The sequence below is a fragment of the Labrus mixtus genome, chromosome 8 (assembly GCF_963584025.1).
Source record: "Labrus mixtus chromosome 8, fLabMix1.1, whole genome shotgun sequence".
Classification (NCBI taxonomy): domain Eukaryota; kingdom Metazoa; phylum Chordata; class Actinopteri; order Labriformes; family Labridae; genus Labrus; species Labrus mixtus.
Genome location: NC_083619.1, coordinates 13722087 through 13793334, shown reverse-complemented (window position 1 = coordinate 13793334; position 71248 = coordinate 13722087). Strand labels below are relative to the sequence as shown.

The 71248-nt window shown below is 39.2% G+C and overlaps 5 protein-coding genes across 6 annotated transcripts; 2 read left to right on the top strand and 3 right to left on the bottom strand.

Annotated features, from left to right (window-relative positions):
• The first annotated feature begins 11676 nt into the window (after window positions 1–11676).
• LOC132979036 (spindlin-W-like) lies at window positions 11677–17870 on the top strand. Its single transcript, XM_061044483.1, has 5 exons — window positions 11677–11791; window positions 12414–12455; window positions 13744–14003; window positions 15802–16035; window positions 16588–17870. Exons 2-5 carry the CDS (start codon window positions 12436–12438, stop codon window positions 16791–16793), a joined length of 720 nt encoding a protein of 239 aa, XP_060900466.1. The 5' UTR covers window positions 11677–11791; window positions 12414–12435; the 3' UTR covers window positions 16794–17870.
• Window positions 17871–29635: 11765 nt separating this feature from the next.
• On the bottom strand, window positions 29636–38815 carry LOC132979035 (fizzy-related protein homolog). Its single transcript, XM_061044482.1, has 14 exons — window positions 38633–38815; window positions 37522–37595; window positions 36873–37001; window positions 35916–35979; window positions 35136–35266; window positions 34957–35042; window positions 34679–34862; window positions 33606–33671; window positions 33239–33341; window positions 32914–33098; window positions 32599–32832; window positions 32145–32249; window positions 31257–31349; window positions 29636–31101 (listed from the first exon to the last, which is right to left on the bottom strand). Exons 2-14 carry the CDS (start codon window positions 37588–37590, stop codon window positions 31060–31062), a joined length of 1491 nt encoding a protein of 496 aa, XP_060900465.1. The 5' UTR covers window positions 37591–37595; window positions 38633–38815; the 3' UTR covers window positions 29636–31059.
• A 457-nt stretch (window positions 38816–39272) lies between these two features.
• On the bottom strand, window positions 39273–45143 carry plekhj1 (pleckstrin homology domain containing, family J member 1). The gene is made up of 6 exons (XM_061044481.1): window positions 44727–45143; window positions 44192–44259; window positions 43981–44047; window positions 41499–41589; window positions 41000–41063; window positions 39273–40672 (listed from the first exon to the last, which is right to left on the bottom strand). Exons 1-6 carry the CDS (start codon window positions 44818–44820, stop codon window positions 40580–40582), a joined length of 477 nt encoding a protein of 158 aa, XP_060900464.1. The 5' UTR covers window positions 44821–45143; the 3' UTR covers window positions 39273–40579.
• Window positions 45144–45508: 365 nt separating this feature from the next.
• Window positions 45509–49207, top strand: sf3a2 (splicing factor 3a, subunit 2). Its single transcript, XM_061044478.1, has 8 exons — window positions 45509–45644; window positions 46310–46596; window positions 46730–46776; window positions 47100–47209; window positions 47322–47371; window positions 48260–48400; window positions 48485–48553; window positions 48642–49207. Exons 2-8 carry the CDS (start codon window positions 46399–46401, stop codon window positions 48915–48917), a joined length of 891 nt encoding a protein of 296 aa, XP_060900461.1. The 5' UTR covers window positions 45509–45644; window positions 46310–46398; the 3' UTR covers window positions 48918–49207.
• Window positions 49208–49636: 429 nt separating this feature from the next.
• On the bottom strand, window positions 49637–53189 carry LOC132979033 (junctional sarcoplasmic reticulum protein 1). 2 transcript variants are annotated; one of them, XM_061044479.1, is made up of 7 exons: window positions 53033–53189; window positions 52340–52440; window positions 50849–50877; window positions 50669–50738; window positions 50434–50568; window positions 50259–50356; window positions 49637–50181 (listed from the first exon to the last, which is right to left on the bottom strand). In XM_061044479.1, exons 1-7 carry the CDS (start codon window positions 53038–53040, stop codon window positions 49801–49803), a joined length of 822 nt encoding a protein of 273 aa, XP_060900462.1. In that variant the 5' UTR covers window positions 53041–53189; the 3' UTR covers window positions 49637–49800. The 2 variants fall into 2 exon arrangements, with proteins under 2 accessions (XP_060900462.1, XP_060900463.1); XM_061044480.1 differs by having other exon boundaries at window positions 53029–53183.
• Window positions 53190–71248: the final 18059 nt, after the last annotated feature.

Below are 71248 nucleotides of genomic sequence, written 5' to 3'. Positions count from 1 at the left end.
TGTTGTTATTCTTTGTCAAGCGTCTTTGAGTACTTAGAAAAGCGCTATCAAAATCGAATGCATTATTATTATTATAACTTAAAAATATATAAAAGCCAATACAAATGGCATATTCCATTAATTATGGCATTGGTCCATTCTGAGTGTGGGTTTACAAAGACAGAACTAAGCCCCCTAATTCAACTATAACTAACTGCATATTGATTTACTTCTTGGGAAATTTCTGTTTAAACTGAATGATTTATGTTTATTTGGGGGTTATTTGAAGGCCCACCATGGCACATGTGCTGTCCGCATTTCAAATATCTCTTAGGAGAAAGTGTTAGGTGGAAAAAATATTATTTTTAATGCAGAGTCAAAATTGAAGTGAAACTTCTAATGTAGTTAATGTTCTGTCAAAGACATTCACACTGAAAGGAGCAACCCTTATTTTGACACTTAGAAGAATGGAAAGCACAACACAACATTGGCTTTGCACAAGGGTCATTTTTTTCTGTTTCTTAGCCGTTGAAAATTAATTTTGTTTGTGTAAACTATAGCTTAGATGAAGTTAGAGAGAAAACAACAGAATACAGAGAAACACTACAAACAAGATGAAGTGCTGCTGTGATTCTTTAACAAAGCTCTTTAATTCAGGCTGCAGTTTGGGTCGGTGGTTGTTGTCGAGCATTAGCCCAGGGGCTGGTCTGTTCTGCTCCGTCATTGTGTTGGCGATGTGACCATAATCACTAACACACTGCTGTGGGGTCTTAAATTTACAAGTTGCATCCAGCTGTCTGTGCAGAAACATAATCTGTGGAAGTCCTTTTAAGTGGCCTTAGAAGAGATGGATGACTGAACGCTGAGGCATCTGAAACAGACGATTGTTTCTGAACAGCAGTGATAATGTTATTGTCAGGAGAATAGACAAACCCCAAAGCATCCATCACCTTCACACAGAGCACCGCTGGGTCCTTACAGCACCCTCTCACTCTCTCTCAGCTGGGAACAAACAGCCCTCAGTGAGTCCTGCTCAGACGAACTGATGCTGCAAAAATGTACCAAATCCACTGTGCTCAGCTGAGTGTCTAATGAGCCGGCTCTGTATCTGTTTGTTTCTCACCAAGATGTGGCATATTTATCTCTATTTACTTCATGGAGCCTCACTGTGTCTGTTTCAAGAGTGTGTCACACTGGTATAGATGTGGGAGCTTCGACAGTCCATCAAAGGGTTTGGCTAAAGGAACGTGAGTGGGCCCGATGTGCAAACTAACATTTGAAGGTCATTAAAGGTGGACTCTAAGTGGTTTATGTCCCCTGCTTTGAAATTAAAACAATACCTTACCAAGAAGATTCACAAGGACAAGTAACAATTACAAACTTTGAACTTTTTATAAATTATATGTTTTGTTGTCATTTCCATGCATTAATTCCTATTGTAAAGCCTCTTTTATATTCCATGAATTTAGAATTTTATGAATGCATTTTATCCATTTTTATCTAGGCTATTTTCTCCAGTATTTGTTATTAGACTTAGTTTGAAAAATGCCTCATGAGTCTGAAATACATATAAATTAGTCATGAGTAATGAGACTGAAGTCTAAGATTTGGGAAAAGTCAAACAAGTCTTGATGACTTGGATTTACGGAGCCTATTGGCTTTCCATTAAAATTTTAATAGATATCATTTTCAACCTGAGGGTGCTGGGTGAGTGTGTGAGACAGACTTTCTGGAGATGCCAATTCACAACTGTTACCAAAAGTTTCTGCATTATATTTCTGATTCCAGCTGTCATATCCAGTTGTTTTAGTGTCTCTAAAAATATAGTTTTATGCACCAGATCCACTTGGCTACTTTGTTGGGTAAAGAAAAACGCTTGACTCTTAAATATTTAAATTAAATGTCAAAAGAAACATTAGGTTATGTGAAAAGTACAACTTGAGTCAACTTGGGATTTCTGCTCAATACCTCGCCTCATTCCCTTGCCATTGCCCTCGTTTCAAACCCAATGGTTTTGATGCTAGATTTAACCCATAAACAAGTGGTAATTTCATGTTTTAATCCAAAATGCTGGATATGTTGCACTCAACGTTTTTAAAGACATTCCCACTCCCCACAAGAAAAAATGTCCATGATTCAATGACTTCTTCCTGGAAGGCCAAAACTTTGGCTTTGAACAAACAGATGCATATTAACTTGTTAACATGCTAGTGAACATTGTACAGACTCTCTGCTCTTGTACAGACAACATTAATAATTAGGGGTCATTTTTGTATGTTAGCATGTTATATTAGCATCATAGGCACCACTAAGAGCAGCTAGAAAGGCTGAAGTTTTCAGATTAAACAGTTTTTGTTGTTGTTTTTTGTTGACAGGTGTGACATATGCACACTTAAATGCCCTCAAAAAGGGCCTCTGCATAGGTGAAAACTGAACTTGTAAAAAGATAGATGCATCATGGTTAAAATGAACAATAAATGTTTGACTGAATCATGACAAAATAAACAGCTTTAAAAAAGCTGATCAGACCAGCATACAGTCAGATAGACACCAAAATGTGCTGATAATGAACACATATTAGACCAGTTGTGAAAATGATCAGTATCTTCTGCTTATAAGTTACACACATGCCAAATCATAATTATGGGATACCTCCAGTGTTTCCATTATTCTTATAGACTCATCATAATGTATGACATAAGCTAATTTCCTCTCAATTTCCTGTCTCTCTTCTATCAGACCATCTAACACACACACACACACACACACACACACACACACACACACACACACACACACACACCCTCGATGACCCAGTGCACGCTCCTGCTCTGTACTGTCTCTGTTAGATTTAGTCCTCTGCCCCACTATGCTGCAGAGTTGGCGTTATCTAGGATGGCAGAATACCCAGGGCCTCTTCCCTCTCCTCAGATATCCCAGCATGCTCTATTTCTGTCCCTGCGTCTCTCGCTTTGCTCTCAGCAAAGTGCAACTGACGTGTCTCTCTCTCTCTCTCTCTCTCTCTCTCTCTCTCTCTCTCTCTCTCCCTCTCTCTCTCTGTACTAAACAGATGAGTTATGTCAGTGATGGGGTTTCAGCTGGAGATCTGAATTTAAATAATGCCTATTCCCTTTTTTTAAATTCCAACACATTATGTTTCCCAATTCAATCGTCTTCTTAGAAATGAAGCAAACATAAGACACTGGATGTTTGATGATGACTTTTCAAATTTGCCCTTTTGTCTAATTGAGAGTCATTACAGTGATGAGATGTTATTTTTATACAACAAAAGCAATTAAGTAATGAGACATAAATGATTATTGGGGGGTAGGGAGGGAGGGAGAGAGTGAGGATGGGGGTGGAGTGTGAAAAGGGCAAAGGGGATAACGAGTGAAGGGAGCAGAAATGAGAAGAAGGGATTATTTACAAAAAAAATCATCTGTGAAATTGCTGAGTCACTGGAAGGATAAAGCTGCAGAACAGCTCCCTCTTTCTCCTTCTGTCTCCTCCTCACCCAGAAGCCCTACACACACCAAGACACACAGCTTGTCCCCACCCCGCCAACATCGTCACCACCAAAAAAGACACTTACGCACATACATACAAACACACAAAGCAAAGGGTGCAGGAGGGAGAAGGATGAGGCACATTGTTACTCCAAAGTGATCATGTGGCAGCAACTTCAGCTTTGCTTTCGTCATAAAGACTCACAACCACAAACGACATCACACCAAAAAGTTAAAAAAATCCAATTATTTTCAACCAGAGCAGCAGATTGCAGTCAGATGATGTTTGTAAGACATCTGATCTCATATGTGTGTCACTAAAGTGTCTACTAGAAAAAGCAGGTTGAAGATTTGAAACAGTTTACAGCCTGGTAACAGATGGCATTTTTATGTTGAAGGATTTTTTTTTGGCACAACATCCATACATGCTATGAAATCTGCCTTGATTGACATATCTTTCCCATATGTTGTCACATGCTCTACTTACTGCAGATTCACAGCCCTCCGGAGCAGAAATTAGTGTGTGCAAATCAGTGATTGGCAAAGCTCGATAATCCCATCTATTACACTGCTCAGTGGGCAGAAAGCTTTTATTTGATGGGTCAGGATGGTTTTTATTTATAGTTGTACAGCCAACAGCAAGTATATAACCACAGCAGTAGAAATTACTTATATTCTCATGGAAACACGAGTGACGATAACAAATCCTGGATTCCATTTGGATCAGAAAAGCTTCTTAAGAGAGAAATGTAACTATAAGATAATTTAAGAACCTAAATAAAAATATATTAACATAAGTATGTATATTCTATTCTACATTTAAGGGGCTATTTTTGCTATAGTTCATATGGAAATGTTTTCCTATTCTTAACTACATTTATTGACAACTGTAGTTGCTTCAGGTTTAAATGCAGAGTATCATGCATAACATAACGACTAAATGATGTGAGAGATCCAACCTCTAAGGAGTAGAAGAAACAGTTAACAGTAGTAGCTTAAACTTCACCTGCAGCAAAAGAAATAATCGGATGTGTAATAATTAGGGCTGTCAAACAATGCAAATTTTTAATTGCGATTAATTGCTACATTTCAATAGTTAATTGCAATGGATCACATTTTTAATCGCATGTTTGTTTGGAATTCCATTATTACACATTTATAAATAAAAACTGTTAGGCTTTTATTTTGAAATTATGACTGTCTTTCTGGTAGATCCAAGGTTACAACATTATCTTAAACTCACTAAAGTGAAATGAGACATTCAAAGATGCAGCAGTCTTGTTCTTCTTCATCACTGTGACTACAGAGAGACGCTGAAGAATCTATATCTACGGCGTGATTAATTGCGATAAAAATATGGTTTCATTAATTTAAGACCTAATTTAATTGAAATCAATTATAGAATTCTGACAGCCCTAATAATAATATAACATTAAGAGGGGGCATGCATAATGGCATAATGGAAACTATTTACATTTTGTTGCTGAGGTTGATTTTTTTGTTAACCTTGGTAAACCTTGAACAAAGCAATACGTCAAACAGATGTCAATAGGTCTGTTTGCTGATCTTGTTCTGTTTACCTTTTGTAGTATTCTGCTAACAAAGAAAACGCTCCTGCTGTCTTTGAACTGTGAACATTTTTTAACAGAATAAGGAAACAAAGGCACATAAGGTCTACATGTTGTGTCCAACATCATCTTGATCTAGAAATCGAAAAAGTTGATCTTCAAGCTTATGGTCAGGTGCTAGTACTTCTGTTTGATTACCAGTTTGGCAAAAGAACATCAGCACTTACATTTGAGTACACTTGTAATGATGAAGATACAAATAAACAGCAGCTGAAGGAAAAGAAAGTGTTTCAGAAATAGTTTAAAAAATACATTTGTGTATATACAATCATGTAAACACATGGAGCAAGGGTATGGACTCAGGCAGCATTGCATATTGATTGAAAGAACAGTGCACCCTGCTGTTTGTGAAAGATTGACAGGAAGAACACAGGAGAGGAGAGGAGAGGAGAGGAGAGGAGAGGAGAGGGAGAGGAGAGGAGAGGAGAGGAGAGGGAGAGGAGAGGAGAGGAGAGGAGAGGAGAGGAGAGGAGAGGAGAGGAGAGGAGAGGAGAGGAGAGGAGAGGAGAGGAGAGGAGAGGAGAGGAGAGGAGAGGAGAAGTAGAGGAGAGGAGAGGAGAGGAGAGGAGAGGAGATAGAGTATGACTCAGGACTATGAAGTCAGAGTAGGTTTATGCAGAGATTAAAGGATTGAAGAACAAGGGAGTGAAGGCGTGGGCAGAGAAAGTCCACTAAGTCCTGCAGAGAGACCACAGCGAATAATCACATCACTGTTACTCATGAAAATAAACTGTGATCAACATTAGATCCATATCACCTCTGGAGGGGAGTGATCAATACGGCAGCACAATTTATTATCTCAGCAGGAAAATAATATAAAGCTCAAATACAGTCTGCATACATGAGGAGTAAAAGGATAGACTTGTGTGTCCTCTGAGGTGACACATATATTGACCTTCAAATCAATTGCACAAAAAAGCAATATGACATTGGGGTCATCTTCATACTTATATCCATCTAGACACTTCTGTAAATACCAGGAGGCACCTACAGAGACTGAGCAGAGGCGGCGGGGGGGGGGGGGGGGGGGGGGGGGGGGGGGGGGGGGGGGGATATGTTTAGGAGGAAAAAACAATGTAGTAGTTTATTTGTATTTATAAAGGGGATCATGTGACTTCTTCAGTAAATGCTCAGTGAGTGAGATACATCTCCCATGATTCTGCAGTTCCATTCAGTCCCATTCAGATATATACAGCAGCGTCTTTTTATTCATTTGTCTGAACCAGGTGTTGTGTATAAAGATAAACGTGTCTCCCCTTTTTTTTGCAGGTAAGTGAAGCCAAAGTATGAGCTGCCGTGCTGAAGTTCCACCCATTTCCCTACCCAAAAACAAATTACATTAACCTTGCAGAACTGTTTTTGTGTTAGTCTAAAGCAGACACATCAGATTATGCATTAACTATGATTCAACGTTCAATGACCCTTGTGTTTGTTACCTCTCCTCTGTTGCTCCTTATTCAGTAAATAGCACAACAGGAGCCACATTTGTCAACAGAGTCAATCATGGCATTCAACCACCTTGTATTAACGTGACTTAATAACTTTTGAGAAAAGCAAAGACACCGGCATTAATCAGCATTATGAGAACTAACTGTAACAACAAAAATCATGTTTTAGAAAACAGGTATTTTGATTTTATCTCCCATCCCAGCATGGAGAAGGTGTGCTTTGTGACCTTTAATGCATCAAGTCACCAGGGGGCGTTTGAGATGTTTTGATGTAACTCAAACGCTGGACCCAAGATGTAATTAACACTGGCTTTTTGCGATATCCGTAATCTAGAGTTATGTTTCTATAAAACTATTATTATTACTATTACTATTACTATAACTACTATAAAAAAAAAATATTTAAGTAATTATTTTTATCCAAACTGCCATTTTCTAGACTTAAATGTCTTAAAGTAAACAAAATGTGACCATTTTACAATTTTAATCTCATGTGAGAATGTTTCCTTTGGACTGGCATTGTTTCTGTGTGCCTGCATATGTGTTTTACTCATACTTGCCACCAACAAATACATTGGGCTGTTGAGCAGACGTAGTGTTTCCACATATATCTGTGTTATTATGTTGACTTTGGCTCCCCACTCACTGCCTCATCTGCTTCGCTATCAGCCATATTAGGCTGCCTATTTGGGCCAAAACGGCTCTAATAACAAAGCACTAGTTCAGCATTGAACAGCAGACAGATTAAGTTTGGGACTTGCTGGTAAACTTAGTGTAGCTGCAAGATCGCAAGAACGTTTTCTCAGGAGTTGGTAAAGACCCAAAACAGACCAAAACCAAAAATATATTAATGTACTTATGTTTGCCAGCTAAGAAATGTGCCTCCAAATGAATAATGATGTTGCTTCATGTCAGACGGATGTTCAAACCGTTTGCTAACAAGTTGGTTTATCACTTTAAAGAATGATAACATGTCTCTTTAAACCCTGAGGGGATGATGAACAAACAAGACCGGGACTAGTTTCTTTAAAGTGTGGGTACACATAATAATCACATGAAGCTTGAAAGACAAATATTCACATACAATGATTTAAACTGCACTATATTAAAGCTTCTGTCTCTATGGTGTGGCTTGGTTGATTGGGGTCAAGAGATCCTATGTCACACACATACACACAAATACACACATACACACACATTTAAAACCACATAGATGTTTTCACACACAAATGCGTCCCCTCCTGGTGGTGGTGGTGGTGGTGGTGGTGTTAATTAGAGCTGTGCATAAATGAAGGCAGATGTACTCCACCTTATTCTTGGGGTCAATTAGCTGTGACAGCAAGAGCAACACAATCCTAAGACCCAATTAATGAGAGGATTTACTTATTATCACACCCACTGGATGTAATTACATTTAAACATTTAGCGGCATGGTTAAGTGCTGGGTGGCAGATGCTACGGCTACATCAGTTCTCAGAAAGGACAGTTGACCGTCATGACGTTTTTTTTCTGTTACATTATATTGTTATACTCATACTCTCTGGCATTCCTGGTTGTTATTTAAGACTGTCTAATGATTTTTGTGCCTTTTTAATTCAAGTTATAGCTTGACTAACATATCCACTTTGTTTTCAGTTTTTTATTTTTACATTTATGAACCTCCTGCAGTAAGGGTATGTCGATAGAACAGTGGATAGAGTCAGAAATTAGGGAGAGAGAGAGAGAGTGGGCAAGGACATGCGGGTAAGGAGCCACAGGTTGGATTCTAACCTGGGCCGCTTGGAAAACTGCAGCCTCTATACATGGGGGCGCACACACTACCCACTGCGCCACCAGCCCCCTCTGTCCAGACATTTTTGACTGTTGGCACTGAATTATGTACTGGTGTCATTAAGTATTAAGTATCTGTGCACACTTTCAAATAGCATTTATTTACCATTTCTGTCTCTGGTAGTCATATCTACATAACAAAGGGAGAGACACCCGCCAGCAAGTCTAGGCAGGCAACTCGAGCTGCACTGATTTCACACTTCGCGTGTCATTCTCCACACTTACCAGACAATGCTCTGTCATTGCCTGCCCCTCACCACCACCATCAGATTTCTGAATCTAAATTGGCCCTCAGACCAGCCAATCATTCTTTAGAATTATTGTGGGGCATGTGTGGTAGCATAACACATGTGGGGGGGCATACCTCCCCAGGTCAGACCCTGGACTCTACTGACACACAATTGTATGCCAAGCTGACAATCAGACCAGAGAAGTTTTCAACAATAATCAAATCAAGAACTAGGATTGCAACACCAACCACCAGACCATCCGTCAGGTACAAAGCCAAATATTTAATATAAGCTTCCAGGGTGACATCTTAGCATTCAAAGATTTTAAGTCTTCTTTAATCTTAACATCAAAAACACATATACAATACAAATCATAATACTCTAGATTGTGATTCTACACCTTTAGTTTGATTTTGCTTACATGGTTTTGTTGGATGTATTCATTTTAGAGAGGTGAGCTGTGAACCAGAAAGAAAAAGAGCCATGCCAATTAAAGCTGAAAACACTCACCTCTTAGCTTTTAGCTCCAACACCCTACTTCACACACACACACACACACACACACACACACACACACACACACACACGCACGCACGCATGCACGCACGCACACACACATACACACACACACACACACAATCACAGTCAAGTTCGAGTCAGTTCATAACACGCTTGATACAGATTGATATGTCATCGCTTAAAGTTCAGGTTGCTAAGGCTGTTGCTAATAATAGTTATCTAATCAACTGGAAGAGACAGATACTTGCCAAAGTGGAGAACTTCATATGGAGACGGTTTTCTCATGGTGTCCTAGGGGATAGAGTTGCTGTGGACTCCCCCTCCTTAGATGGCAGCACCAGACAAACCTGCAAGTTGTGTAAAAGAAGAGAATATCAGTCAACTATGAGGAACCATAAAGGTTCAGATTTCCAGGAATTACAATTGTAAAACATTCCGTTTAACCCCAAGAAATTCAAGTAGCAGATATCCGTGCAGAGTCTCATTCAACGTCCTCAAATCTCCAGTGACCTCCACTCTAGAACAATATGGGACTAAATGCACCAAAAACAACAATAGCAACAAAAAAAGGCCTGCCAGCCCGTTTCTCCAACATCCAGGCCTTTTCTGTTGCTGTGACAACAACACGGACATGAGGATGCAACCTTGGACGGCGGACAGCTTTGTGTCGATACAACACTGGCTTCCTCACGAAGGCTGTCAGCTTTACAGCACTGACTCACACCTCACAAACAATACCGTCTGTAATGAACTGATCTGAATTATTCTGTGGTCAAACCGTTTTCAACAAGACTCATGACTTGCTGAAGCCGCATAGACCACCGAAGCTGCTAATGGCGGACAACAAGTTTCTCTCTGTGGGTAAAATGCTTTTATTAATAGATGTGGTGAAGAGATCATTTTGTTTCTGAAAAGCCTCATTAAAGTTTAGACCCTGAGTGGCTGGTGAAAAGAAGTTCGAGAACTGTAGATGAGATAAAAAAAAAGAATAAAAAACTGCCTGTTTCTCGCAGAAAAGTTATCCAGTTTTTAAGCCAGACATGTGTGCATCCCAATTAAGGCCTTGGTCAAGATTTTACCCTTAAAGGCTTCTCCATAGTCTCTAACATGCCTACTGGAAAACTTAGCAATTATGAGGTATCCATTTTTTTAATAAATGAATTCCTGCTGACTGCTGCTGGAAAACGTCAGCTCTTCCAGGAATAACATTTGGGATGTTGAATCATTTATTTTATTTTTTAAATGTATTATTTATTTATTGAGTCTATTACTTATATTAGAATGAGCATTTAAAACACCCTATGTTCAAGATTTAAACTATAAAACAACAACTCTGTAACCGACACACATTACCCTTTATCTGATTATAATATGTGTATTGTGTGTGATGTGGGCATTATTTTGTAAAATAACTGGTATGAGTCAGTCACAATTTATGAACGAATAATATGCTGTGCGTTTAAAATAAACTTAGTCAAGTAATTGAGGCACAATGATGGATTTATGATTAGGTTGATAACTGCTGATTGCTGTGTGATACCATTAACCATTAACATTCACCACCACATTTCAGGTGAGTCATACACATACAGGTGGTTTGGCACAAGATAAAACCAAAGCTTTCACCCTGAAAATGCAGTCAGACGTGCACCCAAGGGTACTGCATCATTCACTCTGCACACCGTTCAGTCCATCAGTCTGCTGGAAAGGCCAGAGGCAGGGATGTTGTGTTTAGTCTGACATCTTGTGGTGAAAAAAAGCATTTCAGCTAGTCACCTGGCCTTAAGCGTGTATGTGTCATAGCAATGCTTGTGGTGTGTTTTTGTAATAGCCTATATGCACTGAGAACTTCTTTTAAACAGACAATGAGTTTTTTTTTAATTTAAATATTCAGTATCTCATACAACTATTAAATAAGAGAAGTTACTTGATCAGTTCATTGCTAAAACTCTTTAAACATTCAACAGCATAAACAGCACATGTATGCACAAGTTGTGTTCTGTTTCATTTCTTTGTTCATGATAAATCTTACGGACGGACTGTAACTAAGCCAACCTTAAATATTTAGGCTACAGGCTGACATAGAACCCAAACAAATAGTTGTCATATTTTTTGTACATTAATTTGTAATGACATGAAATAAGCGCCTTGAAAGAAGTACATTAAAATTAAATTATATAAAATTATATAAATATGAATAAATGTAACCTAAACTCAAAGACATTGCCAAATAGGCTGTCTAGCTTTGTCTGTGGTTTTAACAATAACTTACATGACGTAAGGAAGGTGTTAAAATTCCTGAAAACTGAGGACTTGATGAATGATGGGTAATGTAGTTTTGGGACTTCCTTTATTGGCCCGTATGTCTGAAATTGAAATTGAACAAAATACTAGAAATATCATCACCTTCCGAGTAAAAAAACAAACAAATATAAAACACCGGTCAATGTTAGGTGATTATTAGTTCATTGATTTCACTCATTCACATGAAAGAACATTAGAGGGACTCTAAGTCCCAGAGTGCTTTGAGCGCGGTGGTTGGTTTCTGGTACTTGTAGTCCACATCGGGGTGATCGTTTCCGTGTGTCTCGCGTACGTTAGGTGTTGGAATCTGCTCTTCAAAGACTAACACATGTGAAATTATAGATCAGGTAAGGCCACAACATTATTCTACCGACTCCCGCCTATTGAATTAACCAGCTATATAAAACATGTCACCTCAGGTCTTATGGTCAGTCTTTGTTTTTTAATGTCAATTTAGAAGCTAACGTTAAAACCAGTGTGCAGAACCAGCGCTTACATGGCGATGCATCTCCTTTTGTTCAGCTAGCTTATGTAAAGAAATACAGAAGCTCATAACTATAACTCATATCCAATAAAACAGAGACACTTAAAGGGATCACTGCTTACATAGCTGTTTACAGTGTTGGACCCACTGTAGCTGCACATTAATGACCAAACTCGACACGTCGACATTTATTCGTCTAGTGTTGCTGAAGTTACATATGTATGTACCTTACGCTAGACTGTAAACATGTATTACCTGTGTTAGCATTTAGCTGCGTTAGTTAGTTAGCATTAGCATTTGGCTTGTCGCACCTATGTTGTTTACATCCGGTAAGATAATTTGCATGACTGCAGTTGAGTAAGTTTTTGGGGCAGCAGACTTTCGGGCTGCAGTAAATTAAGTGCAATACTGTTTGTATTAATGTATATGAAAGAGAGGTTCTGGTTCTGTCATGTTCAGTAGCTAACCTGTGTTTTGTCTCTCAGGGTTTTGTGAATTTATGGAAACATGTCAAAGAAACGGGGCAGGTAAGGAACACTGTTTTTATCCTGCTGTTTTAAAGTTTGTAACAGTTAACATCATTTTTGTATCATGAAAGCAGAAAACACTTTCATGTGATCTGTTAACTAATGTCCTTCAAAATATATGAATTGCAACTTTTATCCCAGTGTTTCAGTTATTTCCCTCATAGCCATTTGGCATTTAACTTGGAGGACATCCATGTACAGTTTGAGATGTTAAATAAATATTGTCTTTTGTTTCATCACATCCTTCAGGCTGTATTAAATATACAAAAGTAGAATACGTTGACTGTCTTTTATAAACTATGATGTTATTCTTTGAATGATTCAGTCATATTAAGCCTTCATACTAGGATTATAAAGAAGTTGAGATTTTTATTTTGGCTGGGTTTGTCAGCACAGCCTGAGTCAGTAATGATTGACCTACACAGAAGGTCAGTCTACAGAAAGTATGAAAAGAATAAACACTGACTGTGATGTCAACGTGGCATTACAGTAATATTTGCTGAGGATCTGCTGATTCCAGTGTTTCCCCTACCATTATATTGGGTTGTTTTTAAAAAAAAGATTTTTCTCTGGGCTTTTTGTGCCTTTATTGTAGGGATAGGATAGTGGATAGAGTCGGAAATCAGGGAAAGAAGTCATTTAAGGATACCTTTCCGATAGAAAACGACAGCTGTCATTAAAAGTAACACATGAACACCAAGATTCCTTGAAGTGTTTGTGTTGTCGTGTCACCGTTTCGGCATGTCGGCTTGTTCCCACCCTCCCAACGCTGTAAACCTAGGGGAAACACTGAATTCTAAACTTAAAAACAAACTTTTGGGGGTGTATTTGTCTTTATTGAGAGACTGGACAGTGAATAGAGTCAGAAATCAGGGAGAGAGAGAGTGGGGAATGCCATGCGGCAAAGGAGACACAGGTCAGATTCAAACTCGGACTTCCCACTTTGAGGACTGTAGCCTCTGTACATGGGGAGCGCAAACTAACCACTTGTCCACTAGCGCCCCTCTAAGGACCTTCTTAAGAACACATTTCAGAAAATACTTAGTGAAAGATATTGTTGAATGAGGGCCCTTATTATTATAAAGGCTTAGACAGGTTCATATGTAGCCTTTCTGTATAATAGAGTCCTCATTGTTTTTAGCCAGCAGCACTTCATTTCATATCTTGTGTGCAGACAAAACAAATACAGTATTGACTGCAAGGCTCATAAAGTATCCCAAAAGGTTCATCCTACTTTAGACCAACAACTAATTTTATGTTAATAAAGCTTTTTTCCCAATCTATCCAGGAAGCGAAGCAGTGGTGAGCTGAGTGAGAGCTCAGCGCCGACCCTGAGCCCAGACCCTGACAACCTCTTGGGCCGCAGGATTCAGCACACATGGAGGGAGAAGGGTAACATGACCAAGTGGAAAGGCACCGTGCTGGAACGGCTCACAGTGAACACCTCTCTCTACATGGTCAAATATGACGGCTTTGATTGTGTTTATGGCATCGAGCTCTTTAAAGACAACCGGGTGTCCAACCTGCAGGTGTTGTCAGAGAAAGTCGGTGAGTGTGAAACAGTCTGACGGAAATTCTAGACACAGTTTTGCTTTATGTGTGTCTACACTTTCAAAATGTGAAGTATTGAAAAGTGGTTTTAATTATTTTCATCATATTCATGCTGTGTGTTAAACAGCATCACACTGTTTTGCCATCTTCTTAGGATTCTCTGTTTGATGTTTGAGTTGGTGTTTTCCCATTCTGTCCTTCAAGTGGTGTGATTGTTGGTGCTAGTGCTAACTCTACCCAGTTCTTCTCGGTTTATTCTTAATGCACCACTGTTCTCTCTGACAGAATCATAAAGCCATATTATTAAGACACTGTTTTGTAAGGATGTGATAGTCTATCCATTGAATTTATAAAACTGACAGTGTGATCACTTTAGACTAATCAATTCTTGACTTTATTCAGTTAGGGGAAACAATTTGATCTGATACATCAGTCAATAATTTCAGGTCACATTAAACTTTTCCTTACCTAAGTTTATGCCCCCTGGAATCTTTCCACATTTAACAGTAATATCCTCTAGAATTCAAATGGACTGTTATTGGCTTAGCTTCCCTTTTTAGCTGTCTTATCAAATGTTAGACATCAAGTTCCTGCATGATGAATACTTATGTAAGGCCCTGGATAAAGTACACATAAAGCAAAACTGTTAGCCTGCCAAGGTTTCTGGAATTAGTAGGGAGCAAGCAATAAACAGCTTTAATTCAGCTGAAAAGTGCCGTCTTTTCAGGAATTATTAATTGATGTTCTTTTCCGCGGGCAGTATAGATCCTCAGCTAATGTAATATGTTCATAGGACGTTTGGATTTGTGACGTTATGTTTATAAAGCGGCAGGACAAACCATGCAGTTACAGAAGCACTTACTGTATGCTTAATATCACAAAGCGATATATATATATATATATATATATTCTTCCCCTACTCCAGTATTCCTTCCCATGTTTTACCTGTTTGTTTAGGGGGAAGTTAAGACCTTAAAGGAGCAATATGTAAGATTTATACTGAATTAAATAAAAAAAATTACCTTACTTTATCATGAGATATTAAACAAACATGCCATGTTGAAGCGCTGGGTTCTCTGACAACAATGCAGCAGCCAGTATGTCATCCTTCTAAGTTTAAATTCCGGTCCAGAATGGTTCATATTTGTTTTGACCAGAGAAGGTAGGCAGTATCAAGACACTCCCACAAAGCTCTTTTGGACACCCCTCAGTTTGCCAGGCAAACAGCAAACCAACAGGTGTTGCAGTGATGGAAGTGGGCAAGCAAACTGGTTCAGATTTAACTGATTCTACCCGACCTAAAAAGTCCCAAAAAGCAAACACCTGATAATCTTTTTACACATAACTGAAAGCGAAAGAGTAAAGAGAAACAACTAAAATATGGAGAACTAATTGGAACCCTGCACCCTGACTGTGAAGTGAATGTAGTTTCACTCACATGTCTTCATGCTATGCTTTGTAAACTTCCCTCGCTTTGAAATCAAGTACATATAAAATTCAAGAAACATGATTTCTGGCCATATATCAATGTCCACTGTGTCTCTAGTAAACAGTAGTGATCTCTGTTGAGTCGAGATGTCCTTAATTTAAGCAGATATTTGTTTGTTTTACTCCCATTTTTCATCCTTGCCACTTACTGAAGACAACTGTGTTTCAGAATGTTTTGACAGTAAGTCCAGCTGAGGAGGCGTGGTCCGGCTGAAGAGTTAGGCCAATGCATTCCTTCTATTCGGTGTTGTACTGGATCTCTAAAGTTTTCAAGTTAGATACTTAACAATGCTTCTTCTCTGCACAGTGAACAATAAGATCAAGGTGCCTCCAGGGGCCGAGGAGCTGGTGGGCCGAGCTGTGGAGCATCTGTTCGAAAAGGAGGACGGGGAGAAAAACGAGTGGCGGGGCATGGTGCTGTCCCGAGCCCCCATCATGACCCACTGGTATTACATCACCTACGAGAAAGATCCAGTGCTGTACATGTACCAGCTGTGGGACGACTACAAGGACGGAGATCTACGTGTCCTGCCTGAATCAGGTACAGTACTGAGGGCTTTGTTGTTTATTGTTTCATATTTCAGTAACTGCTGGAAGGTGGGAGGAAGAGATCGGGAGACATTTACATAGTCAGCATTACAAAACACTCCAATCTCTGTGGTGTCTTTTTCCCCTGACCATTCTGTACAGAGTTTCTGATGGATTTTAAAACAAGAAATAATTACGGACCATGTTTTTTTCTTATGAAGAGTCAATAGTAACTAGAATTCAGTGAAGGTTAGGAGTAGGGCTGCACAATTATTTGCACTTGATTTTTACTGGATATGAACCTTTGCAATAAACACATTGCAAAATTCAGAATTTGTCACATCCAATTAGATTGTATTTATTTAATCGAGCAATACTTTCAGGAGAAACATAATGCAAACACAGGTGTAAACACAGGTAAATATGAAGAACATCTGATTGTCCAAAAACTGAGTTTTGGCTGATAAGCACTCTTTAAAAAAATAATTTACAACCTGAACTTTAGCTTCTTAAAAGTAACAGTACAAACGTTTACCCTGCTGTTGTTTATGTTTCCATTACTTAGAAAACAAACACCTACTTCCAGCAGACAGGAAGCCAGGTGAGGAGCCAGAGAGCCTTGTGGGTAAACAGGTGGAGTACGTCACAGATAACGGAATTAAGAGGACGGGCTTGGTTATCTACCAGGTCCCTGCAAAGCCCACAGTGTACTACATTAAATATGACGACGACGTCCACATCCATGTCTATGATCTGGTGAAGACCACCTAGTACTGACTGTCTGCTCTCATCCTCAGCCAATGGCACGTCTCTGACCCACCAGTCGTTACCTGTTAAAGTGTTACTGATTTCAGTTTTGCTCCAGTGGGAGGCGCTGTGCCGAAGATCAATACCGCTGTTTCTTTGGTTTCTTTTTCAATTACGCATTGACATGAGACATGTTGGTTTGGTTGATTCTCAGTTTGAAGTTTATCTTAATGTTTGACTACGAGTTCCTCCAATGTAAATAAAGCATGTCTGAGAGCTGTTCTAAAGCCCAGCAGATGAAATGGAGTTACGAGTGTGGTGAAACCATGTTTGTATAGTGCAACTTTCAGACTCCAAATTCATACTTTTTGTAAGAAAAAAACATCAAACTTTAAAAAAAAAATCACCTTTCTTACCCACACCTCTGTGTTTAACACGTATCTCTTCTCTTTTGATATGCCTGTGCCATTTATTTCATCTGGAATATCCGGCTGTTCTCATGGTAACATTTTGGCAAATCTTGTCTGCAGTGCTTTATGTGTGTCACTGGGTAGGCCTTTCAGTTAGTTCATTATAGAGGTAACATTCATCTAACCAGTGTGCTGATTTTACCATCACAGTGAAGTTTGATTTCAGTTGAATTGTATAGACATCAATGAGAAGTGACTGTCTCACTTCTCGCATTTAAAACTTTATTCTTTAAAAAAAAAGCGTGTATCATATATCTGTTATGTTTCAACATGCAAACTGCAAGTTTTCTACATGATTATATATGAAAAAATATTCTGATGTTGTCAAGATGTTTCAACGTGTTTGTAATACACACTATTTATGTAGTTTGAATTGGCCTCCAACATTGTTTAGTATTTGGGAACTAAAGTCTTTATTATTTGCCAAAAATAAGTAATGTGATAAGATATATACAGGCCTGTTATTTGTGACCCTAAATATGTTTTATTTTCTGTAAATATAATCGGAGACATTTTTATGGACGTTCAACAAAGCTGCTTGAAAATGATTCTGTTGTCCTGTAATTGTGAAATGTTGAAGGGATGTTTTGATAATTCATGTGAATAAATCCATCATTTTGGGGCAACAACATATTGAACACATTTGAGCTGGTTAGGCACTACATGTAAGATGAGTCCTGTTTTTCCACTAAAACAAAAAAAACAAGCACTGTACTTGACTAAAAGGGTTTTGGATCTGTTCTGATATCTGCTTTTCTGTCTCTATGATTGGGCTGTCTGTGGTCTGCTAACCCTCTCTTAATGTTTTGCTACACTTTAAGGTAAAACTAGTATGACCTCTAGTTTCATGTCTTTTTATAAAGCTGATATAGAGACACAAATGAACTATTCAGAATGTGAGTATTTTCAATGATGCACGTGGATCTCAATGTTAAGTCCCACTCTCCTTGACTCCTCTGATCAGAGTGAATACTTTGTAGCAGTGAATAGGCTCAAATACTCTGCTTTAAAAACATGCATGAATTCAGAGCTTGACTTTATATTTCAATTGATACAAGAAACACTTTTATAAAATTGATTGGCTGCTGCTTCCAATAATAATTAATAGTATCTAATCTCCTGAACTATGAATTTTAAATAAACACAAGGTACTTGTGCCCTAATAAAAGGATAAGTGCTTGGTGAAGACACCCCTCATTCCAATTATGTCCCTAAGTCTCACTGATTAGTTACATAACCTACCCTATGGTCCTTAGTTGCCAAACAAAACAGCATTGCCATCTTCAACAGACCCAGACTCTGTTGATGCAAACTCCAGGTAGAGACAAAGCATGGCCATCACAGCCCAAATACCACTGCTAACTTCAACAGACCCAGGCTCCGTACATGCAAGCTGCAGGTAGTGACACTACCTACTCCAGTGGTTCCTAAAGTGGGGGTGGGGACCCCCCGGTGGGTCGTCAGCCACCAAGACAGCAGTCGTCGGATACCGTTATGTAACCAGTGTGTGGATAGGCTTATTAGTGCATGTGTGTGGTTGTGCGCTATGTCATTAATCATCTCCAGGGACAGTGGGGGTCCCCAGTCTCTGGTTTAGGAAGTTGAGGAACCCCTGACTTACCTTACCACCTGGACTCTGATGGCCCCCTCAAACAAATGCAACTATTCCTGGTGCCATCATTACACATGAAAAAAGAACAGCAAAGAGAGAGAAATAGGGCGAGGGAAGCAGAGCTAGGGTGAGCTGTTTGGTCGGAGCTGGTACTCACCACTGCCTGATCGGGCTGTCACCCAACTGACCCAAATATTCATGTGTAAAGAGAAGAGAGAGAAAAAAAGGAGACAAATGATTTTCTCCTCCCTTTATCTTGGCTCCAACTGGCTTTACTCTTCCTCATCCAAGTCCACCGACATCTCCCTTACTACTGTATATTTCACTAACCCTGTCCCTGCAGACCCAGCTCCCAGTCCCAGAAAGGAAACAGCGGATCTAGCTATGAACCCTCTACATCCCACTTCTACTGGACGAACCCTAGCTTTCCACCCTCGCTGTTCAACTTCTGCACCTAAACCTTTTTCCTTTCATATGCTTCCCCCACAGAGTCCTCCGAGGGAACAGTCAGTTCTATAAAATAAACGATCCACTGATTCACAGACCGCAACACTATGTCAAGTCTGGTTAGTGCAAACACAATGGCACAACAACCTCGTAATTTAACTGCATCTCCCAATTATAAGCACTCTTTCAAATGCCTCAATGATGCCTGCTCAAAAATCTACCTCCTCCATTTCTCTCCCCCATGAACAAACTGAATAGCTACATTCTTTTCCTGATTACATTCTGAATTCACCTGCCATCTTTTACTTTCAATTCCTGCTGCTAAGCTTTTCAACACCAGGTTATGTCGTCATGTATAACGACCTTGCAACAGGCTAATCTTACAATCTGACAGAATATGCCTTAATGTAATGTGTGCCTGTCTACCCAATGTTTTAGTTTCTGGGGTTATGGTAGCAAACCATAAGTAGCCCCTATCGGGAATTTAAGGCCCTCCAACTAAGCTTCCCAGTTCATCCCCTGTCCCTGCTTAGTCTGAGCCACAGCCTTTGTACACCTTACAACTTCCTCTTGTTGACGTACCTGTTCCACTACCAGCTTCCTGCTACCTATGGGACTGATCCAAAATAGACTGACTGACAGGTGCCATGAGCTTCAGGAGACCTGCTGCTTGATTGTGTTAAGCTTGACTTTACTCAGTTTCCTCCAGATAGACCTCTGTGTTTTCTTTGGCAGATTAAGTAAGGTGGATATCAACCATAAACGTCAACAGTTAATCCTTTTGGATAAATGTCTTCTAAATGATTGTGAATTAATACAACAGTAGACAGTTATCATAAACTTTTCTCTGTAATTATTACTTGAGCATCACAAAGTGGCCTATCAAAGAAGCAGCGGCGTTGATCAGGCAGAAGGCCTCCGTATAATGGTAGGTCTGGTTATCTTTCATATGTCTTTGTATGACAGCAGCATTTATTTCTTCTCCTTGAGATACTTAAATACTTACATTTAATTAGAAATGTGAATTAGAAATGCCAAGCACAGTCTGCCATGAGTTTGAGCATATGTCTGTCACAGTATAGTATCTGTCACAGGTCAGGTCTGTGACAGCTCATTAAATGTCAGCTTTGTGCGGATGACAAGTTAACATGTTATCTCCTCATTCCTGCTCTTTCTAACCAGAAATGTAGCCACTTGCCGGCTTCTGACTGATTCTCCTTCTCCCAGAGACTCTCTATGAGGTGCCAGGGTGCTGGTGATGATGGGTGCCAGTACAGACAGCGGGGGGCAGTTGGCATATCATCGCACCAGGCTCGATGCCCAGAGAGCAATAACAACGAGGAGGGAGAGAGAGAGAGAGAGAGAGAGCGAGAGAGAGAGAGAGAGAGAGAGCGTGTCACACAAGGTCTGTGCTCCTAAGAAAGTGACTGATGCAAAGTGTCACCTGTTGTGCACTTCCTTTTGCACATCCATCACCATTTTCCAACAGTTTCTTTCTTCATGAAACCATCTGCCTGGAGTCATGGCCATGGCAACTGTTTTTATTGTTCATACATAATAATTTCTAACCCAAGTTTCCATGAATGTGAATTGATTCTCTTCCAACAACTGTCTAAACCAAACTCATAATTTCAGCTTGAAATCACATGACCCAACTTTACAAAGCAAAATGCCTTTACAAAGCATTACAGAGGTCTTGAAATCACAACCTTGGTCAACATCATTTGATCATGTTGAGCTACTCAAATCGATTAGAGACATAAGAGGTGGTTTCACTCAAACAATTAGGCCTTCACCAGGGTTGTGAGTGGTGACAGCCGTCAATGTATGTAAAGGCGGCTAGTGTCAAATATTTGGTTATCAATATAAATACTCTAAGACTTTGTGTTCTTCCTCTAGACAACTTCAGGATGTTTGTGATTTACGCTGACTAACATCCGTTGCTCCATATGTGACTAATGTGCTTCTTCTTTTTTTTTACCATAGACTGCAAAAGTTCAAATGAAGATAAAATAAATAAATCTGACAAAAATTCAGTTATTGTGATTATTGATTTGATTTCATCAGCCATGATCATAAAACAAAAACATTTTAATAACAGAATTAGATTTATTTTGCATGAATTTGCAGTAGCTGTCTACATTACTGTTCACAGTAAAACATATGGATGCACTGTTGCAATAAACTGCATGCATGTGCAAGTTTAGTTTATTGATAGTAGGCTTAATTACTGGTAGTATAAGAAGAAGAAGAAGAAGGAGAAGAAGAAGAACGTTGGTTAAAACAAGAGGGACTGAAGCTGGGATCTGTGTACCAACTCCATGAAGTCTTCTTTCTGTATGTAACACTATTAAGGCATTCACACAAACGTATGAAGGTTGTTCCAAAGAATCAACGGTTATTTCTTTCAAGAGTGTCATTATGACAGGACCTTCCTCAAAAACCTTGAAACTTTGTCTATATTCTTATTGGCCAATAAACAAATGCACTTGACTCTTTTGTGTTGCCTAGCAACGGCAGCCAGTCCCTGATTTTTATATATGAAAAACCAGCATGCTGCCAATCTGGAGACTTGCAGGGTGCGGTGTGAATGAGACCAGCCACGATGCATTTTTAATTAAAGCATTGTAAGCTTTGGGGGCTGTTAGCATTGTCTGGGATCGTTACTAGCAGGAGATGGGCGCATGATTGATTTTCATGTGGAGATGATGATTTGGTGTTCAAATGTAACTTACATGTTGGCTTCATGTAAGCTTTGGATTTCACTGATGGTAATTCAAACAAGCTTTGCCCAATATTGATCTGGTTGCATTTAAAAAAGTGACTTGATATTAAGAACAATTTTTTCTGTTCATGGTTGGCTGTTAGTCATTCGTAACAGTAAATGGGGATCCTGTCAGGTCACTCATGCAGGTATCCTGGTAACAACAGCAAAAATAGAGCACATGTGGTGCGTTTTGTAATTGTCTGTCCGTAGCCACAGGATTTAACCACCATTCCCCTTCAATCATTTTAAATTCCTCTCTATATAAATACTCATCCTAGCCTCTACTGCTTTTATATATTTAAGTACGTCTGTCAGAATCTGACAACTGATGAAGAATTTGATGATAAGAAATCTGTGTCTGTCACTGTGTTTTCTGTTTGTTTAAGTGAAATATTCATTTATATTTGAATATGTCACTAGCTATCAGACCTGTTGTGGAGCTAAGAAAAGGATGTATTGGACTTATATCTTTTCTAGCATCTCTGCCCTTCAGAATTGTTAGTAGCTGAAGACATGTATTTTATTTTTATAGATTAGTTCAATGATATCAATGTGAAGAAAATGCCTTGCCATGTACTACGCTATTCGCAGGCAACATTCTGGCCTCTAATTGTGATAAAAAGCAACATATTTAAACAAGAAGGGGGTGGGGGTGCTTTTGTGTGTTCATGACTCAGTCTTGGATGTTTTTCTGACCATAAACTCCTAGAACTGCTATTTAGTTCACACTTTATGCTCTCTCTGGCACCATTCAGAATCAAAAAGAAAATCCAAGCAGAATCACTACTAAAGCACTACAGGAGAAGTGTTGTCCATAACAGTGAATGGGACAGTCCTTCAAGTCCACAGAGGGATTTAGACCCCTCTCTTATTGATGAATGACGTGTGTTTAGTCCACTATGTAATCAGTGTTACACAGTTACGCTTTAAGGCTTTCTGGCAGCACGCCATCTCATCTAAAAGGAGGAATATGTTGGATCACAGTATGGAGTCTACTAAGTTTTAGGACACATAAAGACGATTGTCATTTTCTTTTCTCCTTTAGGATCTCTTTCGGAGATCAGTGTGTGTGTTGCATGCATAGTATTGTGTGGTGGTTTGAGATGAGAAGCTGAAGAAATACACACAAGAGGTTTACACCAAGGTTTTATTTATCAAATTGAGTGTAAAGAAAATAAGAAATTACAGATTATTTATGAACAAATGATATTTGGATCAAGAATTACATTTTTGAAGCACAAGATATAAAAAGTGTAGAATGGAAAGTAACTGGAACGAGGGATTGTGATTTTTTTCAGACTGGTTGGTCTGCTGTTTACCCTTTTTTTACTGTAGTCCCCTGAGGTTTTAAAGCTGTTTAATTCAAAATTCACTTTCATGCATACATGATGGTTTTGATTGCAATTCTGCTGGTGATTGAAATTGCTGAACATGAAAGCTGTATCCAGTCACACAGGCACAAGCAGGCAGCTATGAATCAGGGCTTTTTTTATGGGCAGGTTCTGCACTGTTGCAACTGAATAAAAAGGAGAAAACTCAATCACAAAGACATGACTGAAATGTGAACACGTTCTGATTTGTGCAGGTTAAAGCAGACGTAAACTGAAGTACACTGCTTGTGCTTAGAGGCAGACTGGGACTTGTTGTTCTCTGATAAGCGTCACAACAAAATCACTAGTCTTCCACTCAGCACCAACAACACTTCCATTCTCAGGACCGCCACGTCCACAGCTTCATTCTGCAATAAAAGAGAAGATTAACAACCTTGTAACAACACAGAGCCTTGAAACATTAAAGCTTGACTCTTCCCTGCACAGTTCAAATGCGACACGTGATTTATCGATTCTGCATCGTCACCTGTACAGACCTCAGAGTTAAAAAACGTTTCAGGATGTGTCACAGCTTTTGCAGAGCATCTGAGTACTGTGTTGATAGCTTGTGAACTTTAGATTTCAGAGATGGAAATACTACATGCAATTCCGATCTCTGTGTTTCTCTCAAACCCATTTCTCTCTGAAGCCTGTTGACATTCCATCCTTCCTTTGTTGTTGTAATGCCAACCTTTCAGCTCCACTCAAAAGAGAGAGACAGGACCGGGGGAGGGGGAGGGGGGGGGGGGGGGGGGGTCACAGCCCAGCACTTAGAATAAACGCTGTGGAACATATGCAATACAATCTGTGCACAGTATGTAGATTAGATTGAGAAAAAATTAAATGCAGCCCCCCCCAATAAGTCACATTTGGACTGAAAGAGAAAAGAGACAGACAGATTGTCCTGCATCTCCAGTATGTTTCTAAGCTGGTAGCTATGCAACAAGACTGGGAGTCAGTGGAAGTGGGGGGATGGGAAGATGGGGACAGTTTAGTGAGAAGACGAAAGGGAGGGAGGATGGAAAGAAGGAAGCAAGGAAGGAGGGAGGGAAAGGAAGGGGGTGTACAAACTAGAGAAAAGACTAAAGCTGAGCAGAATGGACACTCTATTAGGACAAAGAGGAACCCCAGAAGAGATAATCCATAATGCCCACTGAAGTCAAAGTATTGATAAATCAGTATAGTACTGGTTAGGAACAAATGATTTCATCTGCTGCTACTAATGAGGAACCTGTTAATCAAAAATGATCCATTAAGTTTCCAAACAGCAGGGAGATCTTGAAAATAGACACTACATGTCAACAATGAGCTATAAAAAAAAAAGACAAATAAAGATGTTACTCCATCCACATTGTAGCTAAAGGGAATCGAGTAGCCCTCGACGTGGGAGCTGTCCACTGTCTCGGTGCTGAATGACGCCCTACTTTTCCTCCGCGTCCATCTCCTTCCTCCTCAGCATCTCGCCTCGACTCAGGCCCGGGAAAGAAAAAAAAAACATGCCACCTGTTGCTGCACCAGAGTTTCGCTATCTCAGGAGGTTATAAAGCCGGATAGATGTCTTATATCTCACACATGTAACCTACAACGGCGCTGGTCTTGATCTAAAGTGAGGTCAACTTTCATGTTTTCTGTTTTCTTTGCTCAAATCACGGCAACACGACGACATGATAAACATTTTCCCCCCAGGCGAGGCAGGAAGAGGAAGGGGCTGTTATTTTAATTTCCCATACACGCAGTATGGGTTTGAACAGCCACGTTGAAAGATGTGCTCCAAGGCTTTCCGCTTTTATAGCTTTTTAGTGTTTGTGTTTTTTAAATTCTGAAGTGCAAAGAAAGGAATAGGTAACCTTTTAACGAACGTGAAACACATGCTTACCCTGTAAATAAAACATGCAGGACAAACCCTATAAGTGATATACTCACCGTGTGTCGACGGGAACAACAGGTGAAGCCGACATAATGTTGTTCAGCGTGCTGGATGAGTAGCCGAGGCTGCGGCTCTTTCACTGTTCAGTTTTCTATTGAAATCAGCCACGATCTGAGCGCGTGCGCCCTCCCATTTGAGCTCCACGTAATGCTTATCATGATGTTACTGGGTAGGCTGGAGGAAGATGGATCAGCGTGTTTATATACGCCTGCTGCTGCCGGAGAACACAAGCAGGGGGGCGGGACAATGTGGAGTGGCGACAGGGGGAGGTGGCCAATCAACGTGGCTCTTTTTCAGACCTTGTTAAGGGTGCGGCCCCAAACCCAAGCAGCCAAATCACATTATATAAAGGTTAAAGATGCATATGAATTAAACATTTGGAGGCTTGGGATATACGTTGATGATGGAGAATATTTGTGGTTCTATTTATGGACAGACTGATAGCTACAGGCCATAAATCAATGCAGTATGTCGACCTTGTTTCTGCACGTAATTTTTAAACTGATGGAGGAAAGACAACTCACACACCTCTCCCACACACATCACACACACCACACACAGAATTCACCTGAGCAGCTGACTGTATGAGGAGCTCTTGTTTAATTGAATTAAATCTGAGCTGTGAGATCAAGATTATGCATCAAATTAATTGTTAAATGGAAACAACTATGTTATATACCTGAGGGCTGTGGAAATTGCAAGTGGTAAAATTAATTGCTTCATACAATCAGGCGGAATACAAATAAATTAATCTACCTGTATATACTCACACTCTGACTTTTTTTTTTCCCAGTCAGTTCAGTCAAGCTGAAAAGAAAGTAGAATCCAACCAAAGCCAAGAAGATCGAATTCATTAGTGCAATTTTATTCAAACAAGGAAACATCACATATACAGTCAACACACTAACACGTAAAGCAAGCATGAAAATGTCAAATCAACAATACAACCTAATGCACTAAAGAATGATAGACAAATAAATAAATAAATTTGCAGTGATCCCATGGGGATGCTTTCCTATTTTTCAGAGCATAATGGTACAAATTTCAGCAAATTACACAATAGTGACATTAAACTGTTACTCATTGTTTTTCGACCTCCTTTGCAGTGTAACACTAGATGTAGGCTGGCAGGGTAACAAAGAGTGATTTAAATGGGCAACTATTAGATATTTAAAACGAGTTTGTCTTTAAAATTTACAGATTTTTGTTCCATTGCAGTGCTGACTGTGAAACTGTTCAGTTATCACAATCAGCTGAGTTAACTTGTCCTATCTGAACCAGAGGAAACCGTGACCTCTCCAAATGTTCCCTCATAAAATAAGTTTAATATTTTACATTTCAACTATAATAAGACTATTGTGAGGCATCTGCATTAATCTGTAAGGATATGCAATGGAGCCAAAATAATTTCAATGCAAATATATTAGCAGAAAAGTCAACATTAAAGGGCTCAATTTTCCATTCCAATTTTCAATTTTCAATTTTCAATTTTCAATTTTCAATTTTCAATATTAATATTTGATATATATTTCATTAGGACCAAAAGCTCATTAGGACCAAAAGCTCATCATTCCAGGGGAACCCATTCATGAAGCAGCCAGCCTTGACAGTTTAACTACCCCTTTTCTAAGGAACATGTTAAATAAGAAAGACATCATATTGTTTGTGCTGACTATGTATGTAACAAATTTGCTTTGAAGTAACTAATTTCATGTTTTGCAACACAGCACCAATGGACAATAACAATGTAACAACTATTCACCTGCATATGTGTAACCGTTCATAAACACATTTTGATAACGTGCAATTTATGCAACTAATATCCATGTGACCAACAACATTAACATTACAATTTGTTTTACTCCTCTCTCTCTCTCTCTCTCTCTCTCTCTCTCTGTCTCTCTCTGTCTCTCTCTCTTTTATAGCGAGAACTTGTATCTTAAGCTATAATTTACCAGTGGGAGTAATGAAATGATTTTTATTCTGATTTTGGTTGATCTCCGCAATATGTTTTTATCATTACGTCTTCTCTGAAAAGCAAATTGACAGCTCATCTTAGTTTAAAGGCTGATGAAAAACACCCCCAGTGTAATGAATGCAGAGGGGAAGCTGGGATGAGGGACCATTGTCTTTTGACACACACACACACACACACACACACACACACACACACACACACACACACACACACACACACACACACACACACACACACACACACACAGGTGACCCTCTCTGCGCTGTTCCTTGAGGCAAAATGACCAAAAAGAAAGCCTGGTTTGGCTACAGCCATTAGTCATCACAAAAGCCTGGTTCCTTTGATATCCCTGCAGGCCAGGTCTCAATGCGGCTCAAGAGCCAAGCTTATGGAGGAACCTGGGAGAAGATCCTGCTTGTTATGTTTTGAGGCTTTACTCGTATAATGAAGATCTCACTCTGTGCCTCTTGATAGAAACATCAGGCGGTGGGATTACACATATTAGCTCACCCCCTCTGCTCGCCCCCTCTCTGCTTTCAGGGCTTAATGTTAACATCTGCCCACCCAGAGCCATCCAGATGAGCTGCAAGAGTGTGTTGAATGTCTTTATCTGATCACTATAATGGACTATGCATGTTATTTAGATGACATTGTAATGGAGTCTGAAGGGGAGAGAGGCTCATCGCTCTTTGGTGTTGGTATAGAAGCGGATTCACGAAGGCCTATATTACTTGGTCTTCACAAAAAAACCCAAAATACCTTTTTGAATTCTCTAAATTACAGATTTTTTTCAAGTTTATCCTGATTGAAGCCAAAGTTCAGCAAATTATTCAACATTTGCCCTTTTCTGATTTTTATAGTAAAATCCTCAGGAGCAGAACCCTCTAAGATTCTTTTTTTTTCCTACATGTTTTCAGGCCCTTCAGCTGTTGTTTACGCTGATAAAAATCCATTAACTGTTGAAATGTGTAAGTGAGCTTGGATGGGCTACAGGGCACAGGCAGAGGTGTTGGAGCTTTGGGAGGCGTTTAGTGAGCGTTCATTATTTTTCATTCTCTAGGACAAAACTATGCGTGTGTGGGCTGGACTAGTAATATGATGGAAATTTGCAGACTTCCAGGGAGCAACGTGAGCCTACATGTGTTTTCATCTCTGTCCGTCCCTGTTTATAAAAAAATGTTGTGCAGCGTGACTGAGGGTGAAACAACAAACAAAGTTACACTGGGAGGACATTTAACCTTCCTCAGAGCTCTTAATTAATTCAGTCAACAATGTTACAGAATATCTTTTCTCGCAAGTGTTACATCTGAGTCTCACCTTCAAGGTAACAGGGTTGAGGTTGAGGTGTGGATGTGAAAACAGCAGTGTAGAGTTTAGTGCTGCTCTCATGTTAACGCCCTCTGGTGTTCACTCTCAGTTTGGACAAACTGGAAGCCACCATAGAAAATGTAACAGTTAGGTGACAAACAGGAAAATAAAAAAAATGAGCAGAGGAAAACTGATGAATATTGAATCATCATTTTGTTAATTACATGTGGCTCCCCCATTATCAGAATAATCCAAAGATCTCCATAAGTGTTATCAAATAACCAAACGAGGAATTACTTGGGCTACTTATTGACGGTAGGCCACGACTTGTTGCATCTTGGCATTGAAACACTGAAGCTGTTAAGGAGGCTCACGATGAGCTGACAAGTTTCAGCGTTTTTCTTTTCTTTTAAAAGTTGATCAAACTGAATTTTGTAGCTCAGTGTGAACTGACGGGCAAGTTAGGAAAAAATATGCCAAAAAGTGGTGTTTAAGAATATGAAGCTTTTCAACCATGATCCCAAAACCAGTAATAAATAACACTGATTTACATAGTGGTGATTTTGTGGCTGCTTTCTTGTTGTCTATAAATCCAATAAAAACCCAATCTGTACCGATTCTACTCTCTTTCTTGGTGTGTGCTATTCTGTCCCACTGGAACCAACTGAAGAAGAAGCCTCCAATCTGGTTCTGGTTCTGATTCTAAATCTTCAAAACACGGGTAAGCAATGCAAGTTTGACTATTTCCTCAAAATGCAGTTATTTCTTAATCAAACATCATTTGAACTGAAATAAACAAAAGCCGAAAGCTATTTACAGCTGCACTGATCATAAATTTAGTTCTGATGGTGGCAGAACAGAAATGAAGTAAGCTACACTGCTAGTCTTCATGGCAGTTAAGGGATATATATATATATATATATATATATAAACTCCATGTTTTGTTAGACAGATTTTTGCCAACTTATAAGCACCAAGACAATGACATAAGGTACAAGATATGTTCTTTTAATGGTTGATTATCTCTCAGTACAGAAATATTTTTTTCTTCTTAACATTCTTTCTGTAGTTCAAGATGGCAGCATTGTCTTGATTTTGAAGTGGCATTAAAAGAAATGTCCATAGAGTGTGGCAGTGAAACTGCCAATCAGGTTCCCTCACATAAAATTAGTAAACAAACATGCCATTTCTGTACACAACACAAATAAATAGCAATCGTTTATATGGGGTATGCTAGTTGACTTTAACATTCAAACAAGGGGGGAAAAAAAGGAGAGAAAATGATGCAGATTATACAAGATTTTTTTTCCTTATTAAAAAACAAAGTACACTGGCACTTCTCAACACAGAAATGCTCTCAACGCTGCAAAAGAAAAGTGCCTTGAGCTTGAATATCTTAGCAAACACAGCAAAACACAAAAAAATCATACGCTCCGCATTTCACTCCGATTAAATCCCAAATGTTTTTCTTTTTGCCTTAGTTGCTGTTATCAAAACCAAAGTGTTAATTTTAATGCTCTCTGCCTGATTTTCAATTGAAGAAAGACAAATGAAAAGCTTCCACACAGGTCACAATAAAAACTTATTTTTGTCTGAGCAATTGTTCTGATGGTTATTTTCTTTTTAGATGTGCAGTATGACAATACAACATTTCCTAGTGAGATTATGAAACATGAACTGACACTGCTTGTTATGAAGATAGAATTAGATTTAAAAAAAGAAAGAAAAAGACATCACTCCTGTTTGTCCAATCCTTGTTAAAACATCAACACTGGATTAAGTGATCTGTAAGTCAGTGTCCACAAAACATTATTGTCTTTTTTAGTGAAATAAAAAGATTAGTTAGGATTTTTCTGCAGACCTGAACAAAGCTAATCACACTCCACAGATACAACTAAAAACCTCAGTCACACAAACAAAAGGAAATTCACCAACCCTCAAAACAAACACACTCGCAAGAATATGTTAAAATTAGACATAAAAAAGAAACAGAATCAAATAAATAGACAATCAAAAGGACAAACTTATAATTTGGCAGGTGAGCGCAACACCAGTCTGTAAACAAACAAAAAAATCACATGGGGGAAGGAAACCCGACCCACAAAATTCTCCATGTCATCAAAGATGTCTGTTTGGGGAGCCAGTGACTCCATCATATAGGAATAACTAGAATACTGTATATTTGCATGTAAAAGCCCCCTCTTTATTTGAAACTCAGGTTGTGCACCACCTCAGCTCCCACCCTCACACCTCCATCTACAACTTGGCTGAATAACTCCTAATAAGCCCTCTGTCGACCACTGAGGTGAATACTTAAAGAAGGGGCCATGTACAGCTTGCAATAACATGTTACATGCAAAGATAAAATTCCCTTCCTGGATTCATTCCCTCGCAGCACAGAGGCGCCCTCACTATCGGATCCTGGTGAAAAGGTTCAGCACTGACACCGATTCCTAAAAGACACACCAGGACAGAAGAAGGAGGGAAGACATGAGGAATAAAATAAAATATTAGCAAAAAATGAAGGCATTTAACAAATGGAATAGACTGAACATCAGAGAAAAAGGTCTTTTAGATGTGAAACAGAAATGAGAAATGGAGAGACTACCTTAGTGGATCTCATCTTGCTAAAGACGTTCCAGAAGCGAAGGGTTTCATCTCCAGCTCCTGTTACTATGGCTTCTCCATCAGGGGACATGGCCTGTAAATAAACTCATTATTATGTACAGCATTCACAGTATTTTCACAGCATGTAATCAGAGCGTAGAATCCATACATAAGTGTATGTGCAACCAAACCGAATAATGGCGTGCACCTAAAATATTTCAAATTTATAAAACCGTTCATTTGCACTTGCACGCAATGTGCACTTTATAAAATCACAATCTACCTGTAAATGTGTGCACCTGGATCAGCACCCAAAGGCCGCCCTCTACACACCGACATTTAAGCGAAATGGTCAATCCACAGCACCAAAGCAAAAAGCATTCAAGCGAGGGGTCAGATCAAAGGTTTCCAGCACATGATCACTGCGACAACCGGAATTTAGATGAAAATAAACTTTCTGACCCAGAAATTGAGGTGCTTCTGAATGAAGTGGTGGTCAGAAAGCACATATCGTTTGTTTGCAGCAGCAGGAGGGTCAAAAACTACCCAAAAATCAGAGAACGTCACCACGTTGCTACGTTCACACAGTCCCCGTTCAGTGCCAATTTAGCGTCGTAAACTGTCTGCACTGTGACCAACTAAGAGGATTCTATAGGATGACCTAAGTTAATGACCAAACATTCCTCATTTACATATTTACGTGCAGGTAATGACGATGTGCTGAGTAGAAAAAAATGTGTGAAAGAACCATCACTGTGTCTCTGTGCGTCTTATAGCTCAGTAATACTTTTTTTTTTGACTCAAATGCACAATATTAGAATATATTCATAAAAACTGGTTGCTTTATGGTTTTTATGAAAACACAGAAATACAGACAGTATATACTGACCAGGTAGAGTACTCTGTAGGAATGTCCTGTTAGTTTGGCCACTTGAGTGAGAGAGGGATACTTCCACACCAGGATCTGGTTCTGGGAATAACCATGTGTGCTGACCTGTAGAAAACAAGCAAAGTGTTATTAATATACCTCAGATATAAAAGGAACATGATCACTTCGGTTCCGTTTTACAGTCAAATAAAGTGAGCAACAATGGTCCAGCGCTGAGGTATGAATTTATTCAGCTTATCTCAGACAGTGGAAGCAGTGAAGTCGTCTTAAATCAAAATTATATAATAAAATGTATCTTCCAATTTACTTTAACTGTGCTATTTAGTTATTCCATCTAGTTTTATTTACCCTGACAACATAGAAAATGCTGTGCAGTGAGAGAAAAAGAAAAACATTTCCATTTTTTATTACTGTGGTGCATCTTTACCTCTATTAAAAAGTATACATGACTCACCAGTTCATTGGTGTGCTTAGACCAGGCCAAGTTGCAGACCTGAGAGCCGGTGTCCGTGCACTGCAAGGGCTGCCCTGTCAGAGTGTTCCAGAAGCGAATGCAGCGGTCGGCAGTGCCACCTCCAGAGGCGAGCAGGCCGTGCTGGTGAGGAGACCAGGCGATGGCCTTCACTGCAGCCAAGTGCTCTGTGTACTGCTGCACTGGGAGGACACTTGAGTGGTTCCACACCAGTAACTACACACAGCAGGAAGAGGAATGAGGACCAGGATACTGGCAAGCAGCTAACATTCAAACTCTCAATCTCTGGATGCATACCTTGTTATCATTTCCACCTGAAGCAAGCAGCTGGTGGTCCGTGCTCCACTTAAGGCCGCACACTTCCTGTCTGTGTCCTTGGAGACGTCGCTCCGACTGGAGAGGCGGGGCCCTGATGTCACGCTGCAGGATCACTCGATCACGGCTCCCGGATGACAGCTGATCTGCATTCCAGGCCAACGCACCTAGCAGCGGAGATGAAAGGAAGATTGAAAAATGATTCACCGCTCTTGAATGAGAGATGTTGTTAATGAACAACCGTATGAAAAAGAAGAAATTATGTTGTATTATGTTACACCTCAATCCCTCAAGCTCGTCAACTCACCCACTCTGGCTGTGTGTCCTTCTAATACAGAAAGCTTCTTTCCTGCTGCTGCATCCCAGATCTGAACAAAACCTTTATGAGTCCCCACAGCCACCAGGTTACCCTAAAGTTAGAGAACACGCGTTAAATATCCCACTGACTTTAAAGAGTCTGTAATGACTTCAGACAACATTTACCAAAAACAAAGAACAGACTAAATGTTCTAAATGTTTAAACTGAGTGTGCACACCAAAAATACAACGCACTTCCTTCAGGTAAGACTGAGTCCCTGACAATCTCTCTGTGTGTGATCAGTACTGATGTGAAACGTTACAGTAAGCAGGTCTTCCACAAGTTATGAAAGCTGTGAGATGACAGAGAAACTCACCCTCTCTGACCAGCCCACTGACGTTACAGAATCTCCTTCTACAGAAAGGTCACATAGGCGGGTCACCTAAAAAGATGGAGAAGAAAAAAGATGAGTATGTTTTATCTCATGGAACAATTGTAAATAGAAACATTACAGTTGTTCCCCTACCATTCATTTGGAGGGGCGGCCCGACTGCACAATCTCGCACCCCTCAGAATGAAAATGCCCAAAATACTTTATTAACGATATTCATGTAATTAATGTGCACTCGTTTTATTATGGAGGAGCATGAGCAACTTTCATGCATTTTTCTGTCCTGTCCTGCTCGTGTGTTCCTACTGAGTGCGAGCTGAGTGTGAGGCTTATCCATGTTTCCAGTGTTGGACCTGAATGCGTCCATTGAACATGCTCATATTTTTGGTGAACTGTTGTGAATCAATTCACAACTCCAGATACTGAAAGTTGCTGAGTACTATGTACCAAAGTCTGAAATGCAACACTCAGAATGTATCTGGCATTCACCCAGTAAGTTTTTCAAAGTAAAAGCGCAATCAGTTTTTTTCTGTGGAGACTACCCGCGTTTCACTAAATGCTTTTATTCTGAAATGTTTCTCTGACAGTTGTCTAGTGAATGAAATCACTTTGTAGAGGTAAAGCAAATAGCCTGTTGTGTGAAAAGTAATTAATATGCATATTTTATTGACATGTATTAATTATAATTAATGGTTTAACACACATATTTTCACTCTTTCCTGAATATGACTTATCCTTTTGATATTTACAGCAGCACATTTTATAATTCATAATTTTAATAGTATATTGTTAATGGCTTTGAGTTGGGTAAAACTTGCATGTAAATGATAACTACTAGAAAGAATAGTATTACAGGAGGCCCTGCTGGAAAAAAAAAAAAGAATATGAACTTGTTCTTTTTTTTTGACTGCAAACTTAGTTCAAGATTTTAATTATTAAAGTGAACTAGTTTACGTTAACGTGAGTGAACTGTACTTTGTCTGTGCAACACCTTCTCCCAAACAGTTGAATCGAGGGGAAACACTTTGTGGTAATTAGTTATCAGTTATCACTCGCACCTGACTGGTGCAGGCACTCCACAGGTAGACACAGGTACCAAGTCCAACACTGAGCACATTCAGAGAGGACCAGTCCACTAGGTTGAGGTAGAAGTCATCCTGCAGCTCAGGAGCGTCCAGAACTTTGAAGGGAATTTTTGATATTTTTCGTGTAGGTTTCCTTGGCGACCGCAGCAGTTTCTGGCTGTTGTGCAAAACACAGTTTAGTGAAAAATGTATTACAGTTTCACACAAATTGAGAATATAACATTCGAGAACTGACTAGGAGAATGCATTACCTGTTGCTACTGACAGGTGACAGAGAATATGGAGAGACTGTGTTTCCATCCTCTTCAGGCAGGGCTCGCTTAGCACTAACAGAATACTACAAAACAAAAACAGATGATTAGTGATGCAAAAGCTTCCCAAGAAACAAGACTAGTATATTCAGAGTAAGGCCCATGTTAAATGTTTTTACACTAAAAAGGCTTCTTTTGGCGGGAGTAGACGGCTGCAGACGGCGGTCCTCTGACTGAGGGTCCTGGACTTTTTCGATCCCGGCTCCTAACAGCTCGTTTTTCAGCAGTGCTGAGTATGCAAGACCGTCGGCTAAAGGCAAAGAAAGAGACAGAGGGGAAATCAAACAAGGCTGTGGAAATGATTAAGTTCAAACACTGAGCCCCTTCTGCCATTTCTTAGCTCGGTCTTCAAAGGACCAGGGAGAATTTTTCACAAGAGAGCGGACAGAGAGGGAATAAAACTCACACTACTGTACAGCTACACTAGAAAATTGTATCCGTGTTTGGTGCTGACACCAGATAACTATCTCATCTTTCTCAATTCATATTCAATTCCTGTATTAGCCTCAAATATCAAGCAATGGCAACATGCCCACATTAAAAGCTCAAAAAATCAATTAATTACAAACTAGTAAAAAGTTTAAATGATTGACTCTTTATCAGAACTTAATGATTCATGTTTGTGCCAATGAATTATTAAATACATCTGCAACAATTAGCCACATTATGAATGTGAACATTGACATAGAAATAAAATCAGTGCTATAAAACTAATTCATGGAAAGAAAAAACAAGTGAATATTTATCAGTAGTAGAAATAATAATTTCTCTAAAGGTAAGCACTTTCATTTTGAACAAAAAACATTGTAATGTTAATTTACTTCTTACAGGATACTGTAACACCATTATTGGGATGACAGTATGACTTTAGATTATTTGAATGGAGGCGGATTATTTACCTTTGTTGTTGTCTGTTGTTCCGTCTTTGGTTTTCCTGTTTTGATTGTGTGACTTTTCAATTTCCTGGACCAGAATGAAACAAATCAATGATCACTGTAAACCAAATTTCTCTGCATGTTGTGTTAAAGTATTTGTAGACAAACAAATGAACAGTGTTTATTGATGACATATTCCTTCTCAGCCATAACCCACTCTACGATCAGGAGAACACTGTTCTTTTGAAAGGACCGTGAAGTAGCTTGCAGCTAAGCAAAGATCAAATGAAGCCTTGTTGATTGTAATTTCTAATTTAGGACAGAGTTCATTACTAACATTTTGGGGGTTGCACCATCCGAGATTTTCAATTTAGGCATAAATTAAACTTAAATCATACACCTACCTCCTAGAAGGTGTAAAGTCTAACATAAAATAGTGGATGTCATGGTGTATTGTTTTGGGGGTTGGTATAACTTGGAGGAGAAAAAGTTTTACTTGATTTTTTGCGACCAAAACACATCATCCCCAAATTCTCCTTTTGAAATGCAAGAGTTTGAATTGAATTCCTGTTTTTGTTTTCCATGAGCAGAGATAATTTCATCAGTCCAATAACAGAGTACCGTTAAATTACTGTATGTTTATAGGTGAGAATTTCACTACTGGACATCACTGGTATTTTACACCAGCTGTAGATTTAAGATTGAATTATACTGCTGCATCCAACCTACACCGTAGGTTCGTGTAGCTTTGTACCTACACAGAAGCCTACGTACATAGCCTGACGTGCACCTCCTCAAAAGTGTGCCGCTCTAGTAGTCCAGAGGAACCTTATGTCTCTTTAGTGCAACTAAACAATGACACAACTTAAGTTACAAACTAACTAGTACAATGTAGTACTGTGTGGACTTTGCAATCAAACTAAAGACAGAACTTGTACATAGCTGGTGCAAGAGGCCACTGGTGTGCTGCTGCAGACTCACATTGATGCGGTGGAAGTTAACACTCCAGTTGGCTCCGGCCCGGGAGGGAATGAAGCGATCACCATGCTTGCTAGGCGACGACAGAGGGGAGCTTGTGGGTGTCAGAGCTCGCATCACCCCTACAGCTTTCTACAAAAGAGAAGAGAGAGCCTTTTCTGACTGAAGGCCAAAACACAAACAGGCTTTGGACAGAAATCTGAAACTTTACGACCAAACAAGATCATTAAAGAGGCAGATGGTGCATCTGTTTGGGGTGTTTATAACAAGGGCGCTACATTCACAAAACCCAGTCATTTGGCCATCTTGTTATCACTCAACACTAATGACACAGTCAGATGGAAGAGACTGGCCTGTTAAATCATTTACTCTTTCAACACATTGAGAGCAACACCCTTTCTGCTCATTCTAAGGCCTTTGCCAGTTGACAATTCTGTTTGGGAGGGGCTACCATCAGAGTATCACCAAGATAATGAATGAATTGTTTAAATCTTAAGTGTCAAGACTGTAAGACCATGGCTGGATAGCTCTTACAAATTATTGCTTTCAGAAACTATAGGTTGAAGAAATATGAAGCTCCTTTCTGTACTAAAACGAAGAGATTATTATTATTGTTGTTATCATTACAAAAAAATACACATGATTTACTTACTATGGGACTTGCATTCTCATTTTGGATGTTGATCTGTCTGAGTAGCCTGCACTCATAGTCCTGATCCATGATGTCTGAAAACAAGATAAACAAATCAAGACCAATTCATACCACCGTTCCCCAATTGTGACTAAAATAAATACTTCTGTTAGACAGTGATAACTCTTTGTCCTTTGAGAAGAAGGTTACTTGATAAGTACTTAATTATTACAACAACAACAACAACAACAACAACATAAGTCTACTGACTAACAGTTGGCTCATATCAGTTCCCATCCCTGTTTTAAAAGGATTTCCATTTTAACAATATAACAAAGAAAGAAGCAGCAAACAAAGCACATTATCTGGAGTTTTTTGTTTAAGAAATTACTAATACAATGAATTGATTATCAAATCATTTTTGTAAGTATTCTTGTTAAAAGAAATTGATCAATAATCGGTAAAAAAAAACATCGGTAAAACAATTTTTTTTTAAATAACAAATAATAAAACTTCTGCAAGCTTTCTGAAAAAAACAACGTAATTTAATGAAAAACGATTTAGGCAATTAGTATTACATTAAGCACAAGACTTAATAGACATAAGACATAAATTAGATTTATGCTACTAAAAGATATATTTAATTTATGATATTGAAGAAATAAGTATGCAGTCCACTTCACCGCTGACTTCTTATTAACCTCATAAATAATGACCGTCTATTGCAGTGCTTTGCAAAAACAAAGTGTATTTTATAACCCAGATCAGATACACTATATTAAAGAAGTAAAGGGAAACGATGACATTAGTTACAGTGCAGATGATGAACTCAGTCTTCTGCTAACAACACAACTTTAAGTGTCTTTGCGACAACAGCAATTTATGATTGTAATACTATTCCAACAGCAGGCCTCCACACGCTTAGTCTTTCCTACAAAAGCACTTGGGAATTTAAGCTTGTTTGTAATTGTAACAATGAAATCCATTGATTCAAGTATCAAATAATCCAATCACCCAACAAACAAGAGGTTTGCTAATGCTAACACTAGCGCTACCGTATGATACGTTAGCTAACCGGCTAATAGATTAGCAACATTGTTTGTTCTCAACCTACACTAGTTTAAATACCTACCGTGACCGGATAAACGCCTCCCGTTTAAACGCCGTGACCGTCTTCTTTCACTGTTGTTGGTTTTAGTGTGAATCGTTTGTTTTAAAGAGTTATTTTCCTACAAACAGAGCACACACAAAATAACAAATGTTTTCTTTCACCGAGCGTTCAATTTGGGCTCGCCAAGGATCACGGGAAGGATGTGACGTCACTGATTTTGAATCACACTTTTCTACGTTGCTAAGGAAACACGGCAGTCACAACGTGTTTACTGACCCCACATCTTCAGAGGGTCACCTAATATTTACAGTCTGTGAGGCCCACGCGTGATTAACTCAAAACAGTTTACTGTAACAAGGGAAACAAAAAAAAACATTTTATGATGTGCTTCATGCTGGTATTAACTGCTTTAAAAATGTTGATAAGTATTGTTTTTAAGCATTGACTTGTTAAAGTGATTGACTTGATAAATATTTTGTCCAATTATCAGCTTTACTTTACAGATCAAATTGCTTTTTACTACATGTTAGACACACGTTGGAGCATTATGTTTATTTCCTGTCACGCATTATTGTACTTACTAAAACAATTATTTATTATTACTTATTAAACACTCACATTTCATTGTAGTTAAAGACAGCCAACAAGAATGTACAACTAATTTTAATGACTTTATTAGTAAAATAAAAGTGTTGCCAGTGAAACAAACATAACCGAACATGAAGTCAAATCAGAATGAAAACATTTATGTGCAAAAGTTTAAAATGAATACACATTCAATGACATGTTTCTGGGCAGACTCCTGATTTAAAACTAAAGATATACACATATATTTATTTAACAATTTGCAGGATACAGCAATGTCACATAGTGAAATATTGAGAGCAAAATGTTACCTCAACATTAGCAGCTACTGTGTTGTAGCCACACTGACAAAAAGCTTTAAAAAAAGAAATGTTAAAAAAAGTCAAGTCACGAGCCATTTGTCCCAAAATGGTCATACAGCTTAGCTAAAGGAGTCTGATACAAAGTGCCACATACAAAGTACAGTAGGTTCAAGTCAATTATTGAAATTCATGTGAAGAAAAAAAACTCCCAGTGATGTGCAAAAGTAGTTTTAAAAACATATATCTCTAAATTAGCTGGATTATAATTGAAAAATTGGATCACATTAAATTATTTCTCAAAATGAAAAAAAGGGAAAAACTCAACAGATCAAAGGGCCCATGCAGTCAAAAAAATGTAAGATATCCAATAATCCTATACTGCTCCAAAGGAATTATCATATTTATTTCAGCATCTTTAGCACTCCTTACCACTGCACCACTGTACCAATGTATTTTGTAGGCTTGTATTTATTAGCTGATTAGCTAAATATTTCATTTTTGAATGGTTGTAAACAGGGTCACCAGAGTCAAATCCCTTGTTTTCACAAACATACCTGGTCAATAAAGCTGATCCTGATCCAGTGTGCATTTACTTAACTAATATTAGTTGTCACCAAATGTCTTGGATAACAACATTAAACACACTGATGTGTAGGATACAGACAGTATTGAAAAAGTCACAGCCAAAACTTGACAGCATCATTACAACCAGATGCTCTCAAAGTCACATTGTCTAGAAGTACAGCATGACCAGTAAAAAATATAATATAAAACATGTTTCATACAGAACCAATAGACCAAGGCATAGTTTGAATATGAAAAAGAAAATGGTGTATAAAATCCCAGAAACTAAGAAAGATGTTACTTAAATGATTGATATGAAGAAAAGTTTAGAGTTATCCCTTTGCACACTTCAGATACTCTACTCGTCCTCTATGTAAGTCTGGAGCAAGCCTTCAAAACAACCAGAGCAATTAAAATAAACATGCTTATGTCATAGATAACAAACTAATGGAGTGAATGTTGAAGACACAGGTTGAACTAAAACAAAATTTGGAACATCTGAACACAGGACGTTGTTTTACAGGGAGGAGGTATCTCTCATCATCAGTTGCAGGCCATTGCTGACCTGGAAGCGAGCTTCATCTGATATGCCATACTGCTCCAAGGGGTCCTGAACACAAGGGACGTCAAGGATAAAGAATAAAACTTGACTGTTCATTTTAACAGCAACATCCCACACCAAACCATTTTTCTGCACTATGCTTTGAACAGCTTTCATTGGAAACTATTTTTTCTTTACACTTAATAAAAGACAAATATAAAAACACAAAGTCTTTCTCTCATACCCATCTATCTTCTGCCAATATTTGTGATACTGATTTTATCAGTTGGCGGAGCCTGGCAGACAAACACTTTACACTTTACTTATTCCCAGTATGTTGGATAAAGCACCATCTGTGTGGCATTAAGTGAATCACTGTGCTACTTTGGGTCTTACCTTGCCGGTGAGCCTGTGGATTTCTGTTCTGTAGAATATCAGGTTCTTCCTCATGAACTCATAACTACAGAGATAGGATGAAACAATTGGGGGTAAGAAAGAAGTTCGGTACCAAGTTGACTTGTAACCTGGTGATGATGATGACCTGTTGATGAACTTGTTTCAGGTCAGTACTTCCTTTGAATCAAATCTATGACTGTTTTATAAAGAATATCTTGAAAAACAAGGAAAATCAAATGTGAATTAAAATGTGGAAAAAGTCACTTTAGCTGCATAGTTACCAACAGTCCACAACACTTAGCTTGTTATAATTTGAACTGAGAATTTAAGAAATATAGTTTCACGTGAAAATGTAATAATAATAATAATAATAATAATAACTGGTTATTGAAACTATAAGCCATCAACTGTGTTTCAAATGGAGAATACAAATATCAGGTAATGCCAGGTCCTAAAACCTACATGATGGAGATCAAATAAGAAAAACACTCTTTCCTACCTGGCTTTGATGATGCAGTCTATCCACTCGCCACACTGCTCCTCAGAGTCACACTCAAACAGGTACTTCCTCTCTGCTTCATCCAGAAATGCTTCAAAGAGAAACACACAGAGTTACCTAGATCTAATGCCAGAACACAAACAGTAACTGTTAGATAAAGAAAGGCCTGGCCAATACCTTACATTGCTGATATATTTGGTTGATTTGGGTTAATTACAGATATACCAGTATCAAGTGTATATAATGATATTCTTTCTAAAGCTAATTTTTTATTTATTTATATTATTATATTATATTTTGGGGCTTTTGATGCCTTTATTTACACCAAGTCAAATTCCTTGTATGTGTAAATGTACTTGGCAATAAAAAACGATTCTGATTCTGATTATTTAGAGATAGGACAGTGGATTGAGCGAGAGAGAGTGGGGAATGACATTCGGGAAAGGAGTCACAGGTCGGATTCGAACCTGGGCTGCCCGCTTGGAGGACCACATCCTCAGTACATGGGGTGCGCACACTAACCACTAGGCTACCAATGCCCCCATAATGCTATTTATTTTACAGAAAATATCAGAAATAATCAGTGAACTACAAATTGTGTATTCCATTTGCCAATAACACTCTCATCACTCTCTGTATCACATATAACAGAGAATTACAAATAATACACACCAATTTGTTGAAAATGTAAAAAGAAAATGGATAAATTGTTTATGTTTTAAAGACTGCAGCCCTCAGAGTGTCTTTGCAGAATCATATTGTGCTAATATTGGTGCCTTACCCTCTAATATACAGTAGATATCTGTATTAGTCTCAAAATCCCTTATTGGTGCTTCTCAAATAAGAAGTCATAAATAATGGAATTTGACACATGTAACTATTGTTGTTCAGTGACTTATCAACTTAAAAGTTTGTACCGGAAAGCTTCTGACAAAGTGTAGGTTTGTCTCTGCCCTACAGTGTAACTCTTTAAATGCTGCAGTTCACCAAGAACGGGTGTTACGGGCAGGCATGATTATTATCAGAACTGTATATTTCATTTGGTTGGCATTTAATGCTATAATTATTTTGGCAGTGGATATATTTATACTTGTTCAAAATGTTTTTTTGTATTCAACTGTCCTGTAACATTAATGAATGGAATATGATGTTTTTTGGGGGAATGAATGTCTGAATGAAAGGATTTCATTTCTAAAAAAAAAAGAAAAAAAGGTTGAAGTACACCCTCTGCTGGTGGTGTGTAACGTAAACCTCTCAAAGGTTTTGAAGGTTTTATTTTTCAAGTCAGTGGGGGGGCTTCACTGCAGCCAGCACCGAGCTAACTTTGTCTTGATATATATGTTTGGATATACATTTTTCAAGTATGAGCCACTGCTAGCAGTTTTGTATGAGATTTCATTCATCATCAAAATGACTTCTGTAGTTTAGTTAGTCCTAGCCTGAGCCACAGCCCCTAAGCGTGAGTAGACCATCATCATAGTGTATCATATCTGTGTACACTGTTTTCCTGCCACAGTCATTGTTTGTTGTATCATTTTTGTACAAGTGACTCTTCATAAATAGGTCCAGCTAGATGGTTGAACTATTTGGTCTTACTCAGCAGATGTTTTCCAATGTCAAGTTATAGACATGTGAGAGAGTAGAATAATGTCCTCTGAGCAGTCTCTATTGTCAGGGTTGTTTGATGTGTAGTGCTGTCCATGATGTCAACACAACTGTTCTGATGTCACAGTGCTTCTGACTTTGTCTTTCATTTATAACTGACTGAGGCCTCAAACCGTTTGTGTATGAACTGCAAGGTGTTACGAGACTATATGTTATTGCATACTAGGGCTGGGAAATATATCGATATATTTTCAAACAAGATATAGGGTAAGACAATATCGTTAATATGGATATAGTTTATGTTGCATTAAAATAACGTTACAGAGGTGCCAGGTCACCTTTTTCTCACCTGTCTGTTCCTCTTAACCCTGCTCCTCCTCTCTCTCTCTTTTATTGTATTTAAGGAACATTTTTATTTTATCATATTACTTTTTAAATTCACAAACAGGTAGTTTATTTTCCATGTGTTTTCACTGTTAATAAAATACATATTGATATATATCGAGTATCGCCATTCAGCTAAATAATATCAAAATATGAGTTTTGGTCCATATTTCCCAGCCCTATTGCATACTATTACATTCCATCTATTTCCCAGTTTGGGATCAATAAAGTGCATCTATCTATCTATCATATGCCACTGAAAAATAAACGCAGGTGTGTCATAATGAATACATTTTGTATACTGAAAATAAGCACATAAACTTCGGTGTAGCTCTGCTGGTGGTGTGTAACATAGACCTCTCAAGGGTTTTGTAGAACTATTTGTTGTGAATCCGTTTTTGTATGAAAAGTCTGAAAATTATGACTGGTTTTATAGGCTGCCCCATAAAATCCAAATGCCAGTTCTTTGTCCTGGCTCTAGGGCTGAGCTCACCAACAGAGAAGGTCAAGCTGTCCTCCTTCTCCACCCGACACTGCTCCAGCAACAAAGCACCGATTGGCTGAAAAGGTAAACAATGGCTTAATTTTCGATACAACATTGTCTTCTTGTCACTTGAGGAAATTGACTTTCTGACGCAGTACAATGAGATATTAAGAAAATACTGAAACAATGCAGCAGGTGTTCAAACATTGATTCAACTGACCTCTTCCTCATCAGTCCGGAAATAAAAAAGGAAGTTTACGACCAGTTTCACCAGCCTCTTCTTGACCACTGTAAGATAAACAAGGAAGCAAGATAATAAGTCATAACAAAGAAAGCCTCCGCTCTGGAAACACCAACCTCCTCCATCCCCCCCCAGGACTAAACTCCACACCATGGGTGACCGGGCCTTCTGCTCCTCTGCTCCACAGTCTGTGGAATGCTCTCCTACGAGCAGCTGAGGGCCCCACAGTCTGCTGATGCTTTTAACAAAGCCTTCTGCTTGTGCTTTTAGTTTCGTTAGTTGCTTAGTTGATTAAATTTGTTTTTATTTCTATTTTTTTCTTCCTGTAGCACTTTGAGATGTTTTTGCAAAAAATTTTTAATTTGCGTTACAAATTAAATGTATTATTATTATTATTAACATTATTAAAGTGTGGTACAGTTGTCAAGACTGTTTCTGGTTGTAGTTTCAGCTGCTGCTGTCCTGACTACATTAACGGAAGTAGGTGTGATTATTCAGTAATAAACTGTATTACCGTCTCCTTTCTTTGGTCCTCGCATCCCCAGCTCAGCTGCCTTCTCTGAGGGCTGACGGCTGAGAGACATCAACTCCTTCTCGTTGAAACGCATCACTTATGATCACTGACGCAGTAAAACTTGTGAAGGAAGCACATACAGGAATACTTTCTCTACATCAGAGTTCCGCTTCACGACTGAAACACGCTAATGATCATGCTACAGATAACAATGGCCAGAAGCGCTTACTTCTTACGTCTATGTTGTCCTTTAAACGTCGCTGTGTCGCCTTCTAATGTTCTCCAAATGTGACGGAGTGTGTTTGGACATTTCTACTGTCATTTCTTGTTCAAGGAAATTCTGCTGTTAAGTGTTTCGTCTTCATGCCAGTCATCGGACACTCCTCCCGGCAGCAGTGACACTCAACGCTGGCAATTGTACGGAAGTGGCCGAGGGTCAAATTTAGCGAAGTTTGAATGCCACCTTCAATGATCCAGTGGCGGAGGACATGCAGTAAGCGAAAGCTATTGTAGTTATTAAAACTGAAAGTAAATTCACATAATACAAAAAAACTGACATGAAATCTACAGGCTTTGAAAGAAGCATTTTTTCTGGCTCAATTAATCGTTTTTGTCCATAACAGTCGATACTTATTATTTACAGTCTATGGAGATAACACCCATTTTGCTCGTTATATGTCTCTCTATTCATTCAGCCCCATAGTTTTTGAAAACCTGTTGGTGGGTTTTAAAATAAAACATATAATCGTTTAGTCAGAAAATAAAGCAAAGTATAAAACAGGAATCAAGTCCGGTATTCGCTCCAGCCCAGCTGGTGGCGGTAATGCACCGGGAAATAATAACAACCCGAAGTGAGGAAGTCTCCTGCGCATGCGCACTACAAATTCACGTTTGCGTGATCCTAACGTTGTGGTGTTGGTGAGTGTTTGAGAGACAAAGAAACCAGTTTATCATATTAAGTCTTGTATTATAGTCTGGGGGTTTTCTCCGCTACGAACATATCTCCGATCACGTATAGGCTTTGCTAAGTTTGACTTTCCTTTTATTCGTAAAATGCTGTTTAAATCTTTACTAACCCGGAACACTGTTAGCCTAGCATTAGCATTGGCGGTATGTATTCAGTATCTAGCGTTATATTTCACTAACAAAATGCAGCAAGTTGTTTTTTTTTTCTTCATAATCCCTCTGAGGAATGCATTTCTATTGGACTGATACAATTTATAATTTCACACGAGTCATTAATTTTGCCAAGAAATATTTGTTGGAAATACCGTGTTGTTGCATTTTCTGTAGGTGCTGAAACATTATCTTATATGAGCTTACACACAAGAAATAAAGTTGTAATCGAATTAAAGTATGTTTTGAGAACCAAAGTGACTGTCAATAAGGCAAATACAGAGTTACGTTTTGTACTTTTTAATCTGATGTTATGGTGGTGTATCTAAAGGTTACTTTGTCACCATTAAAGTTTATATTATTATAAATAGATTATAAGTTGCTTGTAATATGTTTATAACTGCAATGGCTATTCTTTATTTAGACTCTTCTCAGTGGTGTATTCTCTATTTTTCTCAGATAATCAGGAAGGATCTACTTAATATACCTATCCAGGGTTAAGTGGGAAATTACACTTGGAGTACTCTTGGAGTGACTGAGCCCATCAATTGCAAAAATGGATTTCCAGCATCGTGCTGGAGGGAAGACGGGGAGCGGTGGGGTGGCGTCTTCATCTGAGAGTAACCGTGACAGGCGAGAGCGGTTACGTCAGCTGGCTCTGGAGACCATTGACATCAACAAAGACCCCTACTTTATGAAGAATCATTTAGGATCATATGAGTGCAAACTTTGCTTGACTCTTCACAACAACGAGGTGAGGGTGCCCACAATGAAATGAACAAGATTATTTTAGTTTACCTTTATCTTTTTTCTTGTTGTACGAGTATTTTGCAACTAAAAAAAAACTTGTTTCTGATAACTGATAACTGATATCCTCTTTATTACAGGGCAGCTACTTGGCTCACACACAGGGAAAGAAACATCAGACCAACTTGTAAGTCCACATCTTGTCTATCTTACCTAACCATATTGAAACCTCACTGTTGCATTGTCTCTAACGTCTGGTTAACATGAAGCTGTGTGCTTCATGTTCAAAGTTACTGCTCCATCAAAACATGCATGAGCTGTTATTCAGCTATGCATGTATCAGCTTTGGAATTTTTATGTACCAGTAATCATTATGTGTCTGCTGATTCATTTTTGCCCCACATTCCCAGTCTTAGGAAATTGTTGAACACTTGTTTGTTTGTGTCATATATCTTTGAACTGTGGTGGATCATCAGCTATAAAATGGTATTCAAAAACTTTTTCTATCAGAGCACGGAGAGCAGCCAAGGAGGCAAAGGAGGCTCCTGCTCAGCCAGCTCCAGCAAAAGTAAAAGTTGAGGTCAAGAAGTTTGTCAAAATTGGTCGTCCAGGATACAAAGGTGGGCTGGCTCAGAGATTATGCATTGGTGTAATCATCATTTTGTTTGGCTATTTCTGCTGTCAAAGCATATTTGCTGTGTTTAAACATATATTCCAAATTGTTCTTTGTAGTAACCAAACAGAGGGACCCAGAGACCGGACAGCAGTCCCTACTTTTCCAGGTTTGTGAAATCAATAGAATGTATAGGCTTGATATCCAGCTGTCTGATACAGCTACACATGCTTAAAGGGGACATATTATGAAAAATCCACTTTTACAGTGTTTTTGACACATATTTGGGTAACCTGAGTGTCTACTGACCCACAAAATATGAAATTAATCCATCCAGTCCTTTGTTTGTAATCTGCATAAGTCTTACAACACAGAGAAAAGTGCTCCGTTTCAAATGTTCTCAGTTTGTGATGTCACAAGCTGGATTCTGGTAAAAAAAATAAAAAAAATACCATCCCCTCTCCTGATATCTTCACCCCCAGCCTAGAACTACACTTTTGTGCAGGTCTGCCATTTTTAGTCTTGCTACAGAGGAGTGATGTCTACCAGGAAAACTTGGGGGGCTCATTGCATTTAAAGAGACACACACACCAAAATGGAGCGTTCTGAGAGAGCTGGTTTATACAGGGTCACAAACCTCCTCTGGTGCTTGATTCATGTTATATTTTGACCAAAGCACAGCACAGATGTTTCATTTAGACCACAAGGGACTGTTTGAAAAGGTGGAAAAGGGCTGTAATATGTCCCCTTTAAGCCAGTATCTGTTAATTGGAAATGCACCCTAGTCTTGCTAGCTTTTGATTTATAGCAGATCTGTATGTATTATTCTGAAACCGAAGAGTAAAACCACTTTTACATTAGTTTTATACTTGAGGTTTTTCCCTGTTTCTGTTAAAATGTTGGTCCTGTTAGCCAAATAAAGAATGCAGCTAAATACTTTACTGCAACTTAGAAATTTGCTTATCGCAATGTTTGTGAGTAAACATTACGTTTAGCCATAGAGGTCAGACTATCAAAGATAGTAAATCTATTTTAAAAAAAAATCTCTGTTCATCAGATTGATTACCCAGAGATTGCTGAAGGAATTGGACCGAGGCATCGTTTCATGTCTGCTTATGAACAGCGCATCGAGCCTCCTGATCGTCGCTGGCAGTACCTACTCCTGGCTGCTGAGCCATATGAGACTATTGCATTTAAGGTTTGTTAGAGTTGTATTTCTCTTGTGCTCTTTATGAATTTTTGTTCTTGCTTTGAGTTAACATAAACATTTTTTATCTTTTAGGTCCCCAGTAGAGAAATTGATAAAGCAGAAAACCGCTTCTGGACCCACTGGAACAGAGAAACCAAACAGGTACTGATGAGCTGATTAACGTTTGTTGATACATAGCCTGTCTTGGTGTTAAGTTTGAGACCTTTGTACGTTTTTTTTTCTCTCCCAGTTTTTCCTGCAATTCCACTTCAAAATGGAGAAAGCTATCACTCAGTCCAGCGGCCCAGCCCCTCCTGCAAGCGTGAAGCGTCCTCCTCCTCTCATGAGTGGAGGTGGACCTCGCCCACCCAGTGACAATCTGCCCCCTCCCCCACCAGGAGGGATGTCCATCCCCCCTCTCCCACCTGGTGCACCAGGTGCCCCTCATATGCCCCCTCGGATGCCCATGCCCCCCATGCCAATGCGACCACCTCCTCCCGATGGCCTCACAATATCTAATAACTGATCCCTGACCAGTCTATCATGTTTTATTTTCTGATGTGTAGTCAGACTGACCTGCTTGTCTACAATAACAATCTCCTTGCAGACATTGTAGGTACATGACGTTTGATTATTCCCAAAAAGGTTTGAGTCCACATTTTATTATACATTTGTTTGGTTCATGGAAATTTGTAGGTCATCCCGTGTGATCACACTGTTTTGTACAATAGCTTGAATCTGCATATTAAGCTATGACTGAAAATAGCTTATCTTTTAAGATTCTGTTTTTGTAATAAAATTCTGTAGAGAGAAACATTTGAGTCTCAAAATTTGTATTTTTCGAGGACATCACATAAACAATTTTTGATATGTCATTATTTTCATGTGATGGGTTCACAGCAGAAGAGAAAAGAAACAGAATCTCCTAAAATAACGTTTACCATAGAAATAAAAGCCAGAGTCTCTGAAGATGATATAAGATGAAAGGACCTAAGTGGATCAATTACCTAATAAATGCAGAATCTAGATCTGTAGTTTACCACGTTCAGCGCTTTCTTACTCAAATGTAACAGAGGTGACAATATTTGTAAGCAATTTAATTTTAGTTGTAGAACTTAAATTCATAAAGTGATCCCTTGCAGAGGTTTGAAAAAGCAGTCTGTACAACAAAATGTAAATCTCAACTGGAAACTCAAATGAAAAAAAAAACCTATTTCTGCGGAAAAAAATAAACTAGCACATTAAACTGGTATAACATTTTATTGTTAACTTGATACTGTTTTTTAGAAAAGGAAAATCTGTTAACGATTTAATCTTTGTCACCTTTAACACATGTTTTTGAACCAATTCATCTGAAAATTATTGAGAAAATGCATTTCTGTCAGTGAAAGAGAAACAAAGAAAGCATCTTATCCCTTCAGAGTTTTCTTCTTTTCCACCATTTTTTTTGTTTTCTTGGGCACTGCCTCCTCATCTCTGTCCTCGGCATCTTCATCACCCGCTTCCTCATCGAGTTCCTCTGATTTATCTCTTTCTTTCTTCTCTTTGTATTCATCATCCTTGGCCTTTTTGGCTCTTTTGTCCTTCACTTTTCCCTCTCTTTGCTTCAAGAGCTTTTTGTCTGGTAGTGGCTTGTTTCTTAGACCTTTGGATGCTCGTGCTGGTGCTCCTCTCTTTGACTTTCCTCTTTTAACTCCTCCATCTTCATCGTCATCCTCTTCGTCCTCCTCATCTTCATCATCAAGGTCTGGCAACCACCACAACATGACTTCCCATAGTGTTGTTTCAGGCTAAAGGGGGTAGATCACATGACATTTACACAGTCAAATCAAGTCAAAAATTAAGTAGTGTAAGTCAACCCTTTTACCTCTGCGGGTTGTCCTCTGTGTCGTAATGCACCCGGCCGTCTCACTGTCAATTCGACTTCCTCGTCCTCCTCTGATGGCCCCCGACCTCGCATGGTTTCTGTTTGGTCAAAAAACACCATTGAGTCACAGCAGACATCATTTTTATCTATTGTCCCATTTTTTTTGTTTACTTGCCATGAAGCCTCTGAAAGCCTGAGGTAAGCACCAGGATGGTTATGGCCATAAAAAGACAGCGGTTGAGGGTGACATTTTCCCATGGTCTTTCAATCTGGGCCAGGTTTTGGCTGGACAAGGCTTTAGGCAAGGTTGCTGAAGAACAACACAAGAACAAGGAGGGACATTTTTAATTTTAATAGAGCATTGTAAACAATTATTAAAGGCTGACATTGGTTGGACTGGAATTACTCACTTGTTCTTGGAAAGCTGGGTTCTCTGGGTAAAGTCTTGGGTTCTGCTCTCGGTTGCTGTGGAGCCATTTCCTATCAGAGTTTAACATAGGATTAGAAGAAATAGACTAGGAGGCATACAGTATATCAGGGTTTCAAACAAAAATTCAAAATTTGATTATGTTTTTTGTTTTTCTACTAACCTCTCTGACTTTTCTTGTAGCATACATTTCTGAAACAAACAGATTAACAAATGGGGATATAATAAACCTTAGGAAAACAAACCACCATACCCTCAATCTGGAGCTATTTATCCACATTGGATTAATGTATGGTATATTTAGACATCATTTCTGGCTTACTTATTCCTCATTATATTACCCTCTAATTTACACAAAACAAGCATTGGCATTGAACTCGATATTAAGGATTCAAATTAATTTGCTTTTTTTTACATCATTTTATGTATGCTCAGAAAACCACATAGCCTTTACATCACATTAAGTAAGGGTATAAACAAAAAATAATCTAGCTCACAATTTAAGTAAACTAACTAATGTAGACATAAATACTTTTATGATATACATCTTATATGTTAAACAAACAATGCTAACACATTTTCCTTACTGTCCCAGTTTAGCATGGGAGGATGCTAACAGTTTTTGAATTAGCATTTAACACAGCACCATTAGCCTACCTCGAGCTGAGGCTAATGGGCATTTCATCAGCGCTCAGGTATGTTGTGACCATACACTGTAAATAGTAAGGTTGTGACTTGTGACATAGAAATATGCCACATTCACATGGCAGCCGCTGTCCACTGAGTTAGCTTATGGTGAAAATTTTAAACATTGCCTAATGTCCCTCTGCTGTGCTCCAGGTTTACAAATAGTATTAATGTAGGTAATCTGACAAAACTTTACTACCATCCAATGCTTTCAAATTGAACAGCAGCTAGAAACATAACTGAAAAGTGAAAACCAAGCTAGAAGTAAAACAATAACTTTAATAATAAGTCATTAGCTAATTTTAGATGCAAGCTAATGGACCATTTCTCAGTTAAAATAACAGTTTTATGGTGAAAAATGTGCATCATCTTTTACCTCTGAATATTGCAGCACTTCCGTTTCTCACTATGCTCTGCCTTTTTACTGATCAATCAGTAGGTGGTGATTGATGATGATGATTAAGTATAAGATGTTAGCCGTGTGAATAGAAGAATGTAAGTGTTGGTGGAATTCAAACATTGACCTGAATCTGGCACTAGATTAAAAAAAAAGTGATTACCAAAGTCAGTATACTTATCCTTGGGACCATTCAATGCTGTACAAATATGATATCTGGATGTCTACTCCTACATGGTCTTGGTCATGGTCTCCGACATTTGAAAGCTCTGTCTCACAAGGAGGATTTTGTATTTTAAAGGATTGAGGCTGATTACACCCACCATCCAGTCAGCACGACCGAGCTGCATTATCACTGTGCTGCATGCCTTTGACTAGGTGTCATGTTTCAGCTCCCTGTGCTGCTGCTCCCAGGTATTTATAGAGTAGTACAATACATGTACAATGGATGGAGGCTTTTATTTGTATTCATTACTGTTTCTGTGTGTGTGTGTGTGTGTGTGTGTGTGTGTGTGTGTGTGTGTGTGTGTGTGTGTGTGTGTGTGTGTGTGTGTGTGTGTGTGTGGTCACCTGGTCTGCGGATCTGTCGAACAGGCTTCTGTGGAAGAGAATCTGCTCTTGATGGCCCTAACTCCTCCTCAAATGTCTCATAGCTTTCTTCCATCCCTTCCCTGAGAGAAAGAAAGTAATACGATAAACTAAAACTGAGTTTGCTGAACATGATTCTGCAGACAAAGAAATGTACATACAACACAAAGCTTTGCATATGAACCATGCCGCCAGTGTAGCCGAACAACTGTTGGTATTTTAAGAAATGCTCTGCTTGCCAACCTTGGCAGAAACAAAATGATTCAATGGATCAAAATATTGTAGTTCTTATCAGTATTATTGACCTTGTACTGAAAAATGTATTAATCTTGTATCTCACCAGTTTCATTTTGGGGAAACAAAAAGATACCAGTCAAAGGGCAAATTGTGCAGTTTGTAGAGACTGAAGCAGTTTATTGACCTTCACATTTACAAATGAATGCAGTGAGGCCTTGATGTCTTATATGACATTTCTACACAGTCACATAGCTAATGTCCTAGCAGCCCTATAAATAGACAAAGCAATACCACTGGAGGGACAGATGGATACACGCTGAATATCAATACATAAAAAGAAACGGGCCGTTACCATTGTGCCCCTAATTATACTCTAGGTTAGGCTATCTGATGCTGAAGCCTAAACTTTAACCCTCGCTGAATGAAGGACCTACCTGCCTCAACATTTGGGGTCCTCTGGGTGGCTTCGGAGGAACCTTTGTCACTGAGCCTGTTGTTCCTCTGCAAAGATGACAGCAGTCACACTCTGAACCGTCTGACAGCCGGGCACAGGTGCCGGGAAAGAAAAAACAAAAAGTGTCAGTCAGTCAGTCAGTCAGAGGCGTTCACTGAGGCAGGGCCAACATTAACATGCTCCATACAGCTGTCAAATCCCAAGAGTGACTATGAGGTAGGAAAGAAAGTGACAGAGTATACCAAGTTTTAGAAAACACTTTTTACATGTTGGAAAAATATTTTTAAGTATTTGAGGAATAACAATTAACCAATCACACAGATCTTTAGCAAACTATGTAAAAAACAAATGAATAAGAACATAACAGAAATGGCATTTTTTGGGAAACAAAAACACTTTTTGTATTTTACCAGCAGAGGGCGCCACTGGGATTTTTCAGATTTCCTGCTCAATAAATTAAATCTGTCAGACAGACTAACTGTCACAGAGATTACCAGAAGGGCTGACACGTTTCCTTTTTTTATGAGCTGACTACAAGTTGCACTCTTTATATCAAACATGTAACACACATGATCATATTTCAGTGCTTTTACTTTGCTATAATGTTGCCGCAATGCATCATTCTTCAACATTCCCCCCCCCCTATATGAGCCAAGTGAATATTCTATGTGTTGTTAAGGTGTCAGGAAAATTCACCTGTATACTGCGGCTGATTACAATCAGCAGTGTGAACAGATGTAAAGATGTTCAAGTTTTATCAGGGTGAGCACCTTCATGAGGGAGGGGGAGGAAGTGTTGGTAAACAGATTTGTGTTGATGTTGATGACTCACACCTTTGTTGGGACTCTGCCCAGATGAGTCAAACATCTCTACACCTATACCTACTATATCACTTCAAATTGTGTATGCTCTGCAGCCTTTTCCTGGGGAGACTGACTAATAAAAACAGAGCTTTAAAATGCTAACCAGAATTGCAACATGTAATGAAATGGATAAAAACCTACACAAAACTCTGAGTCAGATAAACACATCTTCTTTAATTTGCTAAACGTTTACCAAAACATTTGACCATCTTCCACTCATCTAATTAATGTATGTGTGCTTTTAATTTGAAGTTACCACACATACTTTACAAAACATACATTACCATCATCTAAAACTTGTTGTGGGGCCCTGTGCTAAGTTGGCCACTCCAACACTTTGGTCTAGAATCACATTTCTCAACAGTTACTGGACTGATGCAATGAAATGAGGTTCAGAACATGATGTACCCCGATTCTCTCCTTCAGTGTCACCTTTATGTCATGACAAGTTGTCGAGTACTTCGGTTTACAACCAAACACAACACAAGCTTTACTTTGTGTGAAGTGCTAATGAACAAACACAAAGCTAGCCAGCGCTTTAAACATTAACATTATACCTGATAAACATTGTTATGTTAAATTAATGAAGACATTTATTAAAAGCATAATAATAGCACAACCTGAAACACTACAACCAACTTTTTTTGAAATACCTTTTCTCAATAATACTTTAAAGCCATTAATTGTTCTAGTTGATTCTCCATGTTGAATTTAAAAAAAGCTCTTTCAGCATCATGTCACTGATTATTTTTTCAGGACACAAAAATATTCACAAGACTTCCCTGATACCCACAACTAGTTTGAAGTCAGTTTGCATTTTACCTTAACACAGTGCTCCTCCAACATAAAGCCATATTCTTCTCAATGCAGTTATTTGCTACATTAAGCAAAGTTACAGCTGTTTGAACAACTAATTTCCAGATATGACTCATAGATGGTTCTATTTTAATCCAAAATGTAGTGCTTTGTAAATTTTGCTTTGTCTCTCTTTGTATTTCCGTCTGTAACTCTGTGTTTTTGCTGCTGCCTGTCTTGGCCAGGTCGCCCTTGAAAAAGAGGTTTTTAATCTCAATGGGACCAACCTGGTTAAATAAAGGTTAAATAAAATAAAAATAAACAGTGGCAAGGAAAGACTTCCTTAAAGAGGCAGAAACCTTGAACAGAATCAGAGCCGTCTGCCAAAACTGTGTTGGGTTTGGAAAGTGGGATAGAAGGAGATGCAGAAAGAAAGAGAAGTACAGAGACAAACAGCAACACCTGCAATGAATAAGATAGATGTATAGCTAATATGTCAGTAATAATGGTGAAACTATGTGTAGTATTAGCAGTAATAGCTAAGTATGATAATAGACTGATCAGTCTAATATAAAGGTTAGCAACTGTAATGATAATGCAACAGGGAGAACTGATTATGTTCATTATAGAGGTTGAAGTTGAGCACCTCTAAGATTCACTTTAATATGTATGATAATGATAATAGATGTACAAGGCTGCATGGTGGTGCATTGGTTAGCACTGTTGCAAAGACATGCTGGTTAGGTTAATTGGTGACTCTACATTGCCTGTAGGTGTGAATGTGAGCGTGGCTGGTTGTCTGTCTCTATATGTTAGCTATTTGACCAGCAGCGTGTACCCCGTCTCTCGCCCAGTGACAGCTGGGATTGACTCCAGTCCCCCGCTACCCCATACGGGAAAAGCGATATAGATAATGGTTGGGTAATAGATGTAAGGCTGATTTCCAACTCATAACTGAAAGAACACAGTGTTTTGCGTTTGTTTTACATCTTGTTATTCTTTAGTCACCAATATGTATACGACAATCTGCATGATCTCATACTCCAGTATATCCAGCACACAGCTCATATCAGTGGCCTCGTGTGTATTTAGAATAATTCCTGCTTATAATGAGTTTATCTGAAGGGCTGTATATACAAGATGCATACTCTCACCCCTCTTATTCTCAATGTTTATTAATCCTGAGGACACATTGGCACCACTAGTTACAGTTCATCACCTGATAAAGTTACATTTGATTGCAGTAGATTCATTTTTCCAAATTAAGTCTCAATGATCAAAATGTCAATAAGCAATCTAAAAACTTTTCTTATTTTAAGCACATGACGTGGAAATGTGTCTGGATTGCACCAAAGGCCTGAAGTGTTTTCAAGGGCAGAACAGGCCTTTGTACCAAACAGGATGGGCAAAGATTGCTTGCAGGCACACGCTCCAGATTGAGACACAGGAGAAATCTGTTGAGCTTTCTGCCCCTTGTTGTCCTTACATAATTGGGACTGTGCTCAGAGGACACGGCGACCGTCCAACACCCAGTGGGAGCTGCTCTGCCACTGAGTATGCTGGAGCGTAAAACAACATTAACTTTTTGGTCCGTCTGGAGCTTACAGGCTTACACAACTTATTGGTACTTGAGTTATATTTGGACTTAACTTTTGTGTTTAGACTTACAGCAAAAACAGATGTGTTATATCCCAGAAGAGAGTAGGTGATGAGGGAAGTGACAATAAAATAAAACCCATGGACAAGGATGAAGCAAAAGAAGCATTTGCAAATTTAAGGAATTTATTCAACACACTAGGCAAACGTAAATGAATGACAACCAGAAACAAGCTTCATCATGATCAGAAAAGAGAAGCCCATCTTACATTACATTTAACACACAAATAAAATTATGGCCAAAAGCAAAAGAAACTCTAAAGTTTATGTTAAGACGCCCTCTTCTAAAGAAGTTGTGCAATGACACATCCGCCTCAGAGCTGGGTTGTCTTTATAAAACTAACACTAAAAGATGCGTCCTGAGCTGCAGACCTGAGATTTGTCTATTACTTATGTCCTCAGAATGCTTTAAGCAAAGCGTCTGTTCAGTAGTGTCAAAAACAGGGTCAAACCTTCCTTCCTTTATGCTTTCCAGCCTCAGTGTCAGGTAAGCATTAATGAGTTTGTGCTTGCATAGTTGAGTCATTTCTATATTCTTCACACATCACCTATGTCTGTTATTTATTATGTTGACAACAGTACAAAAAACTATTGCCATTCAGATCAGCCTTGCCTTTAGATTATTTGTCATTCTTTATTGTGCTCTGTAAAGGGAATTTGTTTTTAAAGTCTGTACCCCAAGAAACCTCAAAACACGGTACAAACAGTGGAATAAATTACAGTAAAACAAGTCTGTTTCAGTGTGTCAGGCCTGTTTGCTGCAGCTGAAGCACACAGCTTTAATTCTGCAGACTAGTTTTCTTTAACATTTGGGTGAAGTCATGGATGAATCATGGTTACAGGGTTCAGCTGAAGTCGTGCGCTACGGTCAGTGCAGAGGTGGAAGGTAGTGAAGTACACTGAAACTCAAAGAGGTTGCATGTGAGTTTTTTAGTTTTTAGGTAGCTGAAGAGTGTGTTGGATGTCTGTGATGTGGAGATAATCAGGTGATACTTTGTAACAACTTTCTTTCTTAAAAGCATACAGAACCCTTTAAGTCACTGAAGGTTAGAGTTGACTTTTTCTTTACTTTGACTGGATTTGCTTCAACTTTTTTTTGCTTCAACTTTTACACCTTACATAAATTTCCACCCCTTAATTTACTACTTTTCTTCCTACAACTTATTCATAACTTCCATCAAAGGAAGGTGTTATTTTGATGGTTAAAACAATACATATAAATGTAATCTTCTTACAGCTGTTACCTAAATGTCAGTACTGCAGAAGGAAACCAGACTGCAGGGAACAAGGGAGTGACAACTGGGACTAACACTGGGTACCAATGAGGAACGGTGCTGTTAACAGAGCAGAACTGCAACACCTTCTGATGTAATAATGGCAAAATGTTTTTTCACAGATGTTATATGCTCCCATAACATCATATACTAAAGGACAAATGCAATACAAACTAATGATTTTGCCCTTTTTTTCTGTCAGTTTTGACAGCCTATTTGTTTCAGATGTGGCTTTGGCAGCAAAGCTACACCCACACTCCAGCTATTTATAATGCATTTCCTCTACTTCATTGAATGATTTTGGAAAAACAAAAGTTGAGAGAAGGAGCTATTATTCACTCATCCAGCCCTGCAGGAGCTCATATTTGGCAGGCTAGAAAAGAAAACAAACTTTCTTTTCTCAAGTACACAGCTAGTTTCACCAGAGGATGAAAAAAATGCCATTATTAAGTCACACAGTGATTATATATTCTATAATTTGTTAATAGATAAGAATGCATCAATCATTGCTTAACTGATTGTTAAATGAGGTGCAGAGAAACAGATGTGATTTACAAGTTACAGAAATAAAGGCGATCAAAGCCTCCAGCTGCAGAAAAGTGACCACTTCCAATGATAACAAAGCAACATAGATCTTTCTTGATAATAAACATTTTAACAAAACAATTTCCAAATTCTACACAGGAGCCTTTCCCAAAAATACCATAGAACTCACAGGGTTGTCATCATACAGCATAGTTTTACCTATGATCCTGCCATTGGTTCTTTGGACATGCAAGCTTTGTTTATGTTCTAATTTCATCTCAATCTTTCTAACATCAAAGAGCCCTCTTGACCTTGTAAACGGCAAAATGGGAACTTTAGTTATAGAATTTGTACTTTTAAATTCTACTCTTGAAAGCGAAGATCAGTGAGCTTTATTGTTGAAAACATTACTGGATGTTTCACACACATCTGAATGGAGTCAGTGCAAAACCAAAAGCATTGTTATTGTGTCATGATTAAACAGTAAAGGTCAACGTAGAAGGATCTGGGTTGGCCCGGTTGATGAATGGGAACTTGTAGAGATGAAGATGAGGCTGCCAAGATACAAAACGGAAGAAAACAATAAATCCTCTTTGGAATTTCTACAATCTCCACAGTTGATTTTATTTGAACAGCTACACTCTTCTGTTAAGCTCTTACTCTTCATTGACTGAACCAGCTTCAAAGCAACGCCAGCTCCTTTAATTATGATTATTAACATACAAAGGACAAACACTGGTTACATGTTGAATAATCAAATAAGGATTATGGAAAAGTCGTCCTTCATATTGCAGTGTTTTTGCAAACTATATGTTGAACGTGTTTGACATGAATAATGTCGTTGAGTGTGATTGTTAAGGAGGCCTAATCATATTCTGAAGTGCTGACGTGATTGATAATTTGCTGAGCCAGCAATACAGCTATCTTTAGAGACTTTATAGTGTATGCATACACAAAGGTGAACCCATATGTATCTTTAATTTCCTCTATAAATCAGACTTTAAACAATCTTTTTTGTATTCTTATTGCTTCATTAACTTTGATTTAATGATTACTCAAGAAAGACCTAAAGGATTATTATCATGTACGAAGCAAGCAGCTGCCATCTTTAGAGTTAGTCAGTGGGACTGAACCAGCAGCCCTCATTTATTAGACAGCCTCACCAGACAATCTGCCTGCCTTCCAGCTCCATGTGTTAAACATCTTCCCTCCGATGTGCTGACAGTTTAAAGACCTGTGTTTGAAGAGGAGTAACACTGGATTCACAAGGATTGGGTCATATGTCTCTGAGCCACACGCCTTTCACTTTGAATCTCAAACCAGAGCCTTCTTGTTTCTCACAGAGTCACTTTGGGTCTCTAGTGGGTCTCTGTATCTCTTCAGGCAGCTCGCTAAGGCTTTAATCCTCCGGAGACCGCGACATGTTTCTGACTGGATCATGAGTGTGAGTACTGCCAAGGGCTCTGCTGCAGCCGTGCCCTCAGGCAGATAAATGCTCACTATGCTATGTCCCTCGTTTCCCACCGAGGGAGGAATAACATCCAGAGAGAGAGAGGGGCTTGAAAAACAAGCTGGAGTAGACTGGGACTTGTTGGTGCATGAGACTTGCACAAGAAATGGAATGATCAGAGAAAAAAGATTCGGCAAAACATTTTCCCTATTTGTTGGTCCCATGCCTGTTTCCCTGCATTGATCTTTTTTCTCCAGATTTCTCCCAGCCTTGTTTCATCATTACAGGACTAGTGCACTGACAAGATCAAGAGGAATATGATAAAAGCAAAGAAGAGAAAAGAGTAATTGGTTAGAGATTGGATTTCTCAAAAGGCAAGGAAAATCCAATTGGTCTTGTTTGATCAGGAATATGAAGTTCTACTTTATCATATCCCTGCTACAAAGTCATATGTGTTTTTTTTGGTAATTTTATGCCATGGGGGTATGAAACTCATTTATTTTGTTTAAACCTTGTACACATTATCTTTCCTTTATTTTGGTCTTTCTTTTCCCCTTAATCTTCACTTTTTAATTTTTTTTCTGCATATTCTTTTCTATTTCTTTAGAGGGCATTTCTGTATATTTGACCAGGGTATCCCAACTACAGGACACTGTCTTATGCATGGATTGCATGAAGTATATGTGGCCACACATGTCCAGTAGCTATTCTATTCCCTTGCATGGCACTGTGTATATAACTGCTCTCTTTCAAGTGGGACAACAGTTAGCAAATCAGCCTTTAGGGTGGCCTCTGTCACCCCAGGCCACCTTTTTGTCACGCCCCTGCCAACTGAGCCACGACTGAGTGATGGACTCATTTTGGAGAAATGAAGTGCTCCATTCTCACAGTCAAACACCTGCGACTTGCTTGGCCCTGACATGTACAGTTCCCCCCCCCCCTCTCCCCTCTCCTCCCCTTTGTCTCTCATTGTATCTGTAGGCCGAGCTTATTGATAGGGTAATTTGCCCTGAGATTGTACTGCCGTCTCCAGGGTGCTATGTGTATTAATTACCATCTATTCATCTGAGGCCGTTCAGCCTTTCAGCGAGGTTCCAGGCCGGTGCTTCACAGCTTCTGTTACGGCCCTAATGCTCGGGTAGAAGCGTGTGTGCCTGTGGGAGACGAGTAATGAAACCTCCTGCACCGAGGAAGAGTGATTTATTACTGCTGTAAAGTGATAACCATATTATGGGCATCTGAAGGAGTTTCAGCACAAGTGAGCCTGGACATGCAAAATTGTAAGGTTTGATAAGTTGACGTCAAGGATTATACTTTTTCTTTGTCTTCATTTAAGTCTTACACCATCCTTTTGTTTTCAATACATGTTCGTTGCAGGTTCATTGTTCACACTCAGATCTATAATCAATAACTCATTCCAGTGTCGTAAACTCATTATGAATTTGTGAACCTGGAAATCCATTTCACCTTTAATTTCTAGACAGGTCCTGAAGACGGAGAGACAAACATGGAGGAGAAGGTTGTTTTTGTTTGCATGGATGCATATATAATTAAACATGAAATTATCTCATATTCATATTTAATGTGAAAAAGCAACCACCTTCTCTGCTTACGTTCTGTCGTCTGACACATTCAGTGGAGATGAACCTTGTCTTTTTTTCTTTTTGTTTTGTACATCCATCAACAGAGTGTTACATGTCCTCTGCAGAATTTAAACCCCATTTCATAATGCTCCAAAAAGTTGCCTCTCCTTTTCGTGATGGCTGGGTAAAAGGAGTGGCTGCTGCATAGCCACCTCCTAAACCCTCCTCTTACTCATCCTTCCTCTCTGTCTTATCATGGAGCCTACAAGCACTGAGCTTCTCTCTGTGTGTGAGTCTGAGCCAGCAGTGGCAGTGTCTAACCTGTGCATTAGGAAGATAATCTTCTCAGGCAAGATCATGTAAGTGTTATGTCTGACAAAAATATCCTACTTAAGTGACTTGAATATATTCCAGCAAAATATGAATCATTTATTATATTTAAGTAAATGTTAGATGTAGGTTGATTTAAATAGTCTACCCTTTTTCAGTAAAAGTTGCTGCTGTTTATTCTTACATGGCAATGACAGAAATCCTTACCAATTAAAAAGACACATCACACAGTTTTCATACTAAATCTGATCATTGAAATAAGTGTGAACTTGAGGTTCAAAGTGAACTCTATTATTATGCACTCTAATATGAATTCCACTCCACCAATCTTAATAGTTTTCCCATGTTGTTCTTGAGTGTAAGATGCAAAACCTAAGGGTAGTTTAAAAAAATATTTTCAAACAACTTAAATTTTGTGGCAACTTGGCAACGTGCTTTCTCTGATGAAGATCGTGCCATAGGGTTTAAAGAACCAGAACTGCTCTAGGAATATTGTCAGCTAAGCCTGTCAAGCTATAATGAAGAACACCTACAAATCCTGAGAATGTTAAAGAAGCACACGCACTCACACAAACATGTTCAGTTATTATAGTAACCCATTGGTCCTCTTTATTATAAATATCTGTCTGAAAACATCAACCAAATCAAAACAATACACCTCTGGGAGTTCCTTGATTGTTTCATTTGTAATGTATTACTTTTATATTAACCCAATATTTGTTCTATATTTTTCTTTATTTGAAAGTTATTGTTCTTCTATATGGTCTTACTGTATTTGAGGCACAAAAGACAAATATATGTATGTATAAATGCCATATATGTTAAACCTTAAAGACAAAAATGTGTGTTTTTCACAGTGCTTGTTGTAGAGAATCATTCATGTTTTTAAGGAAACACAAGGTTTTAGAGACGGTAGTCCATCCTGTTATTTCCTACTCTGATTTATATTCACGTCTGCCGCATCTTATTTTGTCATTTCAGTCACAAAGTGTTTATCACAATGCTCCTTGCTGGTTTTGCTCCGCCATGCTTCTCTTCTGTTCCTGATATATTTTACCCTCCACTCTCCTTGATGCCTCTCTCCCTTCGCAGTGTTTGTATGAGAGCAGCTTTCAGCCGGCCCCTGGTTGTCAACTGATTGTAGATAATTACAGCAATTTGACTGCAGCTTTCACAGCCAGTGCTTTTCTGCAGGCACTTACAGAGGGAGAACATGCCAAGCAGAGACCCTTAAACTGCCTCTGTGGATAACTACACATACAATGGTCCAGTGAATATGTTTGAATTTAAAGCGTGAATCTAGCAGATGCAGTTATACACATATCACATACCTCAATATCTCAAGTTTGCTCTGATCTGTTGAGGAGAAATATCAAAGATGCAATTATTTTATCTTCATAACTCAGTTCCAAGGGGAATAAAATTATCTACAACTAGACATATTTTGGTTGCATTTGCGTTGGACATGGAGCTCTTCCTCGGCTTATTTTGCAGAGAAAGCCTCGCTCTATTACATATTATGAGACTAATCCTCGTATGAAGGACTGTAATTGTTCTGGAGCTGTCGTACATTAGCTACATGCCTCTCAGCTCAGTGCTATATCCAGAACAGTAGGAATGAGTCAGAATCTTTATGATGACAGCTCTCCCCATCTTTCTGTCTCCCTCTGTTTCTTTCACTGCCTGCCTGACACTTTTTTCTCTTCCTTTTTCTTCGTCTTCTTCTCTCTGTTTATTGTTTCATGGATCTCCCCCTCTTCCCTCTCTTGCTCCCTTCCTCCACCTGCCCTCCTTCCTCCCTCATCTTCTGCTTACATAAGATGCGATGTGTGCAGTGACAGCCGAGACTTGAGGACTCATCACAGCCCTCACTCAACAGGAACCCCCCTTTCTGTCTTTCTGTCTGCTTATTTCATGGGGAGCCATGACAGCTGCACACTTGACCGCGGGCTAAAGCGGATAATAGCAAGACAGATCAAAGCAGAAAAAGACAACACACACGTGCGCTTTCCCTCTCCGTCTTTGTGCGTCTCTCTCACATACACACTTTCTTTCTGACTCTCACTTGACATACATGAGGTATTTTTTGTCATTGTAGACCCAAAACATCAAAGCAATGATTTGTTTTTTTTGGATTTTGTTCAGTGAATCATTGGACTCTGTCAGACGTTGTCTCTGTGTGACAAGGGTTGGAAGCAAAAGAAAGACAAGGATATGATTCTTCTAGCAACTAACAAGATCCTTAAAAACTTGGCAAAGTTTGAGCTTCAAGACTGAATTGATGGTTACAAAACTTTTTGGCAGACTACAATTTTACAATTCACTTAGCAGACGCTTTTATCCAAAGCGATGTACATCAGAGAGTAAGTACAACACAAGCAAGGATCTAGAAAAAAGGAACAATGTCAGTAAGAGCAAACGATCAGCTTTGAGTCCGATTGGACACACAGGTGCTGACAGGCATTGCACAGAGGCAAAGCACAACATTGACAGCAGTTCTTGAGAGCTCTAATCAGTATAGAAACCATCTTATAAGTCGTCGTTATCAAACAAAAACCATCGTCATTACCATCATCATCATCAATAATATCGAGACCATCATCATTAAGTAAGTAGGTATTCATGAAAGAGCTGGGTCTTTAGCTTTTTCTTAAAGGTGCAGAGGGACTCTGCAGATCCAATGGAGTCTGGAAGTTCATTCCACCACCGGGGGGCGACAGAGGAGAAGAGTCTAGTCAGAGACTTAGGACCCTGTTGTGAAGGTTGGATCAGACGCCTTTCATTGGCAGAGCGTAGTGGGCGGGAGGGAGTGTAGACCTGGATGAGAGAGTTACAGTAAGGAGGAGCTTTTTTGTTGCTGTTTTGTAAGCAGGCAGCAGAGTTTTAAATTTGATGCGAACAGTGTAAGGATATGAACAGTGGAGTGACATGCTCTTTTAGGAAGGTTGAAGACCAGTTGTGCTGCTGCATTTTGTATCATCTGCAGGGGTTTGATAGTGCATGTAGGAAGACCTGCCAGTAGAGAGTTGCAATAATCAATGCGTGATATCACAAGAGCCTGTACCAGGAGCTGTCTAGCGTGTTCTGACAGGTTAGGTCTGATCTTGTTGTACAGGGCAAATCGACATGACCGGTCAATCGAGGCTACTTGAACCTTAAAAGTTAGCCGGTCATCAATCGTGACACCCAGGTTCCGGGTAGACTTTGTGAGTTTGGTTGTTCCAAGCTGGATATTGATCTGTGGTTGCATAGAGGGACTGGCTGGGATGACAAGGAACTCAGCCTTTGAAAGATTGAGTTGAAGGTGGCATTCATTCATCCATTTAGAGATATCAGCAAGGCATGATGAGATTCTTGCTGAGATTCTAACATCATCTGGTGGGAATGACAGGAAGAGCTGGGTATCGTCAGCATAGCAGTGGTATGAGAAGCCATGAGAGCGGATTATTGAACCAAGTGAGCTTATGTATATGGAGAAGAGAAGGGGACCAAGCACTGACCCTTGAGGTACCCCTGTGGATAAGCTGTGCGCTTTGGACACTTCTCCCTTCCACGACACTCTAAAGGATCGCCCAGAGAGGTAGGACACGAACCAGCAGAGGGCAGATCCTGAGATGCCAAGTTCAGAGAATGTGGATAGGAGGATTTGATGGTTACCTGTGTCAAAGGCAGCAGACAGGTCTAGCAGTAATAGAACTGAGGACTGACCCGCAGCTCTGGCAGCTCGTAGCGATTCTGTTACTGACAGTAGTGCAGTTTCAGTAGAGTGGCCCCGCTTAAAGCCTGACTGATTTATATCAAACAGATCGTTTCTGGACAGGAACTCAGAGACTTGCTTAAAGACTGTGCGCTCAAGTATTTTTGACAGAAAGGGCAGAAGAGAAACCCGTCTGTAGTTTTCAACCTGGGCTGGGTTTAGTGTGGGTTTTTTGAGCAGAGGGGTGACCCGAGCTTGCTTGAATGCGGTGGGGAACACACTCGTTGACAGAGAGGAGTTGATGATATGCTTAAGTGCAGCATTAAGCGGAGAGGAAATGGCACAAGCTTAGAGACTTCGTCCTCAGTCAGAGAGGAGAATGAGTCGAGTGAGGCACTTTTGGTTGGTGCCTTTGGGCTGAGTTGGTCAGGCTCAGAAAACTGGTTACTGATGGTTGCAACCTTTTCAGTAAAATACGAGGCAAAATTGTCTGGTGTGAACAGATCGGGTGGAGGAGGAGGTGTTTGAAGCAGTGAGTTAAAAGCAGAAAAGATTTTTCTTGTATCTGTGGCATTTCATATCTTGTTCTGATAATATGTTGTCTTGGCTGTTTTCAGGCTGGAGGAGAATGAGACAAGTCTTTGCTTATAGTCATTGAGGTCAGCGGACTGTTTGGATTTTTGCCATTTTCTCTCTGCTGACCTCAGCCCTGCTTTTTGCTCTCTTATGACTTCAGTGAGCCATGGACTAGGGTGGGTTTTGCGAGCAGGTTTGGACACCAGAGGGCAGAGCTTGTTCAGAGATGAGGCTAGTATAGAGCAGAGTTTGTCTGTAGCCTCGTCTGTAGAGAGTGCGGTAAAGACCTTATAGGCAGGCATGGCAGCCATTACCTCGTTAGACAGCTGAGCTGGCTTGAGCGATCGCATGTTTTGGTGGTATGACACCATTTGTGGGTGTGCCTGAGGGAGTTCCGGCAAGGAGATTGTGAATTGAATAAAGAAGTGGTCTGATAGATGCAGAGGGGTGACAGTCAGGTTTAACCACGAGACCATTCTTAAAATTGTCAGAACATAACAGACATTATCGTAAGCTGAATTTCCTGAATGTGTTCTCAATGCGATGAATCAAACTAAAATTGATTACAAATTTTCAGGTTTGAATTTATATGAAAAGTGACCAGTGTGTCAAGGGGAAAACCATTGCACAGGAGTGGATGGTTGTATGACAATGGAAGATTAAAGGTAGAGTCAGTAGCAATGTTGGTTTCAGCTTGTAAACTAAACATTCAAACTGGGCCCTCCTCCTGAGCTCATCGCCACCTGAAGCGCACACCCACTGCAGGGTTCACTTGTATATTACTTCTTGTACCTACACTGCAAGCTACCTGAGAATATTACATAATGGAAAAGAGGATAATTTAGCAAGCTAGCACAAGCTAACCACCAGTGTTTGGCACCTGCCCACCCTACAGAAAGCGGGCCAACTCTGTCCGTGGGTGAAAGCCAACCAAAGGTTAAACTCTTATTTTAGAACAATCTTTATCCACGTTGCGTTTCATCTCACTATGATTTTATTTTCTCTTCTTTACCACTATGTTTGCATTATTGGCTGGTTTGAATGGCATTGAATCCATCAATTGTATCCCCTCCCAAACTCATCTGTGCACTGTTATTGGCTGGGAGAAACACATCCTCTTCCTGCCCAGGAATGTCCAGAGTCAACCAAAACATCAAAATACAGGCAGAGGACACAGTCACCCCCACACATGTATGGAAGCCCATATGTGATTATTTGGCAACATTACTTTTGTATAAGCCTATATTTTATGTTTTAGGATAAAGCCACTGACTGACTCGATTCATCTTCATCATTGATGTTATAATCATTCCTCCAGACCATCCTGGCAGTGAAGAAGAGGTTGCTTCTTAATGTGACTTCAATTTAAAATATGTGCAGCCAAAATAACATCTCATCCAAGACAGGCAGGACAAATTATACAAGACTTTTTTTTAATGAGTTGTATACTTCATGTGGCTCTGACCTGTAAGAGAAATACAGCGATACAAAATAAAAGCTATAGTCAAATTTCCCCCAAAAAATGTGCAAGATTACTTTTTACACTGAGGCTGAATTATTGTACTTTTTCTATTGATCTCATACATAAAAATGAGCTTTAGTCATTCTGAAAACGTGCTAATAGCAGCCTGTCAGGTGTTTGTTGTTGGGCAACAGAGCTTCGATTATGACAGGCTAACAAGAACACAGCTTAGCTGCTGTTGTATGTGCCCTGATAGGATGTTTTCCCTTCTTTCTGTTTCAGCGCTGGTCTCAGTTTAAATTTATGAGCTGTAAAATGAGGTGGCCAGAGGACAAGCAGGGGATAGAAAAAGTATACAGATGAAAGATGGCAGTAAGGAACGGGTTATGTACTGAGCTGTGCCCCTGTTCTCCTTCAGGCTTGTGTTTCATACTCAGATTCACACACACAAACACACACACACACACACACACACACACACACACACACACACACACACACACACACACACACACACACACTGACATTGGCAATTGCTGCTTTTTGTTTATCTCACCACTTCAGGCACTGGGACAAGCCTGTCTGATTTCTCATGTGGGCTCACACATGTGACTGTTATACCCACTGAGTGTTTCCTGGCACCTGACTGATGATTTCTTTAGTCTGTTTGTTGACTGTATATGCACATTGAACATGCATGTGCATAATCATGTGCTGTGATGTGTCTAAACAAAGGAATCAGCTATAAAAATATGAACATTTAGGCAACATGGATGCTTTTTCCCATTTCATTCTGCCACTTTGTTCAGCTGAATTTATTGCATGTGTGAATGGTTGCATAAAAGGAGGAACTACTGCTGCTATTTGCATGGCTGTAATCCTGTAATGCCATCTGGAAATTCCGATGATTATTCATGTAGCTTTTGCATCTTTAGTTCTCTGGATTTGTGCTTTTTATATGGATGCATTTGGCATTTACTGTAATCCAGCAGAGAGTTAGATATACAGTTCAGTTCAACACAGAACTGCAGCAAAAAACAACAATCAATACGGGATCAATACAGGAGGAAGATGTGTGACAGGCTGCCTGTAGAGTGTGTGTGCATAGGCTGCCTGATTGTGTATATCTGTGTGTGTTTCTGTTTCTGTGGATCTGCAGCTGGTGATAAGAGAGTGAACAATGTATGCCTCGTAATATTATTCCAAGACCGTTTCCATTTCAGCTGTGCGTAGGAGTTCCTCGCTAGGTGCTAAAGTAAAATAACATTCATTTTCTCAATGCAGTAAGAGAGAAGTAAATAATGCAAACATGAGCCTCATTTATCACTGTTTTCTGTTTACCTGAAATGCCAAGACATTTGACAAAGTGCTGGTTAAATTGTTCATATATCAAACGATAATTGGTGCCCACCCTGGATGTAAACCAAGAAAGACTTGGCAAAACTTGAGCCATAGCGATTAATGGTTTTGCAGATATAATGCCTAAAAAAAAATTTCAAATTTGTTTAGCCAGGCTTCTGCTGAGCCGATTATTTACTGTGCTCTCTGTTGAAACGGGGCCCATAAAAATATGTGTCTCCGTATGCTGCTGTGTCCTCGGCCTCAGGTGTTAGGTAAACATGAAAGGTAAAATGCAGCCCGGCCTGCATCAGCACACATCATCCATCCACCTCAGACTCATTCTGCAGGGAGACACAGCTCTCATCACTCACCTCTCTCCATCAGCCCAGTTGATTGGCTTATTATGTCCTGCACAGAGGAAGAGTAGGCCATGCATCACTGCACACATCTCTGCTTCCACACTCATAAACACTTCTTTACACACATACACACACACACACACACACACACACACACACACACACACACACACACACATTGGCTACACAAACACACACACATCAAGGAAACTAAAAGGATAACACCTTTTTGTGTCTGTCAGTTGTATAACCTGTTGGGACATCAGTATTACACAAACTTAAATGAGATGAACCACACACACACACACACACACACACACACACACACACACACACACACACACACACACACGCACACACACACTCACCAGGAGGAGACACAAGCATCTCAGTATACTGGGCACTGATTCACTACTGATGCTTCTTGTCACGGCAACACCGTGATGGGAGATGCATTGTTAAAGGGGCACTCCAACATTTTCATAATTTATGTTAAAAACAGTCTTTTATGTCTTCTGTGGCGCTTAAGGAAGCTTCGGCAAGTTATTAAAACTACCCTGATGATGTCATAGCGATGTCACCAGGGTAATCTTGCCAAGTTTTGCAGAGGCAATGAAAATCTATCACAGAAAGCCTTTATAGAAAATAGATAGGAAGAATGTGAAGGTGAGGAAAGCACAACCAAAGATGCTGGGTAATAGCATCATGGGAAGTGTATACAATGTTTCAGAGCTTGACCCTTGACAGGGACTGACAGTCATGATAGATTGGATTCTGCAGATTTTGACTTTTCTTTCGGCTATCTGTTTTTTAACAAGTCACCAGACATATGGATGTTTATTTCATCATTTTTGATATGGTGACTGTTTTCCTCTGATGTCGTGCTCAGAATAGGAATCTTGTATCTGATTGTATGTCATAAAATGAGGGGAATAAAAAAATAACTTTATCTAGCTTATTCTTGGTTTATCAATTACTCCTATATTATTCCTTAGTCATTAATTGACTATATTTGCTCAGATTCAGTTGAATGCCAATTCTAGCTGTTTTCTAATGGTGGTTCGTGCGTTACGTTTTTGTTTTTTTTGTTTTATTTTAAATATAATGTTGTAAGATTTTCCTCTCGATGATCAGTATCAATGTCTTTAGATTAATCAAAATTGGTGATATGAAAAAGATCCAATCTGCAAGAGATGCCAGTACAACCTTGAACAAGCATTTGAGCTTCCCACCCAATGTGTGACATCAGAGAAAAATGGCTGCCTGTATTTCTGTGGTAATTGTTCAGGCCTCAGGAGTGCTATTAAGGAATTACAAATCAGCCTATACATGCTCTTATGGAAGCATTACATACCTCGCTGTATACTGCATGGCTGCAGCAGGCTATTTAAAGCACATAGAAACTATAATGGCACATTACATCACAGTGAGTTGATAGAGCATAAGCCCAGTGTACCAGCTGCTACCCATCTCTGTTTGTGGGAAGATATATTGGTTATGGGCTTACTCTTTCCTTGGCTGAGGGCCCCCAGCACCTAGGATAAGGTTTCAAATCCAAAATCTTTATATAAAATCATTACCAGAAGGGAAACAACAATGGACAACTGGTGAAGGCCTGTGTGGTTTATTGGCTGAGCTCTTCACTGGATGCATCTGCAGCAGAGCATAGTTCTGGTATAATAAACTGCAGTGTGCTGGAATAATCACTATGTGTTTCAGGCCTGATTTCACTTCAACCACTGAGTGAAGACAAAGAGAAAAGACACAGAGAGTGAAAGTGTGGTGGCACAGACTCCAAGAAAGACTCAAGGAGTCCGGGGTTGAGCTTTCCATCGCAGTGTGTGAAAGAGAGAGAGAGAGAGAGAGAAAGATGCATGTGGGTGTGTTGTTTAGCCTATAGCAGAGGATAGGTGAGGACAGTCTGAGGTGAACAGCGGTAACCACTCTCCCACCTTCCTTCTCCTTTATCCTCTTTGCACAATCCTTTCATTTTTCTGGCCTCTCAGCCATCCTGTCTCCTAAATGCACTCTAATTCTGCAACCAATTTCATACTGTATTTCTGCCAAAGCCCCCATTTTCCCGTCACTTCTACCCACTCACTTGTCAATCCTCCTCCACTTCAAGCATTAAATATTCTGATTTAGACCGCCCTCTTTCATGCCGCTTAATCTCTCCCTCTGCTGCTCCAATCCCCACCTTTTACTTTCCTCCTTTTCAGAATAGTGTCCTTTTTTTCTCCTCCATCTCAGTGTGACCTTCTCCCTAACCTTTCCAAACCCGACTCTAAG

Bases quoted from the DNA above. Each gene is read 5' to 3' on its own strand.
- LOC132979036 (XM_061044483.1), top strand. From the start codon at position 12,436: ATGTCAAAGAAACGGGGCAG. The intron at 12,456-13,743 runs GTAAGGAACACT...CAATCTATCCAG, and splicing joins ATGTCAAAGAAACGGGGCAG to GAAGCGAAGCAGTGGTGAGC. The intron at 14,004-15,801 runs GTGAGTGTGAAA...TTCTCTGCACAG, and splicing joins GGTGTTGTCAGAGAAAGTCG to TGAACAATAAGATCAAGGTG.
- LOC132979035 (XM_061044482.1), bottom strand. From the start codon at position 37,590: ATGGATCAGGACTATGAGTGCAGGCTACTCAGACAGATCAACATCCAA. The intron at 34,863-34,956 runs GTAATGCATTCT...TTTGCACAACAG, and splicing joins TCACCTGTCAGTAGCAACAG to CCAGAAACTGCTGCGGTCGC. The intron at 33,672-34,678 runs GTGCGAGTGATA...CCATCTTTTTAG, and splicing joins GGAGTGCCTGCACCAGTCAG to GTGACCCGCCTATGTGACCT.
- plekhj1 (XM_061044481.1), bottom strand. From the start codon at position 44,820: ATGCGTTTCAACGAGAAGGAGTTGATGTCTCTCAGCCGTCAGCCCTCA. The intron at 44,260-44,726 runs GTAATACAGTTT...TTTATCTTACAG, and splicing joins AGGACCAAAGAAAGGAGACG to TGGTCAAGAAGAGGCTGGTG. The intron at 44,048-44,191 runs GTCAGTTGAATC...TTACCTTTTCAG, and splicing joins TCCGGACTGATGAGGAAGAG to CCAATCGGTGCTTTGTTGCT.
- sf3a2 (XM_061044478.1), top strand. From the start codon at position 46,399: ATGGATTTCCAGCATCGTGCTGGAGGGAAGACGGGGAGCGGTGGGGTG. The intron at 47,372-48,259 runs GTTTGTGAAATC...TCTGTTCATCAG, and splicing joins AGCAGTCCCTACTTTTCCAG to ATTGATTACCCAGAGATTGC. The intron at 48,554-48,641 runs GTACTGATGAGC...TTTCTCTCCCAG, and splicing joins GGAACAGAGAAACCAAACAG to TTTTTCCTGCAATTCCACTT.
- LOC132979033 (XM_061044479.1), bottom strand. The intron at 50,878-52,339 runs GTGACCACACAC...TGTTTGTTTCAG, and splicing joins TCGACAGATCCGCAGACCAG to AAATGTATGCTACAAGAAAA. The intron at 50,182-50,258 runs GTAAAAGGGTTG...TACCCCCTTTAG, and splicing joins ACAGAGGACAACCCGCAGAG to CCTGAAACAACACTATGGGA.